The 72089-nt window shown below is 35.0% G+C and overlaps 1 long non-coding RNA gene across 1 annotated transcript in view; it reads left to right on the top strand.

Moving 5' to 3' along the window:
- The window catches only part of LOC127554217 (uncharacterized), a 3030-nt gene extending 1803 nt beyond the window's left edge, over positions 1 to 1227 (top strand). Inside the window, exons 1-2 of the long non-coding RNA XR_007951921.1 lie at positions 1 to 204; positions 739 to 1227. The exon at positions 1 to 204 is cut by the window's left edge and continues 1803 nt beyond it. This is a non-coding gene — a long non-coding RNA (uncharacterized LOC127554217). The remainder of the gene's footprint in view (positions 205 to 738) is intronic.
- Positions 1228 to 72089: the final 70862 nt, after the last annotated feature.

Genomic DNA, 72089 nt, shown 5'->3' with positions numbered 1-72089 from the left:
ATGAATGTAACCCACCTTTAGGAGCTCAGCCAAAAAAACAGAAAAAAGAAAAAACAAGGAGGATGTGGGACAGTCTTCCTTCCAACATTACATAAATTCCAAGAGAGTTTCAAACCTGATCTTCTGAAGACAAACTACCTAACGTGCTTAAGAGCCTGACCTTGGGAAGAAACTTGTGGATAAGAGATGGAGAAGCCAAAGGAGGTATGGGGGAAGCAAACAAAAAGGAGGGAACAGATGCCGTGGGGAGCAGGCAGGAGCTTACAAAGGTCTATGGGGAGTCCTGAGCCAGCCTCAGTCAGGCTGGAACCTCTTCCTCCCTTCCCTTGCCATATTTCTTCCTCCTCCTCTTTCCCCTCCTCTATCCTCAACACAGGTTGTCCAGATCCCATCACTTCCTTTTCCTTTTTTCTCATTCTTTTCCCCACCAGACCAAGACCAAGCAGACCCCCTGGAATAGCTGGAAGGGGGAACAGTCACCAGTGAGACCCTTTAACCCAATGATCTGTTCCCCTTCCCTACCTCTTGTCTGAATACTTATCCTCCCCCTCCATCCTCCACACAAATGCACAGGGGAACCCAGAATCCCCATTCCATTCTAATTCTAATTCTAAGGTTCCTTCCCTACTGTCAAAGGTGGTGGGCAGGTCCCTCCAAGTCCCCATTCTGGAGAGCAAACAAAATTGCCTTTCTGAAGTCCCGGGACCTCCTCATCTAACCCATCCCTATGCCTTCCAGATTCCTACATCCTGTAAGCTGACCTGCTGAGGAATCCTCAGGACCCTTGGACCTTCCCATCCTTCCTGAGCGGAGCTCTCTGATGTGCTGTCTCCCCCCATCCAAGTGGGAGCTCCCTGAGAGCAAGGACTGTCTCACTGAAGCCCCCCAGCACTCTGATTAGAAAGGGAAGGGGAAGAACATTTATATAATGCCCTCTAGGGCCTTTGTGCTTTACACTGTGCTCAGTGCTTTACAAATGTTATCTCCTTTGTCCCTCACAAGAACCCTGAGAGGTAGGTGCTATTAGTGTACCCATTTTACAGCTGAGGAAGCTGTGGTAAACAGAGATTACATGACTTGTCCAAAGTCACATAATTAATGTCTGAGGCCAAATTTGAACTTGAGCCTTCCTGACTCTAGGCCCACTGCTCTGTTTACTGTATCACTTAGCTGTCTGTGCATAATAAGTGTTTAATAAAGTATTTAATAAATTCTTTTTTAAAATTGCTTTTAATACTTACATTGATTTATTCTTTCCAGTCAAGGGTCCATTTTATTCTCCTATCTAATTCCCAACCCTTTCACCTCTAGAATTAGGAGTCTTCCCTTTTTTTTTTTTTTAACTTTATTTCTTTAAATAAAATTTTTTTAAAAAATTTTTTATTACAAGGGCTATCCCCTACCTACAGCATGGGAGTATTGCTGTTTAACTCAGTGAGAGATAGAACAGACAAATCTAGATTCTTCTTGGGTCTCTCCCACCCTCTAATCTCCCCCCAAACACCCCCATACACACACTCCAACTCCCTTCTCTACAGGAGACCTTATTTCCTGCTGGAAGGGAAGAAGAGGCTGGGGCCAGAAGCTTGCCCTCTCTGTTCTTCTCAGAAAGGACTTACCTGTTAAAATTATATCTATCTACTCCCTTAATTATTGTTAAACAGAGGATATATTTTTTAAGTTCAAGTTAATTTCTAATTATTTCTTTATCGAGGGGGGTAAGGAAGAACCCCAAACTTTTTATTCAAGGCTTGAGCCCTTTTCTACAGGTACCAGTTTCACTATGGATGCACATTGCTGGTAGCCAAGAAACTCATTTATCCAAATCTTACAGCAACTCCTCCCACCCCTATAATCAGAGAAAGAGTACATAGAATATATAGGAGACACAGGAGGAAATATAGGGTAAAGGAACTCTCCTTTTGAGAGTTCACTCAGCATAAGAAAGTCCTAAATCTCACCCAAGGGGAAATTCCCTGTGACTACATAAAGGCTATATTTAGCAGATTGATGTCAATCTTCAAAGTAGTCCTTCTTCTCCTGGCCAACTATGCTGGGTATGAGGATGTTGGTGTTGCAATTGGCCATGCTGGCAGAGAACCTGATGTTGCATGTATCATGTAAATCTGTCAGGCAATGGGCGTTGTAGAGACCCTCTCTGGGCTCACAGAGTAGCATTGGTAACATCTACTTAGTCTCTCATAATGGCTTCTTCAGTTTATTTTAATTTATTCTTATTTTTTCATGACCTTGGTACTGAAATTAATGTGACGACCAACTCTATTCAAGTTCCCAGAAATGGGCTGGGGATCCAACATTATGTTCATTCCCAAATATTCACCACCCAGGGGAGGATGACATGAACAACCTAGAGATGATTTCTTATTTTAATCCCTTCACAGGGCCCTATCTGAAAATCTCACTGAACTGATATTACTTTAGCATTTGTACCCCCAGTTTTGATTCCAGCATAAAGGTAAGCATGGTAGTAAACTTCCTCCATATCTTACCCATAGGCTTTATCTCTCCCTAAACCATAATAATATAGACTTTGGGACCCAAGGAAGCCATTGAAAGGCCAACCAAAAGGTTGCTCCACTGTTCCCATGAGAATGTATTTCTGTTTTGTACTAAATCAGGGTTTCTTACTGGTCACCATATCCTTTATCTGTTTATATGTATATCTCAAGTTGGTCTTTGCAGACTTAGAGTTGACTTGAAAACCTCACAGAAAATTCATTTATTTGTTTCACGAGTGGTCCCAAAATACAGCAGCAGAGATAATGGTATTCTAAGAGCCTGAAAAGCGCTGGAGTCATAAAAAAATCCCATCCAAGTAAGGTTTGGGTTTTAAACCAGACTTAATGCCTTCGATCCAGATACATATGACCAAGGTTTTGTTGCCTTGCAACTGGGTCAAATACATAAACTTGATATTTTGTTCAAAAGGAAACTGGCTGAAATGGCCCTGTTGGAAGCTGTCCTTGGCCTGAGAAGCATGCAGGAACCACATGCCAAAGTGGAGAGTGTGGAATGATTGTGTAAATGACTGATTGACTTTCCATTAGATGATGGTTGTTATGATGGTTGTGTTCTCCATTTGAATCAATTCCCTATATAACGTAGAAATTAGCCCTTTATCAGAGGAATTTGCTGTAAATATTTTTCCTATACACTTACCAATTTTCTTGTTTTTTGTCAAATTTTAGTTGAATTGGTTTTGCTTTGAATAAGTGTTTAAATTTTAAATAACCAAAACTGTCCATATATCTCCTACAAACCTCTCTCTCATTTGTATATGAACTTTCTCCTATCTATAGATCAGACAGATAATTTCTTTCCTGTTCAATCACATCACCCTTTATATATCAATCATGTGCTCATTTGGAGCTTGTCTTGATATATGGTGTGAAATGTTGGTATATTGCTAGTTTCTGCCCGATTTCCAGTTTTGCCAATAGTTTTTGTCACATAGTGAGTTCTTGCTTCAATAACTGAAATCTTTGTCTTTATCAAACATGAGACTACTGTGCTCATTTGCTTTTCTATATTCTATATCTAATTTGTTCTATTTCATACTTTCATAAATTAATTAGCAATTCACCATGTTAATAGTTATAGACCCTAAGTATGCAAACCATGCTAATCATTTCTGTTTTATTCCCCCCTTCCAAATCTGGATCTTAGAGTTATTTATTAATTTAATATTATTATTGTTTGTTTTCATTTTTTATTTCATTAATATCTTTTTGATCTTCAGTTTTTCTTGCTGTTGTTCAGTCATTTCAGTCCTGTCCAATTCTGTGACCCCACTTTGGGTTTTTTTTGGCAAAGATGCTGGAATTTTTTTCTATTTCCTTCTCTAGCTCATTTTATAGATGAGGAAAACCAAGGCAAACAGGGTTAAATGACTTGCCTAGAGTCTTGCAGTTAGCAAGCATCTGAGACCAGATTTGGACTTAGGTCTTCCTTGACTTCAGGTCTGATGCTCTATCCACTTTGCTACCTAAATCACCATTTCAGGATTTATATTTTGTGTTTAATTGCAGGTTTTAAATTTGTTGATTTTCTAGTTTTTTTTAGTTGAATGGCTAGTTTTTTGATTTGTTCTTTCTTTTTTTAATGAAAATATTTGAAGATATACATTTTCCCTTAAGGACTGCTTTCATTGTTGATGTATTATCTCATTGTTGTCATCAGATTTAGTGAAGTTATCAATTATTTCCATGATTTGTTTGTAAACAGACAAGATGTCTTTATTTATGAAGGAATTTTCTATCAGTTTGCTCATTTGTGTATTTCATGAATACCAATATTTCTCAGCAAAATTCTACCACCTTACTGAAGGTCTTGACCATTAATCCAGGCATCATAATGTTTCTGTCAATATTGTTTTAAGCTGAAATTTTAGTAAAGTGATACGTTTCAACTTTTCTTTCATATGAGAAATAGATTGGTTATGTCCTCAGAAACTTAAAAATATAACCAATACATAAGCATAGCTCATGCCCAAATTTCAGTAGGTTCGGGAGATTCACAAGTCGGAAACCCACAATCCCACTCTCTCAGAGGAGAAGTCAACTTTTGGGTTCACACTTTTAAGAAATCATATAAAAGAAGCTCTTAGAGCTTCAGTCAGTCAGTTCAGAAGATTGCCAGGAGTCGGAGTTGAGCTAGAAGCAGAAGCTGCTAGAGGCAAAAGATTAGCAATGAGAGCTCTCGGAACCAAAGAAAGCTCAAGTGAGTTCAGTTAAGGAGATTGACAAACTAGAGACTGCAGTAGGGTAGAACTGGGGATTCAGGAGAGGGCTCTAAGAAAGCTAACTGGGCCCAAGGAAAGAGACAACACTTGGAAGGAGAAAATAAATATTTGGATTTTATCAGCTGGCCGCATTTGAAGTGATTATTATTTTAAACTGAAACTAAGGCTGCCTCCAGAAACCTTCCCAAGAAACCTGCTCACAGAGAACGATCATATATTATAAAAAAGAAGAAGAACACCACATTTTGATGCCTGAACACGGGACTGACAGGACCCTGATCTCAGATCCTGATTCCAGTGGAAAAGTCTCCTCAACCCAGAAATCAGGGTGAGTACAATAAATAAATTTTGTTAAAAGAGTTAAAAGTAGAATTTCAGCTAAGATGGGACAGGTGTTTAGAAAACAGCCTTCTGTTTCTGTTCAAGGAAAATGTTTAGAGAGTATTGTCAAGGTTATGGAAGCCAAGGTTTGATTATAATTTTGGAGCAGATCACTGAACTTTTAGAAACTGTAAAGCACATATGTCCTTAGTTCTCTATGGAAAAAGAATTGGATACAAATGAGTGGAAATTAGTAGGAGAGCAACTAGGTGAATACTATAATTCTAATCCAAACTCAATGGAGTGGAAATTAGTAGGAGAGGATCTTTGTCAATTTTGCAATAAACATGGACCTGACTCAATTTCCAAAGACATACTTAATACATACAATTTAATACAACTGGCTATAAGAAATTATATAAGTGTTAGAATAAAGAAAAAAAAAGAAAGAGCCGGAAGGGGAAGTGCCAACTAAACTAGGTGAAAAGGAGAAAGAATCAGATAAGAATGGAGTTAAGTACAATTTTAAGTGTGATACTTCACAGCAGGAGAAATTAGATCATTCCATATCTCATGACCATCCCCCCTCAATTAACACTTCATGGGTAGAGGAAGAAGGAGGAGGGGGAGAGGCAGAAATACAATCAGCATCTCCTGTGAAGCAGAATATGACAAGATTAGAAAGGGTATTGATTAAAGCAAAAAATGAAGGAAAATATATATCTGATTTTATAAATGCATATCCTGTGATTGAAGAGCTTGACTCTTCAGGTCAAAAAGGGAGAAAATACACTCCTTTTAATTTGGAAAAAATTAAGGAATTGAAAAAGGGTTGCACTCTTTATGGGGCTACATCATCTTATGTTAAAATGTTACTAGATAATTTGTCTTATGAAATCTTAATCCTGAATGATTGGAAATCCATAGCTAGGACGTGTTTAGAACCTGGACAAAATTTGTTGTGGCTTTCAGAGTATCATGAATTATGTAGGATTCAATCCCAACACAATAGGCAAACAGGAGCTAATGTACAAATAGCTTTTGACCAACGAGCTGGTGAAAGTCAGTATAGAGAGAATTCAGAACAGATTTATTATGCCATACCAGTGTATGAGCAAATTTCTAAGGTTGCAATAAAAGATTGGAGTTCTCTCCCTGGACAGAAAGATGGATGTAAAGCCTTCACTAAAATAGAGCAAGGTCCCAATGAATCTTTTGCTGATTTTGTGGGATGTTTGCAAACAGTTGTAATAAGAACCATTGGAGATAATTCAGCTACAGAAATAATGACCAGACATCTTGCTAAGGAAAATGTCAATGAGGTTTGCAAAAGAATTATATGCGGACTAGACAAAGATGCTCCTTAAGAGGAGATCATAAGACGCTGTGCCACAGTGGGCACAAATGCTTATTATACCCAAACTATGATGAACATGGGAAGACAGGGTCCCTCTTGGCAAGGAACTTCTAGAGAAAGTCGTTGATGCTTTCAATGTGGAAAAATAGGACATCTTAGAGCCCAATGTAGATATAGAGATAGAGTGAGAGGATAGGGTGAGAGAATAAAACCCAAAACCCCATGTCCAAAATGCAACCGAGGCTTTCGCTGGTCTCAGAATGTAGATCGACCCAGAGAAATGAGAGGTGGAGCTCAGCTCCAAGATATCAATCAAAAGATAAGTGAGGCAAGATGGCAGCTGAGGTTATATCCAGAGAGTCTTTAGAAGGTCAGGACTCTGATGTGATCAATCAGCCTAAAAGTAATTACATGGCAGAAAAAGATTACAGTTGGGGAGAATACAGGCTTTTTAAACCAACAGGGCAGTGTCCAGTGCAAACAGCTCCAATGTAATTGACAGATAATGAGGAGAAATCCCGAAAATGGTAAATAGAAGGGAATTAGATAGGTTAACTGCTTGGGGAAGAGGGTTTGCTTATCTTTCTACAGATGGAGAAGGAATCAGATAGGTGCCAATCAGAGAGAAACAGAAAAAGAGAAAAACCTCAAAACAAAGGAGAAAATTTAAGAAACATCTGACCCTGAAAGAGCATGGCTGACAATGAGACTGTTAAAAGAACTTTAAAATCTTCAGGAATCATTGGATTCCCTAACACAAGATGAACAAAACCCAGCAGGAATCATTGGATTCCTTGAGATGAAAAATTGTTGAGACTATTGCAGTACTTCAAAGCTTGCAGGAATTATTAGATTCCTGGCACATGAACTAATGGACAGTGGATTCCTTTTGGACTATTTCTAGGACTTATGGACATGTATAAATTCTCGTGTTGATTCATGTTATTTGTTACATTACTACTAGCCTGTGTTATATTGCTATGTGCTTATGTAATTATGTGTAATACCTCCCATATTGATGGATTTATGTATACCTGTTTCAAGTGAACCCCTTTAGAAACTCACTAATCTGATTTGATTTCCCATTTCCTTTGGTGTTTTCATCTCCCTTCCTGAGATGTCAGGGAGGGCGTGATCACCTTCTTTTTATGGTGTTTTCACTCCTTTTTTGAGCAGTCAGGGAAGGCATGATCACCTTCTTTTGGGGGTTCTCACCTCCTTGAGAAGTCAGGGAGGTCATGACCACCTATGTTCTAAAATCAAAAGAGAGTGGGAGATATTGGAATCCTTACAAAGTGTTAACTCATTAGAATTGATAGAGACAATAATTATCTAATTTAGCATGGTTCAGTATGATTGATCTGATCCTATGAGGAGATGTTATGGGCCAGAACTTGAAACAACGTAACGTACTAAGTGGAATTGAGGAGAGAACACCACATTTATCAAATGCTATTATTTCATTTGTTAGTTTTCATAGCTATAGAGTAACACATACTCTGGAGCTCTAACTGATTATTGGTACCACATCTAAGATAAATAATAGTTCAATTCACAGTTCTAGTTTCTGCCATAATCTCAACAGTACGGTGTTTTTGTATGACTGGATGGGAGTTTCTTAATGTCACTGTCTCATTTCTTAGCTCATATTGCTTCTTCTTGTACCTCAGCAGTCATCTGCTTTTATTATTGATCATCTACTGTCAATAAAAAGTTATTAAAAATTATTGATCATCAATAAAAACGGAGGTACCACTACACACCTCTCAGATTGGCTAGGATGATGGAAAAGATAATGACGAATGTTGGAGTGGATGCGGGAAAACTGGGACACTGATAGATACATTGTTGGTGGAATTGTGAATACATCCCGCCATTCTGGAGAGCAATTTGGAACTATGCTCAAAGAGATATCAAACTGTGCATATCCTTTGACCCAGCTGTGTTACTACTGGGCTTATATCCCAAAGAGACCTTAAAGGAGGGAAAGGGACCTGTATGTGCAAGAATGTTTGTGGCGGCCCTCTTTGTAGTGGCCAGAAACTGGAAACTGAGTAGATGCCCATCAATTGGAGAATGGCTGAATAAATTGTAGTATATGAATGTTATAGAGTATTATTTTTCTGTAAGAAATGACCAGCAGGATGATCACAGAGAGGTCTGGAGAGATTTACATGAACTGATGCTGAGTGAAATGAGCAGAACCAGGAGATCATTCTATACGGTAACACAAGACTGTATGATGATCAGTTCAGATGGATATGGCTCTCTTCAACAATGAGATGATTCAGACCAATTCCAATGATCTTGTGATGGAGAGTCATCTGCACCCAGAGAGAGGACTGCATGTCCTCTCATGTGGATCACAACATAACATTCTCACTCTTTTTGTTGTTGTTTGCTTGCATTTTATTTTCTTACTCATTTTTTTTCCTTTTTGATCTGATTTTTCTTGTGCAGCCTGATAATTACATAAATATGTTTACACATTAAAAAAAAAAAACCGAGGTAAAGAAGGTTGGTTCACTGAAGTGAGAGTCATTTACATTGCTCACATGCAATCTGGTAGAGGTCCCCAACTCTCAGTAAAAAAAAAAAAAAATTGAGTCAACCATAAGTGAACTTCAAAAGGAAGGGGAAAAAAAACAGGATATGTTTACCAGTAAATTCTACCAAACATTTGAAGAATAATTAATTCCAATACTACAAAAACTATTTGAAAAAATAGGAAAAAAGGAATCCTACCAAATTTTATCTATGACATAATTATGGTCATGCTTAAATGAAATCACAAAGGAAAACTATAGGCTTTCACTTCTTCTTTTGGTATCTCTATAACTTTTGTGTCATGGCCTTCGAAAATAAAACATCTGCAGCCACATCATTCTTTCTTGACTGATATTATATCCTCAGTGGGTGGTTGGCTAGCTATCGCTTCTCTCAAGCTGTACTTAATTTAGCACTGGTGGGAATCTAATTAATTTGAGTTGTAGCAGTCCATACTTGCAACCTGTTTGTACTTCTCTGTGACAGCCACTTCAATATTAAGAATTTCTGCTCGTGTATTGAATCTTGCAGTTACTCGAGAATTAGCTGGCAACAAAGAGATAAAACTGTGCATATCCTTTGATCGAGCAGTACTACAAAAATATAACAACTGTTTTTGTGGTGGATAAGAATTGGAAATTGAAAGGATGCCCATCAATTGGGAAATTCCTGAACAAAGTGTGGTATATGATTGTGATGGAATAAATGTCAAAAATGACAAGCAGGATGACTTCAGAAAAATCTGCAAAGACATGAAGTGATGCAAAGTAAAGTGAGCACAACCAGGAAAACATTGCACACAGTAGCAAGGAGATTGTATTATGATTAACTGTGAATGGCTCAGCAGTACAATGATCCAAGACACTTCCAAAGGACTCATGCATGATAAAGCATTCTATCTCTGGAAAGAAATTATATTGTCTGAATATAGAATGAAGTATGCTGTTTTTCTTTTTTCTTTCCTTTTCCTTCCTCCCTTCCTTCTTCCCTCCCTCTCTCCTTCCCTTTTTTCCTTTCTCCTTCCTTCCCTCCCTTCTTTCTCTCCCTCCCTCCCTCTCTCCTTCCTTCTCTCTTTCCCTCTCTCCCTTTTTCCCTTCCTTCTTTCCTTCCTTCCTTCCTTCCTTCCTTCCTTCCTTCCTTCCTTCCTTCCTTCCTTCCTTCCTTCCTTCCTTCTTTTCTTTCTTTCCTCTCTTCTTCTTCTTCTCCTCCTCCTTCTCCTCTTCCTCCTTTCCTCTGTCTCTCTGTCTCTGCCGCTATCTCTTTCTCTCCCCACTTCATGCTGCTCCCCAACCTCTGCTTGTCTGTTGCCTATTCTATTTTTAGAACCATATACTCCTGGTCAGCTACTCCTGCAGGAACAATGTGTCTCCCACACACACACACAATTTAATACATTAAAGGAACCTATTTCTTTAGACTATGAGTATAGCAAGAGACACTTAAAGAAATGGGGATTGAGATATTTTCCTTAGAATGTGAGCTCCTTGAAAGCAGAGAATATATATTTGCCTTTCCTTGTACTCCCAGAATTTAGCACATAGTGCTTTAAAAATCTTTTGTTAACTCAGTTTTATTAAACTTAAATTATTAAAGTTACTAGTTTAGTATGAGTTCAGAGTGAGATAGGGAATAGAGAGGTAGGGAAGTTACTAATTTCATTCTAGGAATTAAAGGTAGCCACCACAATTCTGCATTCGATCCCGGTGGCACTGAATTGTTTGGCTTATAGTCTTTTCCCGGTATCTAATCCCAGGCTGAGTTATCAGCAGTGACATCACCATTAACAGTAATGTTTCTGCTGAGGTCATACTCAAGACATTGATCTCCTGTCCTTGGTTTTCTTCCTGGTTATTCAATTTACAGTTTTGGAATTTCTGTTTCTTTTTCCACATATTTTTCACAAGATTTCAGCTCCCTATAGGAACAAGGGAGAAGAATCTCTTTTCATTTAGTCATTAGTCTCCAGTTCAGATCAAATGAGATAATTATCATAGATCCTGGCAAATAGTAGGTACTACACAATTCTTTTCCCTTTTCCTTTCAATCCCTAGATTAGACAGAAATCTGTAGATATAAATCTCAATTTTATTCCATTTCCTTGGATAAGAGAATATTACTGTGTCATAAAATGGAAAATCCACCCCCTATTCCGTATTTCATTTTGTGTGGGAGTAATATTGGTTTTTATTATGTTCCTAAAGGCAATAAGAAGCATCATTTCAGGGGACACATGGTCATTTTCACCCTGGAGTGCTCACGATGAAACTAAAACCCAATAAGCATTTATTTTGAAAACCACAATGAAGATAATTGTGTTCATATGTCCACCTTTGCATTAGAGGATGCAGACATAAGGAATCTCTCTGAAAAATTAAACAAGATCCTCTAAGCAACTATAAATTGATACTCAGATACTTAAATGAAAAGATAAACGTAGGGAAAACAATGAAAAATACAGGTAGGAATTGAGTTGAATTTAAAATTTTAGGATATATAGATTATATGGAAATCTCACACTCATATTACAGACTCAGACTTTGGTAGCCATCTTGTTTAAACTACCTGAACCCCAGTTTGAAGACTACTCTTTGAATTTAATCAAGGTAAAAAGTGAACTTCAGTGACCATCTAGTCAAATTCATATCTGAAAAATAGTCTCTACAATTTACAAGAAAAGTAGTTATTTAATCTTTGTTTAAAGCCTCCAGTGAAGAAAAACTTGAGACAGCCCATTTCACTTTTCAAAAACTCTGATTCAAACCTAAATTTGTCTCTTCACAACGTTTTCTACTTTGTCCACATGATAGTAGCTATTTGTTCTCTACCTCTTTTCTAAGTTAAATATCCCAAGCTACTTGAGTTCATATGCCATGAACTCTTCATCATCTTGGTAACAATTAGCTGTCATCTAGATGGTCTCCAGAATTCCAATATTCTTCCCAAAATGTAGTCCCAAGAATTGATATAATATTCTTAAAAATATATTTTATTTTTTCCAAGTGCATGTAAAAATTATTTTTAATATTCTTTTAAAAAATTTAGGTTCTGAATTCTTTCCTTCATCCTTTCCTTTTTCCCCTTTCTTGGGCCAGTATGTAATTTTATATAGGTTATACATATCTAGTCATGCAAAACAGATTTCTATATTAGTCATGTTGGAAAAGAAAACAAACCAAACAAACTAACCATAAATATAGGTAAAAATAAAATAAGAAAGTGAAAAATATTATGGGTCAATCTGTATTCAAACTCCAACAGTTCTTTCTCTGGAGATGAATAGTATTTTCTATCATAAGTCCTTCAAAATTTTCTTGAATTATTATATTTCTCTGAGTATCTTAAGTCATTCACAGTTGTTCATTATACAGTATTGCTGTTCCTGTGTACAATGTTCTCCAGGTTCTGTTGACTTCACTCTGTATCATTTCATGTAAGTCTTTCCAGGTTTTCTGAAATCTGCCTGCTTGTAATTTTTTGAATAACTCAATAGTATTTCATTACAATCATGTACTATAACTTGTTCAGCCATTCCCAAAGATTGTCCCAAGATTGACGGACATCTAACTTTTTAATTCTTTGCCACCATAAAAAGAACTGTTATAAATATTTTTGAATATACAAGTTCTTTTCCCCTTTAAAAAAATCTCTAAAATGCAAAATAAGACAACTCTGAGATACCTCTACATACCTCTCAGATTGGCTAAGATGACAGGAAAAAATAATGTGGAATGTTGGAGGGGATGCGGGAAAACTGGGACACTGATACATTGTTGGTGGAACTGTGAACGAATCCACCCATTCTGGAGAGCAATTTGGAACTATGCCCAAAAGTTATCAAACTGTTTCATACCCTTTGACCCAGCAGCTTATATCCCAAAGAGATCTTAAAGAAGGGAAAGGGACTTGTATGTGCAAAAATGTTTGTGGCAGCCCTGGTTGTAGTGGCCAGAAACTGGAAATTGAGTTGATGTCCATCAGATGGGGAATGACTGAACAAGTTCTTGTATATGAATGTTGCGAAATATTATTGTTCTGTAAGAAACAAACAGGAGTATGATTTTAGAAAGGCCTGGAGAGACTTACAAGAACTGATACTAAATGAAGTGAGTAGAACCAAGAGAACATTGTATACAACAGCAAGATTATACAATGATCAAATCTGATGGATATGGCTCTTTCCAACAATGAGATGGCTGAGACCAGTTCCAATAATTTTGTGATGAAGAGAGCCATCTATACACCCAGAGAAAGGCCTGTGGGAACGAAGTGCAGATCACAACATAGTATTGTCATCTTTTTGTTGTTGTTTGCTTGAATTTTATTTTCTTTCTCATTTTTTCCCTTTTTGATTTAATTTTTCTTGGGTAGCAGGATAATTGTATAAATATGTATGCATATATTGGATTTACATATATTTCTACCATGTTTAACATGTATTGAATTACTTGCCATCTGGGGGGAGAAAATTGGAACACAAGGTTTTGCAAGGGTTAATGTTGAAGCATTATTCATGAATATGTTTTGAAAATAAAAGCTTTAATAATAAAAAAAAGAAAACTGACTATCTTCCAATGTGTTAGTGGCTTTATAATATCATCAGCAAATTTGGTAAGCATTCAGTTTATACTTTTATCAAAGGTATTAATTAAAATATTAAATAGCACAGGCCTGATGTACTGTACTGGAGAACTTTCTTATCATCAAATCTGTAATGACTTCTCTTTAATTCTGGACTTTCAACCAAGTCCAAATCTACTTATCTGTAATAAAATTTAGCCCCCATCTCTCCATCTTGTCAACAAGATTTCTTTTTTTCTTGTTTATCAAAGAAATTTATTTGCAATATTTTATAAAAACCTAACCCACAACATGGATCTCTGTCTACTTCTCCCCCCCAAAAAAGAAAGAAAAACTCAGGGTATTTACAGAATTACAGAAACAAAACTCATTCTATGATGACTTAGAAAAGACCCATCTCTGTTCCTGATGGGCATTTCTAAACTCAAGAACTATACAAGCTTAGTTGACAAGATTAATTGAGAGAATTTATCCAACACTTTACTAAGGCAGCTGCTCTCCACAAAAACATTTTTTCTACATTGGTATAAGCGACAGAAGGAGAAGGGAAAGGGCAAATTAAGTGCAGTCCTGGATACAGGAATAAAATAGACACTCTTTATGCAATCTCTGTTTGAGCCACAAGATGGTGATACAAGCCTAGAGTTACCTTGCAGGAGACCTTTGAATTTTCATTCTTTCTTTTACAAAAATCGACCAAGCTATATTCCTCAGCTCTAGTCTTTAATGTCTTTCCAAAAAAAAAAAAAAAATCAAGTTCTGATCTAAGAAATCAAATATGAAGATTTTCAAAAGCAATTTAAAATGTCTCAAAATGGCTCTTGTTCCACCGAGTTACTAACTACTTCCTATTTTTGATTTACCAGAAAGAGAATTAATTATATATATGCAGGTGAAATGGATTCTTTAGTAAATGGAAACTAACAAAGTAGGTCTCTAAATGGGACTTAAGCAGAAGTGATTCCATCGAACACCCTCCCCCCCATGTCAAGCAAGCATTAGCCTTTCATAGGGAAAGGAGTGGATATTTTTAATTGTCCATTATGCATGTCCACATGCATGCAAATATTGCAAAATTACCTGTTTTTACTTGCAAATAAATTTTTTTTGATAAACAAGGAAAAAAGAAATCTTGTTGACAAGATGAAGAGATGGAGACTAAATTTTATTACAGATAAGTAGATTTGGACTTGGTTAAACCTCCAGAACCAAAGAGAAGTGACCTCTGGGGATAGAAAGACAGGTAAAAAGATCTTTAAAAGATCTTGTTCTCAAGAAGCAGGTACAGGTGGTGAAGTAGATTAAACAGTCCACAGAGACAGGAAAACCTGAGCCCCAATATGTTCTCAGAGGTTTACTAGCTGAGTGAGCCTGACCAGGCAAGTCACTTGGACCCTAATTGCCTCCCACCAAATAATAACTAGGTACAACAAGCTATATTGGAAATAACAGAGGGAAGGTGCTAGAAATAGAAAAATGCTTCCAAGTGTACCCTGTCCTTCTGTCCAGACTACAAGAGGAGCAAAAGGAATTCACTTCAATGTATCTCTTAAGTAACTTTTTGCCTAGATTTCTGAAGAAATTTTCCTTTCTTGGATTATCACCCATCTGTCTTCTCCCTCAAGGAGAAGGTAGATGTCATCATTTCCAAGAATTAATGCTGGAGGGTCACTATCTGACATATCTGGAATGTTTTCTATTTATTCTTCTTTAGCTCCCTTGGAGTATTTCCTCTTAAGGAACAGACTTTTGAAGTCAGAAGGACCTGAGTTCAAATCTGATCTCAGACATGTAACACTTCCTGGCTGTGTGACCCTGGGTAACTCACTTAACTCCAATTAGCTCAGGAAAAAAAAATTAGGAAGAAATTTTCACTATATTCACCCATCTCTACTAGCTATTGTCTCAAATGCCTTCTCTCTTTTATAGCGACTTTCTTTGAGAAGACTGGATAATAGTGCCTCCCCTTCTTTTTTTCTCATTTTCTTTTTAGCTCTCTATAATCTAGCTTCTGATTTCATCATTCAAACAAAATTGTTTTTTCCAAAATTACCAATGATCTCTTAATTGCTGCATCTCATGGCTTTTTTTCAAGGCTTCATTCTTCTTGATCTCTGGGCAGCTTTTGACATTGCTGATCTTCCTTTTTTCCTTGATAATCTCTTGGATAGGTTTTCAGGGCATTGCTCTATCTTGTTTATCCTCCTACTTGTCTGATCATTCCTTTTTACTCTTCTTCTCAGAACCTTCATCCAAATCATACCCAATAAAAATAAGGTTCTATCTTGGGTCTTCTTCTTTCCTATCTCTGTATTATTTCACTTGATGATCTTATTAGCTTCCATGATTTCAATTATCCTTATGTTGATGATTTTTGAATAAATTTATTCAGCTCTATTCTCTCTCCTACCCTCCAGACTCTCATCTTCAGTTGCATATTAGATATATTAAATTGGATATCTCATAGACATCTTAAGCCCAAAATATTCCAAACCAAACTCTTCTCTTACTTTTAAACTTTTCTTTTGTGTACTACCATTCTCCCAGTTACTCATCTTACAATCAGGAGGTCATCCTTCACTCCTCATTCTCTCACGTCTTCTCCATCTAATCTCTTGCCAAGATCTGTCCATTTTTTGGATTAATTATTTTTAATATTCTTTTTTTCCAATTACATGTAAAGACAAAATTTATTAAAAAAATTTTTTTTGAGTTCCAAACTTTCTCCCTCCCGCCTTCCTTTACTTCCCATCCCTAAGATGGTAAACAATTTGTAGGTTATGGATGTTCAATCATGTAAAACATACTTCCATATTAGTCATGTCATGAAAGAAGAAATAAGGGCCTGTCAATTTTACTTTCATAATATTTCTCATATATGACTACTTTCCTTGGACACTATCATGGTGCAGGCCCTCATTACTTGATAGCTTAGACTATTGCAATAATCTGTTGATTGGTCTTTCTACTTCAATTCTCTTCTCACTCTGGTCTATCTTCTACTCAGCTGTGAAATTAATCTTCTTAAAGCTCAGATTAGGTGTATCTACCCTTATTAAATAAACTACTTCTGGGATCACCTCTAGAATCAAATAGAAGATCCTGTGTTTGACTTTTAAAGCCCTCCATAACCTTGACCCTTTCTACTTTCCCAATTTTTAAAATATCTTCCTTCCTAACTCTTCCCCATTCCTTCTGGCAAATAACACAGATTTGCTGTTCTTTAAACAAGACACTCTATCTCCTGATTCCAGACATTTTCTCTAGTCCCAAATTCTTGGAATGCTTTCTCCACCTCCTGGCTTCCTTCAAATCCCAGATAAAATCCACTTTCTACACAAAAGCTTCCTGATTCCCCTTAATGCTAGTTCCTTCCCACTATTGATTGATTATCTCCAATTTATCTTGCATATATCTTGATTGTATGTGGTTGTTTGCATTTTGTTTTCCTTATACTTCTTGAGAATCGGAACTGTCTCTTATCTTTTTTTTTCCATTATATGTAAAACATTTTTTAAAACTTTGAGTTCCAGATTCTTTGCCTTCTTCCCTTCCCCCCTTTACATAGGCATATGTAAAGGCAAAACATTTCCATAAATGTCGTGTTACAAAAGAAAACATAAGATTCCCCCCCCAAAAAAAAACCCCCAAATTTAAGAAAAATAAAGTTTAAAAAAGTATGCTTTTATTCAGACACAGTTAAGTTCCTTTTTTTTCTGAGCATGGATAGCATTTTCCACCATAAATCCTTCATAGTAGTCTTAGATCATTGTATTGTTGAGAATAGCAAAGTCATTCATAGTTGATCATCCCACATCTTTGCTATTATTTTGTACATTTTGCATGAACTCAAGGAGGACTTTCCAGGTTTTTCTGAGAGCATCCTGCTTATTATTTCTTATAGAACAATAGAATTCCATCATAATCACATATCACAATTTATTCAACCATTCCCCAATCGATGGATATACCTTCAAATTCCATTTCTTTACCCTGAGAAAAGAGATTTTATAAATATTTTTGTACTATACATCTTTTTCCTTTTTAAAAAATCTCTTTTGGGATTCATGCCTAGTAGTGTTATTGTCAGGTCAAAGGATAAAGTGCTTTGGATATAGTCATATCTTTTGATCATTTATTAATTGGTCAATATCTGGCCTTTCTTTGTATTGCTAAATGTGTCTGGCAGATAGTATGTGCTACAGAAATGTTTATTGTCTAAATGTCCTAATACATCCCCAGATTCAACTGACTTGATGTCAATATAAACTCTATTAGTTGTCTGAGATTATTCAAGCCACGAGCAATCCTTCCCTTTGACAAGATTGCAACAAGAATCTGCCTGGATGGGAATAGTGCAGGATAATGTAAAGCAAAATAAAATGAGGTCAAGCAGGTTTTACATTAAAAGCCAGCTAAACTATAACTACAGTATTCTCCTGATCTACCAATTCAGCAATTCTTCAAAAAAGAAAATAAGGTTAGCCTAACACAATCTTTTCTTATAAAGTCACAAATTTCTTTTCTAAATGTTTTTAACTATTTCTTTGATTTTTACATACTCTAGAATTTGATTAAGAATTGAAATTAAAAATCACCAATATGTAGCTTGCAGAGTTTGTTTTCCTCTCTTTTTTTTGAAAATCAAGACATTTTCCCCTATTTGATGCTGTAGGGCTCTTGTTTTTCATGCTCTTGTTTTCCAGTCTTTCAAAGATTACAACTGTCAATTCTTCTAGCACAGAAGACACACAGTGGAGAATGTTAGAGCTGGAATCAGTTAAAACCTCTGTTTCGATTCTACCTCTTGATACTTAAGAGCTGTTTGATCTTGGACACGTCACAACATCTCTGAAGCTGCTTCCATATCTTCAAAACTGAAATAATAATGTGTGTAATACCTACCTCACAGTGCAGTTTTGAGACAAATGAGTTAGCATATGCAAACCACTTTACAAGTTTTAATAAAAATATGTAATATAAATAAAAATAACTGTAAATATGACAAATATGTGAACTTTGAAATTATAAAATTTTGTGATTGAGGATATAATTCATTTGAGAAGATAACTTAAATTCACTGAGAATATCCATGTTCTCTTTTATTTTTTTCTTATCTTGTGTCTCAATTCTGTGCTAATTATATATGTTCTATCCTTTCTAGTCTAAAAAGCATTCTTTTTGATAGAGAAAATAGGAATAAAAAGTCCTGAGCAGCTCTGCTTTCTCTGTCATCAGTTATTTTCCCATTCACTATTAGCAGTTCTATCCCTTCTTTGATCCTCCTATTTCCCCCCAGGATAGAGTTTTTAAAACCCAAATAAACCTTTTTTTTTTTTTTTAAATTGTTCTTAACTTTCCTTGCCAAACTCAGCTTATTTTAGTTTTAACAATCCTGAAGCTGTTCTGACAAGACCATTCTGAAAAAATCTTTTGTATCTGTGCTCTTCTGTTTGATTTGCTTCCACCTTCTGTATGTTTCTTTTAAAAAATCTAAGGCTGCTGCCCAGTGGTCTGTGCACCTACAGCAGTCTCTTGAGTCCAACTCCCCTTTTCCTCCATAATGAGATTCTTTCTTATTGCATCACCAGAACTTCATTCCTGATTGCTTTTTTCCTGAGGTAACTTCTGTAGAATTTTATTCTAAAGGATCACAACTAAACTTTCTCTGAAATCTTTGAAATTTGCTTTCCCAAAAATCTAGAGTGCACACGAAACTCTGCCAAATTTTCTTCTCTCTGTTATGAACTCTAAGAAAAAGTAATCACTTCTCATTAAAGTTTTCCATCATATCTACCCCAGTGACCAATTCTTTCCTGTTTATGAGAAGCAAATCTAGAATAGAATGTTTTTGTACCATTAACCTTTTAAAGATTTGGAATATCTAATATGTAAAATGTGACAATGTAATCATGGAAAAATAAAAGAATTGCGATGCATTAGTGAGGTTTGTATTGGACCACTGGACAAAACTGTATATCTCTTTCTTTTTCCATCTGGAGGTGCAAAAACTAGTACTTAATCCTTTTTTAAAAACAGTATTTGTATTTTTTTCAAAGGACTGTTTTTAGCATTTGTTTTTTCAAAATTTTGAGTTCCAATTTTTTCCCCTCCTTTCTCTCCCCTCTTTTTAAAACTGTAAGAAATTTGACATAGCTTATATATGTGAAATCATGTAAAACATAGTTCTTTGTTAATCATGTTATGAAAGAAGAAATAGACTGAAAGGAGAAACCTTTCTCCAAAAAAAAAAAAAAAAATGAAAATAGTGTGCTTCAGTCTGCATTCAGACTCCATCAGTTCTTTTCCTGGATATGGATAGCATTTTTGCAGCATTAGTCCTTTGGAATTGTCTTGGATCATCATAATTGCTGAGAAGAGTTAAGTCATTCTTTCATAATTGATCATTGCAAGATATTGCTGTCATTTTAGTACATAATCTTTTAATAATCTGTACAATATCAATTTACTGTATTCTACTATTCCACTATTCACACAACAGCATATTATCCCATATAACTTGCAGGCTTCTTGATTCCAAAGTACAATTTGCTGGAGAGGTCAGGAAAATCTTGAGGGATATTTTTCCTAAACTTGAGCTTTTTGACTCAAGTCAGTGAGATACTGATGAGGGAAAGAAGAACAGAGTTGAGTTCATCTCCACTTAATGTCCTTGTCCTATTTGATCATAGTTCACACATTACTTATAAAGTCAGGATAAACGGACTTATCATCACCCCTTAAGTAAAAACGGGCCTTTCTATAAAACTATCAATTATCAAAAATTTTCCATCTCCTTTTTTGGGTACAGACTAACCTGACAGGCCATGTCCCATGGCAGGTACAAAGTGGGACATAAGTGATTTGTGGAAATCACTTTCCTTCTTGCTGAGAAAATAAACCTCAGCAGCCACCTTCTGATAGGACCATGTGGAGACTGGTTTGTCACCAGACCCTACTGAATACCATTTCTCTTTTATTTTGACCTCTTTCTTCCTCCTATTTCCCCATTAATGTAGCTTGATTATTTCCAACCTCAGCTCAATTTAAAATCTGGAGTAGAGAAATAGATGTTGAGGGAAATTTAGGACTATAGTTAGAAAGAGCAGTAAAAACTGAAGGAAGCAGAGAAAATAAAAAAGGAGGTATGGAAGAAAAGGAGGAAAGATATTTCAGGAAGAGTAAGCAAATGATAATATGGAAGGATACGGGAGTTATGATCACAGACAGAAATTTCACAATTCTGGACCATGGAGGCAGTACATTCGTAAGTGATGGTAAAATCAAAGGTATATTTATTTCTAAATATGTCTGAAGTGGAATGAATATACAGATAATGGGAGTTGAGGAAATAGAGAAACTGGAAAACCAGGGTGTTTGAAGGACAACTTTGTGTATATTAAAGTCCTTGAGTTGCAGAGCAGAGTTGGGTTGGAGAGGGCAGCCATGTACCAGGTATTGATGTTTTTGAGAAATTCGGGGAAATTACTTGCAGGTTAATAAGTGACCATAATAAAGATCTGTCCTAAATGGTGTGAATTCATGAAATGAACTTAAAATGCAGCAGGAAACAAAAAGTATGTCTATTCCGATATAGAGATATTTATTAGATAGATTATAGATATATAGATATTATATAGATAATAGGGAATATGAAAGGACCACTGGGTAATAGAATGGGTGGCTAGGGATGCAGTGCCTTCCGGATTTAATCATATTTGAATTAGTGAAAGAATATAGAATGTAAAGTGAAGTGATCAAGCTTGCTAACAATACAGCGGGAATTCTTGAGGGTTCAGAGGAAGAGGAGAACAGGGGAGGATGTGGATTATGGTAAGTAGGGCTGAGGTGAATGAACAAAAAGAATTGCTACCTGGCCTTAATCACTGAAGGGGAGTAGCCTCAGTCAAACTGAGACCTAGTGAAGACCTTAGCTTAGAAAGGTCAAGGTGTCCCATGGCATCTCCAGTCATCCTGATCTATGTCCCTGGACCCAGAAGGCTCTGGAGGGGAAAGGTGCAGGTGACCTGCCCAGCCCTCCCTCCCTTACATCCAATTCCCTGGCATGTCACGGACTCTTTGAGAATGAAATACAACCAACAACAGCAGGTATGTTGAGAGGCTGCTAGGTGGCTTAGGGGGTGGAGTGCAGGACCTTGAGTCTCACTGCCTCGTCCCATAATTTCTGTTTCCCTTAATCACTGGAGAAGGAGAGGGCAAACGACTCCAGCATCCTTGCTGAGACGGTTCTGGTGTGCCGTGGGCCTTCCTTCGTGTCCAGTGTGTCAGTCCTGAAAGGTGACATGTCCCATGGGCAATGATGTCTCACTATGGTTGGTCAGCACTCATCTTGCCCCATGTAAAGCCACAGGTTTGATTGGGACATCACCTGGTGAAATATGAGGAATGTTAGGGTACCCAGCATTTGAGAATATTTAAATTTCTGGCATATTGATATGATACCTGGAAGAAGGTACTTGATATTATAAACATTCTGACAATATGATGAACCTGAAGTCTCATTCTGATCATTCAGGTCAGTCTATGATACACATGAGAAGAGAAGAAGGATTCAAAATAGTCCTTAAACATGGCTCTCCTCCACAATGAGATGACTCAAACCAGTTCCACTTGTTCAGTGATGAAGAGAATCAGCTACACCCACAGAGAACTGTGGGAACTGAGGGTGGAACACAACATAGCATTTCCACTCTCTCTGTTGATGTTTGCTTGCATTTTGTTTTTTTCCTCAGGTATTTTTTCCTTCTTGATCTGATTTTTCTTGTGCAGTAAGATAATTGTATAAATATGTACACATATATTGGATTTAACATGTATTTTAACATATTTAACATGTATTGGACTACCTGCCAGCTAGGGGAGAGGGTGGGAGAAGGAGGAGAAAATTTGGAACAGAAGGTTTTGCAAGGGTCATTGTTGGAAAATTATCCATGCATATGTTTTATAAATAAAAAGCTTTAATAAAAAATAAAAATAGTCCTTAAAAACTATGTCCAAAGGGCTATAAAACTGGGCATGCATACTTTGATCTACAGTCTCATTATTGAGTCTGTATCACAAAGAAATCATAAAAAAAGAAAAGGACCCACATGTGCTAGAAACACAAAAGGTGTTTCTAGAGCCTCTTTTTGTAATGGCAAGGAACTGGAAATTGAGTAGATGTCCATTAACTGAGGAATGGCTGAATAAGTTATGTTATAGGAATATAATGAAATCTGTAAGAAATGATTAGCAGACTGATTTTAGAAAGGCCTGGAAAATTTTACATGAACTACTGAGTGAAACAAGCAGAACCAGAAAAACATTGTACATGGAAGCAGCAGGATTGTGTGATGACCAACTATAATAAACTTGATTCTTCTCAGTGATTCAGTGACCTAAGGCAATCCCAATAAACTTTGTATGGCAAACACCATCCACATTCAGAGAGCAAACTATGGAAGATGGAATAGAGTAACACATACTATTTTCTCCTTTTTTTTTCTTTCTTCTATTTTTTTCCTCATGGTTTTTCCCTTTTGTTCTGATTTTTCTCTCCCAACGTGATCCACATGGAAATGTCAAAAATGAATGTACACGTATAACCAAAAAAAAAAAATTGGTTTTTACATGTGGCTAGATAAAATTGAAAAATAATAATAAAAAAAATAATCCTATAAGATCTAGTTAAAAGGTAACCAGCTATGTCTACTTTAGGAACCAGGAGCTAAGGATTTGTTTATTTCCCAAGAACAGAGTAAGATTTTGTTGTGATCCTTCACTCCTAGAATGGTACATCGTTGGATTTCTAATGTTTTATGATCATTTTCTCCTTTTGCTGGTAGAGCTCAAACTTACGATGATACATTTGTTGGCTTAAGTACAGTTTCAGCATACATGTTAGTTATTTTTTAAAAATCCATTTGGCCATTTTACTACTTCCACAGGCTTAGGATGATATGGGCAATAAAAATTTTGGATCTGCAACCCCTTGTAAATTTTCTTTACCTTTGTTACCATTGCTAGAGAGATATCAAGTATAGGAATAAATTCCTTTGAAAGTTTTGTTTGTTTGTGTTTTTACTGTTTTAGTATCTGCTTTTTTCTATGTATAGCCTTTCTGAGACCCATCCTGAACACATAGTGCAACTCTTATACTAGACAGTCAAAAGAGCAGCACTTTGGCAATTGAATAAAATCAATAAATAGAACAACTTTTGAACCACAACAGAGAAATATAAAGCAATTTCATCACTTTTAATTCTTTCAGTTAGCCTTTCTTTTTATCTTGTACACTATTCCAGGTTACATGTGAACAAGTTATACGTGCACAGGCACATGGAAAAGCATGGACTATCTTTGCAGATCTTATATATGGAAATGAGACCCTGGAGGGAGCCACCCTCCAAAAATCAAGAGTTCTTAATCTTTTATGTGTCATGGACACCTTTGATAATCCAATGAATCATGGATCCCTTTTCAGAGTAAGGTTATAAGATACAAGATTACAAATGAAATCAAATATTGAAATATAGCTATCAAAATTAAAAACAAACTCCAAGTTCATGGACTCCTGCTTTAAATTATTGGGAGAAAAAAATTCCCTGCTCATCTCCATGAATTTCTTTCAGTTTCTGGGCCCTGATCTTAGAAATCTAAAGGTCAATTAGAGAAAAACAAATCAATCTGATTATATCTCAGTTTTGCTGCTTATTATTTATATATTTATATTTAAATTTTTTCTAGTAAATTTATTTATTTTTAATACACATTGTTTTATGAAACATGTTGGGAGAGAAAAATCAGAGAAAAAGGGAAAAATCATGGGAGACATAAACCGAAAAAAGAAGTGAACATAGCATATGTTGATTTACATTCAGTCTCCTTTGTATGTTTTTTGGTGCAGATGGCATTTTCTGTTCCAAGTCTGTTGGGATTTCCTTGGATCACTGAACCCCAGAGAAGAACCAAATCTTTCATAGTTGATCATCACACATTCTTACTGTTATTGTGTGATGTTCTCTTCTTTTTTTTATAATATATGATCGTTCTCTCTGGGAGCAGGTTTCTTGGGGAGATTTTCTGGAGGCAACCTTAGTTTCAGTTCCAAGTAATAATCATTTCAAACGCAGCCAGGAATTAAAATCCAGTCCTTTACTGTGTCCTTCAAAGTCTTGAGCTTCAGCCCCTAGCTCCCTCTGAATGTCTCCAGCCAGCACAAAGATGGAATATGGAATGAATCTGTCTCTGCCTCCGAGAGTGGGCTTCTGTGTTTTGTGTCTGGCCCTGAGAGCTTCTTGCTTATATGCTGTACACTGACTACACACCAATCATTATATCACTGAGAAACCATTATTTGTTGTAGGATTAAATCAACTCTAAACTAGATTTAACCATTGTCTCCTCAATTCCACTTAGTACCTTGTTTCAGGTTCTGGCCCATAACATCTCCTTGTAGGATCAGATCAATCATGCTAAATTAGATAATTATTGTCTCTATCAATTCTAATGATTTAACACTTTATAAGGATTCAAACATTATTGTGTATAATGTATTCCTGGTTCTGCTTGTTTCACTCAACATCAGTTCATATAAATCTTTCCAGGACTTTCTATAATTTATTCATCATTTGTTATAAAACAGCAATATTTCTTTTTCTTCATATATCACAATTTGTTCATCCATTCCCCAATTGATGGGCATCTACTTATTTTTCAATTCTTTACTACTACAAAAAGAGCTGCTACAAACATTTTTGCACATGTGGATCTTTTCCCCTCCTTTATCATTTCCTTGGGATACCGACCCAGTAATGGCTAATTATAGGCTGATGCTATAATGGGCTATAAAACCCTTTGGGCATAGTTCCAGATTGCTTTCCAAAATGGTTAATCATTTTACAACTCCACAAACAATGCATTAATGTCCCAATTTTCTCATATCCCCTCCAACATTTATCATTATCTTTTCCTGTCATCTTAGCAGATCTGAGAGGTATGCAGTGGTATCTCAAAGTTGTTGTGTACAGTATATTCTGTACAAATTTTCATAAATGAAATGTGCATTTCTCTAATCAATAGTAATTTAGAACATTTTTTCATATTACTATAAATGGTTTTAATTTCATCATCTGAAAATTGTTCATATCCTTTGGCCATTTATCAATTGGCGATATATTCACATTCTAATAACAATTCCAATTGCTTCTCTTACAGAGACTTTTATTGTTGCTATTATAACTTTAAGAACTGGATTGAATGGTGAGAGACTGGCCTCTGGGAGGACATTTTTTTCCCCACTAGTATTTTATTTTTCCAAATACATGTAAAGATAGTTTTCGACACTCATTTTTGTAAGATTTTGTGTTCTGAATTTTCTCTCTCCTTCCCTTATTTTCCCCCTTACCAAGAGACCAACTAATCTGATATAGGTTAAATATGGGCAGTCCTTTTAAACATCTACCCATATTTGTCATGTGCAAGAAAAATCAGACCAAAAGAGAAAAAACTGTGAGAAAGAAAAAACAAACAAAAAAGGTGAACATATTATTCTTCAATTCACATTCAACCTTCATATTTCTCTCTCTGAATGAAGATGGCATTTTCCTTGAGAAGCCAATTTTAAGAGAAAGTTTGAGAGAAACTGTGGAGAAGACAGAGAAAGAAAAACATTTTTTATAAAATTGTTTAACTCATGTTGTGAAGAAATATTACAAAGAGAATTCATTGAGGAAACTGGAGATTTTAAACTGTTGTTACAGAGTTAATTCTCATGATTGGATGAAGATTGAATGAAAGAAAAGATGAGGGAAACAAACTGCTGAGAAATTGAATTCGGATAATATTGATCTAAGAGTCATCTGTTTAGAGATGATAATAAAAAAACTTTTGTCCTGAAAAGAAACATAAAGAGTGTTTGAGAGACTTTAACTTACATCTTGAGTGAACTGAGGAATAGAATTATTTCTTGATTAAGAAGAATTCATCTGCAGTTATAGTTATTAGTAACTATGATTGTGGTTTTTCTTTTAGTTAAAATATTGTAAATATTTATGTTTTTGTGTTATTCATTGTATACTCCATAACTTTATCTAAGTCCAGGAGATCATTGTGTTCAAACTCCTTTCTTTTGTTACAAAAGATTATAGATCTGAAGTTAGAAGAGACTTGTCTAGGGAGTCAGAGACAGGTGATTCTTGGGTAAGTCACAACTTCACTTTTTCTTCGTAATTCTTAACCTTCTTGACCTCTGGAGCATTTTGACACTGGCCAGTTTCTCCTGCTGAATGTTCTATTCTCTCTAGGTTTTTAATGATACATTTTCTTTTTACTTATTTAACTGTTTCTATTCTCTTTTGCTTCAATTTTGGGTATGCATCAAGTACCTCTGTCCTAAGTCTCCTATTCTTTTTCTATACTCTCTCACTTGGTGAATAAATATATCAACTCCCATAGATTTGATTATCATCTCTAAACAGATGACTCCTAAATTGATATTATCCACCCTAATCCATCTCCTGAGCTCCAATTATACATTTACAACTACCTGTTGGACATTTAAAACTGAGTGTCCCAAAGACATCTCAAAATTCAATATATCCAAAACCAGAACTGATCTTTGCCTCCACCTACCCTCAAATTCCATTTTCTTTCAAATTTCCTAGTTTTGTCAGGGATGCCGATATTTTTAATCATCATATGGCATTATATTAATTTCTTCACTCTTTTTTGTTCCTTCTATCCAATCAAATGCCAAATCTTGATATTTTTACTTACATAACATCTCATATCCATCCTCTTTTCTCTACTCCTGTGTTTATTACCTTGATCCAGGCTCTCATTATTTATTGCCTTGGTTTATGCAATAATTTCCTAATTGGTGTTCTTGTCTTATGTCCTTCTCTTCTTCACGGATGCCAAAGTGTAATTCTGACCATGTCACTTATCTCTTCAAAAAATCCTAATAATTCCCTCTTGCCTCTAGGTTTTAAATAATCTCCTCTGTCATCTAAATCACTTCACAACTTTTCACTTAAATCATTTCACTACCTTTCAAGATTGTTTGATGACTATGAGCTTAATTGATTAATTAATGAGAGCCTTAATATACATTACCCCACTTCCACAACTCTAAGACCCATAAAAACTCATCTTCTTGTACCTTAGATATGACACTCCATCTCTTATCTCTGTGATCTCCTGTACATGCACTCTCTCTTCATAGCTACTTCTTTTTAGAATTGCAATTATTTAACCTATATTGGATTTACTTGCTGTCTAGGGGAGGGAGGAGGAGGAGAGAGGGAGAAAAATATGGAACACAAGGTTTTGCAAAGATAAATGTCAAAAACTATTTTGCATATATTTTGAAAAATAAAAAGCTCTTATGTTAAAAAAAAACAAAAACTTTTCTCTTTTTTTTCTTCAAAATTTAGTCCAAATACTACTTTCTATGTGAAGACTATTCTGATCCCTTCAGCTGCTAATGTTTCCCCCCCAAAAAAATTTACCTTATATTTATCTTGTATGTATTTTATAAATGTAATGCAGGTGCTGATGCAATCCTATGGCAGAATGTAGGAGACTGCTTCTGAGAGGCATAACGATGTGCAGTGAAAGTGCCTTGAAGTCTGCAAATCATGTGATGAAGAGAAATCTCTTGAATGGTCATGGAGTTGGTCCTGATATACTTTTTTTTTTTTTTTTGACTGAGGCAATTGGGGTCAAATGACCTGCCCAAGGTCATACAGCTAGGAAGTGCTGTGTCTGAGATTAGATTTGAACTCAGGTCCTCCTGACTTCAGGGCTGGTGCTCTATCCACTGTACCACCTAGCTGCCCCCAATCCCATTTGAAGTACTCTTGCTTTTCAAAATAATTGTATTACTTCACAGCTCTGCCAAAATGGACTAGTGTGCCTATCACTCCACAACTCCTCCAAGTTGAATATTCCTAATTTTTGTCATATTTGCCATTTGCAGACCATAAGGTGAAATCTCAGGGTTATTTTGATGTAAATTTCTCTTTATTAGTAATTTGTGGTGTTTTTTCATATGATTGTGATTTTACCTTGAAATTCTTTCGAAAATTTTTTATATCCATTGACCATTTATCTTTCAGGGAAAAGTTATTAGTCTTATGTGTTTATTATGTATCTATGTGTGTGTGTGTAAATTGTTTATATAACTAAGCTATCAAACTGTTATCTGAGAAATTTGATATAAAGATTTTTTCCCCCATTTAACTGCCTCCTTTCTTATCCTGTGCAGTTTTTCAGTTTAATGTAATCAAATCACATACTTTTTTATGTTTTGTAAGAAGAATCTATCTCTTATTTGGTTAACAAAATGTCTCCTAACCATAACTGTAAGACTTAAATGATCTGCTTCTCATCTAAATGTTTTATATAAATAATATAACATGAAAATCATATATCCATTTAGAATGTAATGGAGAAAATGAATCTTGTTCTAAGACTAATTTCTGACATTACTTTCCAGTTTTCCCAACAATTGTTATTTTTAAAAATCAAATAAGGGGGTTTTCCTTGGTAATTTATTTTTTCCACTTCATCAAATACTGAGTTATTGCCTAATTGAATCCAAACAAATTGTTTTTTCTGATTCTTTTGTGTCTAGGCTGTTCCATTGATCTAATACTTTCTAATTTTTAATCAATACCAGCTTGTTTGGATGACTGCTGTTTTACGAAGTAGCTGAAAATCTAGAAGTTATATTTCCTTTTTATCCCTATTTCTTTTCAACCTTTTCCTTGATTGTATTTCCTTTTTATCCCTATTTCTTTTCAAATAGGTCCTCAAACTTTTTAAATAGAGGGCCAGTTCACTGTCCCTCAGACTGTTGGAAGGCCGGATTATAGTAAAAACAGATGATTAAGTGGTTTTGAATGTTTTGGTTTTTCTTTTTTTTTTTTTTTAAAAAAAATAATTTTTTATTGATAGAACGCATGCCAGGGTAATTTTTTACAGCATTATCCCTTGCATTCATTTCTGTTCCGATTTTTCCCCTCCCTCCCTCCACCCCTTCCCCCAGATGGCAAGAGTCCTTTACATGTTGAATGGGTTGAAATGTTTTGGTTTTTCATTTGATTAATCATGTTGATTGTCTTTCTAATGCTAAATTATCCTTATATCCCCTGATACAAATCTCACATGGTCACAATGAATGACTTTTGGATAAATTGCCATTGAATTCGACAGGATTTTGTTTTAATTTTTTTAGTCAATATTCATTGATGATATCGGCCTATAAATTTACCTCTGTGTTTCCCTGGTTTAGGTATTAAAACTAACCATTGATAAAAGGATTCTTTCTCATTTTTTGAGCATAATTAAAGAAATATAGGCATTAATTTTTCTTTTTAAGTTTGATAGCATTCTCTTGTGAATCTAACAGGACTAGGAGTTTTGTTGTTTTTTTAAAATTTCTTTGGTAGTTTCTTTATAATTAGTTCTAGTTCTTTTTCTGGGTTATTTAATATTTCTATTTGATTTTCTGACAGTTTCAATATTTTATATATATTTTTAATCCCTATGCTCTCTAGTGTTTCTAATAGGAATAGGGGCTGTATTTTGTCAAAAGCTTTTTGTGCATCTATTGAGATTAGCATATGATTTATGTTGGTTTTGTTATTGATATGGTTAATTATGGTAATAGTTTTCCTCATATTGAACCAGCCCTGCATTTCTGGTATAAATCCCACTTGGCCATAGTATATTATCCTGCTGATAAATTGGTATAATCCCTTTGCTAATATTTTATTTAAAATTTTTGCATCAATATTCATTAGGGAGATTGGTCTATAATATTCTTTCTTTGTTTTGGCTCTTCTGATTTAGGTTATCAGTACCATACTTGTGTCATAGATAGAATTTGTTAGGATTCCTTCTTTACTTATTTTCCCAAATAGTTTATATGGTATTGGAATTAATTGTTCTTTAAATGTTTGGTAGAATTCATTTATGAATCCATTTGGTTTTGGAGATTTTTTTTCTTAGGGAGTTCATTAATGGGCTTGTTCAATTTCTTTCTTTCCTTTCTTTCTTTCTTTCTTTCGTGAAATGGGACTATTTAAATAATTTATTCCCTTTTTTGTAGATCTAGGCAATTTATATTTTTGTAAATATTCATCCATTTTGGTTATGTTGTCAGATTTGCTGCTACAGTTGACAAAATAGATCCTAATTATTATTTTTAATTTCTTTTTCATTGGTGGTAAGTTCACCTCCCCCCCTTTTTTTTTTGATGCTGGTGATTTGTTTTTTCTTTCCTTTTTCTAATCAAATTAACCAAAGATTTATCTATTTGTTGTTTTCATAAAACCAACTCTTAGTTTTATTTATTAAATGATTTAATTTGTATTAATACATAATATATTATTATACAATTTATATATAATACCTATAATATAAATAATACTAATAAATAAATAAAATAAAATAATTTTATTAATCTCTCCTTTGAGTTTCAAAATTTCTAATGTAGTATTTAATTGGGAGTTTTAATTTGTTCTTTTTCTAGCTTTTTTAGCTGCATGCCCAATTCATTGATCTCCTCTTTCTCTATAGTATTCCTGTAGCTCTTTAGAGATATAAGATTTCCCTTAAGAAGTGCTTTGGTTGTATCCCATAGGTCTTGGTATGTTGTCTCATTATTATCATTCTTTTTGATGAAATTATGGGTTGTGTCTGTGATTTGTTGTTTTGATCCATTTATTTTTTAGAATTAGATTATTTAATTTCCAATTGGTTTTTAGTGTTATTTTATATATTTTTAAAGACATTCCTCTATTTCTTTTGTGTTCTCAATTTTATTAGCATATACCTGTGCATAATATATTCTGAAAATTCTTTTTATTTCAGTTAATTTTGTTCTAATTTAACTTTGCTCATTTGGTATTTTATTGATTTCAGTCTCCTCTCTTCCATTTCCCTACTTTTATCCTGATTTTAATTGCCTTGACTTTGTCTATGAAAAGACTTTAACATTTTACATAATCAAAATTATCTATTTTAACTTCTCTATTGGTCATGAACTTCTCCCCAATCCGTAAATCTGACAGGTAATTTCTTCCATACTTCACTAATATGCTTATGATGTCACCTTTTTATGTCTACTTCATATACCCATTTTGAACTTAACTTGCTAAATGGTATGAGATGTTGGCACATGCTTAGTTTCTGCCAAATTACTTTCCAGTTTTCCCAACAATTTTTTTCCAATTAGTGAATTCTTGTCCCAAAAGTTGGAATCTTTGGGATTATCAAAAATTTGGTTACTGTACTCATTTATTTCTGTATATTGTGCACGAAATCTGTTCCACTGATAAAACTTTCTATTTCTCACCCAATATCAATTTTTTTTTGACAATAACTTTTTTGTAGAATAACTTGAGATCTAGTAGAGGAGGGAAGGGGAGGAAATAAGTATTTATGAAATACATACTGCATGGCAGGCACTGTTTTAAATACCTTGCCAATATCTCACAACATCCCTGCAAGATACTATTATTATCTCCATTTTCTAGTTGAGGAAATCGAGGTAAACAAAGGTTAATTGACTTGCCCAGGGTTACACAAATAATAAGTATCTAAGACTGGATTTGAATTCAAGTCTTCCTGACTCAAGTCCAGAGTTCTATTCACTGTATCATCTGATATGCAAACCTGCTCCCAAACTTTTACTTCTGTTATAATCACTGGTACTCCTTCCCAGTACTGTTACACTTCACCTATTTTCTAGTCCATTTTAATGTGTTTTATTCTTTAAAATTTCTTTAAATTTTATTCTTTAAATCTTTGAACTTCTCAACCAACATTCTTTCCACTTCCTCATTTTAATTAAAACCTGGTTTCCCCCGAGGTATCACATTGCTTAAAATCCTCTTCACTAGTGGCCACTTCTTCTTTTTTTTTTTTCTGGGGATGCTTTTCTGTAATCTTTTTTTTTTAATTATTATACCTTTTTATTTACAAGTTATATGCATGGGTAATTTTTTCAGTATTGACAATTGCCAAACCTTTTGTTCCAACTTTTTCCCTCCTTCCCCCCATTCCCTCCCCCAGATGGCAGGTTGACCAATACATGTGTTAAATATGTTAAAGTATAAGTTAAATACAATATATGTATACATGTCCATACAGTTATTTGGCTGTATAAAAAGAATTGGACTCTGAAATATTGTACAATTAGCCTGTGAAGGAAATCAAAAATGCAGGTAGACAAAAATAGAGGGATTGGGAATTCTATGTAGTGATTCATAGTCATCTCCCAGAGTTCTTTCGCTGAGTGTAGCTGGTTCAGTTTATTTCTGCTCTATTGGGACTGATTTGGTTCGTCTCATTGTTGAAGTGGGTCAAGTCCATCAGAATTGATCCTCATATAGTATTGTTGTTGAAGTAAATAATGATCTCCTGGTCCTGCTCATTTTACTCAGCATCAGTTCATGTAAGTCTCTCCAGGCCTTTCTGAAATCATCCTGTTGGTCATTTCTTATATAAAAATAATATTCCATAACATTCATATACCACAATTTATTCAGCCATTCTTCAATTGATGGGCATCCATTCAGTTTCCAGTTTCTGGCCACTACAAAGAGGGCTGCACTGGTGGCCACTTCTGCCATTTTCTTTGTCTCATAGGACAAAGGGGAGACCAAGGCATACTTCTTCCTATTCACTACTGCCTCTGGATGAGCTCTATACTACTAACCCTCAGTGACCTCATTTCTTCCCGTGACATCATCATCAGGGATGTCAGCATTCATGCCCTTCTAACAGTTTGAGCTTTCAATTTCTTAATTCATTTAATTCCAATGATCTCTTCTTAGCATTACAACCATATGCAGGTATGGTCACATCTTGGACAACACCAACTATTCACTCATTCATCCCTTTTTTTTTTTAAAGGCGTACTATGTACCAGGGACTATGATAAGTGATGAGGATAGAAAGAGAAAAACAAAACAATCCTTCTTCTTAAGGAGATTGTATTCAATTAAACCGTCTTCATAGACACAAAAGTACAAAATTAATAGAAATTAATTAATTAAAGAATTACTAGAAATTTACTACGGGGGGAAAAAAACTAGAGACAAAGAACTGAGGTGTCAGGAAAAGCCTTGGACAGGAGGTGATATTCAAATTGAATTTTTTAAGCGGTTAGATGAAGAAGACAAGGAAGGAAAGCATCTAGACATAGGAGACAGCCTAGAAGCTGGAAGTCTGGAACATAGGGGGTACTTTCAATCAGTTTCATTCAGAGGCTTAGGGAATACTTCCTGCCCACATTTCAAGGCTTAACTCCCAGAATGGTTACCATGGTGATGCTACCTTAGCAACACCGTGCTACTAGTACACTTACAGTACCTGAGTTCACTCTCCAGTTTCCCCAGTGGTTAGATACAGATGAAGGCATTATGCTTGGTCCTAACTTCTCCACAGCCAAACTATTTCTACATTGTTCCCATGGGATTTGGAGTGATTTTCTCTCATACAATTGGCTTAAGCATCCACTGGTTGTGTTTCCTCTCCTTTTAGCCACCAGGTAGTGATTGATCCTCTAATTTCATTTAGCTACTTTTCATCAATTAGCTTTTACAAAGGGACATTTAGCAAGAACAAAATTAGAAACATTTCTCCCCAATACTTTGGTGGTCCCCTATTTCCCCATCTCAACTTGGTAATTTTTTTTTTTTTTTTTTTTTTTGCTGAGGCAATTGGAGTTAAGTGACTTGCTTAGGGTCACACAGCTAGGAAACATTAAATGTCGGAAGTCAGATTTGAACTCAGGTCCTCCTAACTCCAGGGCTGGTGCTCTATCCACCAGGTGACTAAATATTTATGAAGTATTGGTGCCACCAAGTTCAAGTGATAACACTCTTAAAATCTTTGTCTAAGCTACTGATGAGCTGAGCCCTGAAAGTCATTCCTGATGGTCATTTCTTTCTTCTTGGGGCTTCAATAGTGGGCAGGTTACAAAATTCAGATCGTCTTTGATTCCCAGAACCCCAGAGGCTCACTCACTTTCCCTTTCAAAATTCACAAAGTTACATAGAAAGTGACATCCGCATTCAAAGACAGAACTATGGAGACTGAATGTGGATCAAAGCAATAGTATTTTCACTTTTGTTATTGTTTGCTTGGTTTTTTTTCCTTTCTTGTTCTTTTCCCCTTTTGATATGATTTTTCTTGTGCAGCATGACAAATATGGAAATATGTTTAGAAGAATTCTACATGTTTAACCTATATTGGATCACTTGCTGTCTTGGGGGAGGGGCAGAAAAAGAGGGAGAAAAACTTAGAACACAATGTTTAGCAAAGGTGAATATTGAAAACTATTTTTGCATGTATTTGGAAAAATAAAATACTACAAAAGGTGATCAGGGAGAGAGGAAGAAAATTTGTAAGCTTAATCTGCATTATTAGCATTTTTCCTTTTTTCCCCCTTAAATCTACAGAATTGATAAAATAATAAATCAAATCTTAATTTGTAGCATTTGTTGATTTCAAAAGTATAAACACTCATAATGAAAATTTAACAATAAGCTCTTGATAGTAGGCCCAAACTGGCTCCAGCACACCTCTGATTTTAGTTAAGACTTGAAGGAATTCAAAAAGTCAGAAGGCAGAGATGAGGAGGGAGATAATCCTGGACATGGAGGAATGCCTGGTGAAAATACCTGAAGTTAGTAGTTGGAGTATCATGTGCAAAAAACAGCAAGATAGCCAGAATCACTGGATTACATAGAAAAAAAATTTAAAAGCCTGTGAAAGTAGGAAGGGTACAGATTATGAAGAATTTAAATCCCTAACAAAGTCAAATGAAGAGAGAGCAATCAAAAGAAAATGATGGAAGCCAATTGAAGTCTTTTGAAAGTGTCCTCAGTCAGTCAAAGAAGTTGTCATTTGTCACATGGTTTATAGAGTGAAATTATTTAAATTAATTTTTCCATATCTTTCCAATGATATTTCCATTTTATGTTATCATGACTTTCCCAGAAGCAGCTCCCTAGACTTTCACATTTCCGAAGTACCATTAGAGAGATTCTGAAAATGTGAGAATCCCATTATGCTGGCAAAGAAACCGATACCCAGAGGCTAAGTTGGTTGCTCACTGCACAAGTAGTAAAAAGCCAGGATTCAAACCTAATTCCTGAGATGTGGATTGTAGCAAGTTATGAACAGCTAAATCCCTATAGAGTCAATTAGCAATTCACCTTTGACCTTAGTCTCCTCCTTCCCTTTCATCTTGACAAGAAGAGGATCTTAAAGTTTCAAAGAGACAGGAGATTTTTGGATTTCTCATCAGTCCAAACCAGCCGAGATGGTGGCAATGTCGGCAAGGATAGGATGGACAGAGATTCACAACTTTTTGTAGATGCCTATGGGGAATTTTTAAGGACACTTTACAAAGGACTGAAAAGGACTTCCACCAGTTGTGAAATAATCTAACCATTCTGAAAAGCAATTTGGAAGTATGCCCAAAAGGCAATAAAATGTGCATGCCCTTTGATCCAGCTGGTTCTGTATCCCAAGAGAAAATAAAAAAGAGAAAAGGACCCACATGTGCAAAAAATGTTTCTAGCAATTCTTTTTTTGTGGCAAGGAATTGGAAATTGAGTGGACGCCCATCAATTGGAGAATGGCTGAATACATTGTGGTATATGAATGTAAGGGAATATTATTATTCTATAAGAAACGATTAACAGGATGATTTCTGAAAAGCCTAGAAAGGTCTAGATGTATTTTAATACGTATAAAATTTATTGGATTGCTTGCCATTTAGGGGAGGGAATAGGGGGAAAAGGGGGAAACTTGAATACAGGTTATGCAAGGGTCAATGTTGAAAAATTATATTTTGAAAATAAAAAGCTTTAAAAGATCTACATGAACTGATGCTGAGCGAAATGAGCAAAACCAGGAAAATATGGTACACAGCAACAACAAGATTATGTGATGATCAACTGTGATGGACTTAGCTCTTCTTAACAATGTTATGATTCAAGGTAATTCCAATAGATGTGGGACAGAAAATACTAATCACATCCAGAGAGAGAAAACTATGGAGACTGAATGTGGATTAAAGCATAGTATTTTCATCTTTTTGTTTAGTTGTTTTTTTTCTTTCTTGGGATTTTTTCCCTCTTTGGGCCTGATTTTTCTTGCACAATATGACTAATATGGAAATATTTTTTAAAGGAATGAACATATTTAACCTATATCAAATTGCTTGCTCTCTTGGGGAAAGGAAAGGTAAAGGAAAGAGGAAGAAAAATTTAGAACACAAAGTTTTACAAAAATGTATATTGAACATGTATAAGACTGCCTGCCATCTAGGGGAGGAGGTGGAGGGAGGGAAGGGAAAAGTTGGAACAGAAGTGAGTGCAAGGGACAATGTTGTAAAAATTACACATGCATATGTTCAGTCATTAAAAAGCTATTAAAAATGGATAGGTTGAAAACTATCTTTACATGTATTTGGAAAAATAAAATACTATTGAAAAGGGGACCGGAAAAGAACTTCCACCAAAGCAGTAACTATGGTGTCAAGAGTATCTGAATCTCTACCTGGGCAGTAGGGGTTATAACAGGGGGTAAAGTCCCTTTGGTACCCTTCCTCTTACTCAAAGAGAAATAGGAAATTACAAGTACAGAGAGAGCTAAAGCAGGGGCTTGGTTTGGTTAGTGGGTTCAGTTTAATTCTTAGACTGCTTGATGTCTTTTTCAATTTTGTGTTCCTTCCCTGAATATAGGTGACTGAGCAATTTCAAGGTGGATGTGTCTAGCCTTAGAAGTGGCCTTATGAGTTCAAGAATCCATTGATTGGAATTGAGTGTGGTCAGAATAATTTTTGCTCTTGGTCAATATGATCACAGGATGAGCCGAATCCTTGATTGACATTCACCTTGAGGAGAAGAATTCAGAATGAATAAAATGATAAATACCTCTTCAATGGATCCACACAATGTTTCATATCCTGATATTTAATTCTCAATCTTCCAGAAGACTATAATAATAGTTATACTGTTGTTTAATTTTTTTGTCCATGTAACGGAATATTACTGTGCCATAAGAAATGATCTATATAATTAATATAGAGAAGCATGGAAAGATTTACATGAAATGATAAAAAGGGAAGTAAATGGAGCTAGGAAAACAATACACCATAACTGGAACAATGTAAGAAAATGGAAAGAAAAAGCACCAAAAAATGAAATGGAATTTGGCAAAAAAAAATCACAGGGAACAAGCATGGCCTCAAAGAAGAATTATTAGAAAACAATTCCTCTACTACTTTGTGAGAGCTTCAAGACTATGAAACATTGCATATATGTTTAACTTTTAAAATATTTATTGCTTGATTTTGCTAACTTATCTCTCTTGTTTTTTCTTTTAAATAATTTTTGATATATGCAATGATGAAAACATTCAGGGGAAACTTGGGTCATAAAATAAAAAATATAAATAATAATATTTATTTTAGAGCAATTTTCTGTCAATGCATACTTTTGAGAAACTTTGGACTTATATATTTTTTGAATGTGGGAAGCCAATTAAAGGTCTCATACTTTAAAAAAAAATCCTAGGTACTTCAACTTTAAGTCTTGAACTCCTCTATCTCCTTCAATTGATTACTCATCCTTTCATGATCCCCTAATATGGATGTTTTTCATATAGGTATGTCTAGTTTTCTTTTTTTCCCATATTCTTTTACTTAGCAAACTCACTCATATCTACAATTTTAAAAACTACTTCTATGCGTATGACTTCCCAGTGTCCAATCCTAATATCTTCTGAGAACCACATCTTCAATTGTCTATAGAATATCTCTACGTTAGTATTCCACAGGCATCCATAAATTAGCACATAAAAAACTGAATTCATTACCTTTCTCACTAGATCTGTTGCTCTTTCTGAATTTATCATTTTTGTCTCTAAACCATTTATCCAGTATACAATTTTTATAACCTTGACATTTGCTTAAAATTCTCTCTTCTCCAACTTTCCCCAAACAATAATCTTCAGTTACTCTTTATTAAGCCTCTTCCATGTTAAATTCAAATTCTTCTGTCTGGCATTCAAAAATTCCTATAATCTCCCTTTTTAGCCTATTAATTTTTTTTAAATTAACAAGTATCTCCCTTTTCTTCTTCCCATCTCCCGATTCAGAAAAAAAAGGAACAAAACTTCTGCAACAAATACATGTATTGTGAAGCCAAACAAATACCCACGTGGGCCATGTCCAAAACTTCATGTTTCATTTCGTACATTTAATCCATCACTTTTCTCTCAGGAGGTGGGCAGCATTCTATATCATAGATCATGAATTAATCAAAATTTCTATTTTGTTTAATTCAGAGTTTTTAATTTTTTTGTTTTATTATTTTCTTTATTTTTATAAAATTTTAGTATTATTATTATTTATTATTAAATAAATTTAATGATTTATTTCTTAATTATTGATTTGCTCTTTCTTTTTTTTTCCAATTTGTTCTATGTATTTAGAGACATAAAAATTTACCCTAAGTGTTGCTTTGGAATAATTTCACAAATTTCTGGCGTGTTGTCTCATTATTGTCATTATATTTAATGAAATTTTTTATTGTTTCTATGATTTGTTCTTTCATCTGTCCATTCTTTAGGATAATACTTATTTCCAATGCACTTTTAACTTATGCTTTAAAAGTCCTTTAATGAATATAATTTTAATTGCATTGTGATAAGACAATAATGCATTTAAAATTTGTTTTTCTGCATTTGTGGAGTTTTTATGCACTCATATGTGTTCAATTTTTTTGAAGCTGCCACACACAGCTGAGAAATAAGTATTCTCCTTCCTATTCCCATTTAATATCTTCCTTAGAGCTATCATCTCTAACTTTTCTAAAATTCTATTCAGCTCCTCAACTCCTTATTTGTTTTATGGTTAGATTTATCTAAATTTAGTGGAGTGTAAATTGAGATCTTTCACTAATATAGTTTTACTATCTACTTCCTCCTGTAAGTAATTTAACTTTTTCTTTAAGAATTTAGATGCTTGACCTTTTTGTAGTGACAAGGAACTGGAAATTGAATGGATGCCCATTAGTTGGAGAATGGTTGAATAAATTATGGCATATGAATGTTATGGAATATTATTGCCTGATAAGAAACTATCAATAGGATGATTTCAGGAAGTCCTGGAGAGACTTACATGAACTGATGCTAAGTGAAGTGAGTAAAACCAAGAGAACATTGTCCACAGCATCAACAAGATTATAAGATGATCAATTCTGAGGGATATGGCCCTTTTCAAAAGCAAAGTATTTCAGTATAGTTTCAATGGCCTTGTGGTGGAGAGAGCTACCTGCACCCAGAGAGAGGACTGTGGGGACTAAGTGTGGATCACAATGGAATATTTAATTTTTGTTGTTGTTGTTATTTGCTTGTATTTTCTTTCCTTTCTCACTTTTTTCCTTTTTGATCTGATTTTTCTTGAGTAGCATGAAAATTGTGGGAAAATGTATAGAAAAATTTAACATATTTAACATGTTTTAGATTACTTGCTATCTAGGGAATCAGAAAAAAAAAATTGAAACACAAGGTTTTGCAAGAGTGAATATTGAAAACTGTGTTTTTCCATTTCCCATTAAATATCTTGTTTTGAAAATAAAGTTTTATAAAAATTATTTAGATGCTTTGATATTTAGTGCAGTATTGATATTCATTGTCTATGATACTTTTTAACAAAGTGTAGTTTTCTTATATCTTTTAATAAAATCTTGTTTTGCTTTTACTTTGTCTATGATTTATGATTTCTACCCCTGCCTTTTAAATTCAGCTCAAATGTAGTAGATTCTGCTCTAGTCCCTTATTTTAATTCTGTGTGTATTGTTCTGTTTCAAGTGTGTTTCTTGTAAACCATATATTGTTGGATTCTAGTTTTTAAGCCATTCTGCTATTCTTTTCTGTTTTATGAGTGAGTTTATATCATTCACAGTTACAGTTATTATAGCTAAGGTGTATTTTCTTCTATCCTATTCTTTTATACTTATCCCCCCTTTCTCTCTCTTTTTTTTTAACCCAGTCTACTCTTTAAGATACTGTTTTGCTTCTGACCATTGCTTCCCTCCATCTACTTTCTCTCACTTCTCTTTCTCTGAAACCCTTTCTCTCCTACTTCCCTGTTGGTAAAATGAGTTTCTATATCTAATTCTGTATGTATAATTATTCTTCCCTCCTTGATAAGAATGAAGTTCAAGAAACTTAGCCCTTCCACTGTATAAACTCTTTCTTACTATTTATTATTATTTAATTTCACCACTCTTCCTCTCTTATTCCCCCTCTCCCATTGTATCTCTCTTCCCTTCCTTTTCATCCTTCTTTGGGATCATCAAAACATAATGGAATTAGGGCAACTAGGTGGCACAGTGGATAGAGGACCAGCCCTGAAGTCAGGAAGACCTTAGTTCATTTTTTTATAGCTTTTTATTTACAAGATATATGTATGGGTAATTTTTCAGCATTGACAACTGTAAAACCTTTTGTTCCAATATTTCCCCTCCTTCCCCCACCCCTCCTGCAGATGGCAGGTTGAACAATACATGTTAAATATGTTAAAGTGTAAGTTAAATACAATATATGTATACATATCCATTCAGCACAAGAAAAATCAGACTTTGAAATATTGTACAATTAACCTGTGAAGGAAATCAAAAATGCAGACGGACAAAAATAGAGGGATTGGGAATACTATGTAGTGGTTCACACTCATTTCCCAGAGCTGGTTCTATTCATTGCTGAACAATTGGAACTGATTTGGTTCATCTCATTGTTGAAGAGGACTACATCCATCAGAATTGATCATCCTATAGTATTGTTGTTGAAGTATATAATGATCTCCTGAGGACCTGAGTTCAAATCTAGTCTCAGACACTTAATACTTACTGGCTGTGTGACTCTGGGCAAGTCACTTAACCCCAATTGCCTCAGGGGAAAAAAAGAATTGGAAAATGAGTAGATGCCCATCAACTAGAGAATGGCTAAATAAGCTGTAATACATGAAGATAATGGAATATTATTATCCTATTAAAAAATGATGAACAAGCTGACTTTAGAAAGACCTGAAACAGATTCAAATAAACTGATGCTGAGTAAAATAAGCAGAATCAAGAAAACATTGTATACAGCAACAGCAAGATTATATAATGATCAACTATGATAAACTTGCTTCTTCTTGGTTCAGTGATCCAAGGCAATTCCAATAAATTTTGAATGGAAAACACCAAACATATACAAAGAGAGAACTATGGAGACAGAATGTAAATCAACATGCTGTTCACTTTTTTCTTTCTTCTGTTTCTTTTTTTCATGATTTTTTCTTTTGTTCTGATTTTTCTTTTCCAACATGATTCATAAGAAAATATGTTAAAAATGAATGTACATGTATAACAAAAAAGTTATTTTACATGCAATTCAGGACAATATAAAAATGAAAGAAAAAATAAGGGACATCAGCCATGAGAGTAACTAAAGATCAATTTCCCCTAAACTAGAATTATTTAGGGGGACAAATTGATATAATTCTAGATTGCTACAATGAGAGTAGAGTGGACAGCCTTGTGACCCCATCTAGCCTCGTGTTTTCCTCCTGGTGGAATCAAAGTCTCCCTTTGAGAAGGGTGAGTGGTAGAAATTGTAGAAATAATTACTCATAGATGCCCATCAATTGGGGAATGGCTGAACAAGTTTTGGTATAGGAAAGTAATGGAATATTATTGTTCTATTAAAAACTAATGAAAAAGTTGATTTTAGAAAGACCTGGAAAGATTTACATGAAGCAGAACCAGGAACAGTAACAGCAAAAATGTGTGATGATCAACTATGAAAGACTTGGTTCTTCTTAGTAGTTCAGTGATCTAAAGCAATTCCAATACACTTTGGACAAAAAATGCCCTTTGCATCCAGAAAAAGAATTAAGGAGACTAAATGTAATTCAACACATGCTATGTTCACTTCTTTTTTTCTGTTTTTTTTTCTTTCTCCCATGGTTTTTTTTCCTTTTGCTTTGATTTTTCTCTCCCAACATGATTCATAAAACAATGTGTGTTAAAAAAAATTAAAAATAAAAGGAAAGGAAATGAAAAAAAGAGAAAGAAATAAGTATTCATGCCCCCTTGAGAAAGGATAGATCTGTGTGGACATGCACACATCCTATTTTAAGAGTAAGTTTGGCCCCAAAGAAGAAATACAATAAAATGCCTTCCCTTGCTGTTTTGCAGAAGTTGAAATCAATACGTATGAAACATTCCTATAAGATTAGATTTTTTTTAATGTGTTGACCTAATTTTGCTGAATTTTATAATCTTTCTCTTAAATTTTTTTTGTTATTTTGTTATGAAAGATGGCTCTTAGGAGGGAAAAGGGAAAGGTTTCAGGAGAAAATCTAAGTGCTATAAAAACAAAAGATATCAACAAAAAAATCTATTTTTAAAAAGAATTAAGTTGCTATCTCAGGGACTGATTATATGTAGATAGAAATCATACTGGAGGAAGGAAGAGGAGTGTACTTTCCTCACAAAAGAGTTAGCTCTAAGATCCTGAAAAGATTTGAGCTGTAAATACATCTTGGTGATCCTTCTATGGAAGTCCAGAACTGCCAGTGTGAGGGCAGATTGGGTGATCAAGTTATCCGAGTTAAAAGTAAATGTCTCAGCGAATAGAGCATTGGGCATGGAATCAGAAAGATCAGACTTTAAACCCAGCTTCAAACATTTATTAGCTGTGTGATACTGAGCAAGTTATTCAACTTCTGTCTTCCTAAGTATCCTTAACTATAAAATGGATATATTAATAAAACTTATCTCTCAGGGCTGTGGGATCAAAGGAGATAATATTTGTCAAGTGCTTAGCACAATGCGTTACATATAATAAATTCTTGATTCTTTTCACCCTATAGACCTATAAAGGTCTTATTCAGTTGCAAAGCTAACACTTTATAGTTAATTATTCCAGTTTTCAATGAGTTGTTTGATTTGACACTTCAAGTTTTTACTTGGATTAAGGGACTACAATGTCCTCTGTTCTGTATCAGGCTCCTTAAATTCTCTATTTACTTCTCCCAACAGTCTCTCTCTTTTCACATTCTTTTCCCCCCACCCCCTCCTCTTTTTGCCGAGGTAATTGGGATTAAGTGACTTACCCAGGGTCACATAGCTAGGAAGTATTAAGTGTCTGAGATCACATTTGAACTCAGGTCCTCCTGACTTCAGGGCTGGTGTACATTTTCTCTTAAAACAGTTTCTTTACACATGCATTTTTTCTTTACAATGCATTTTTATCAGATTTTCATAAACAAAAATTCTTTCTCTGTCCCTTTTAACAACCAAACTGTTCAAAAACAAAAATGCAATTGTTAAAGCCTTCCCAAATTGGTTTAATTATTTTTCTTTGTGCAACAGTTTATTTTCTGTCTCTTTCCAAGCTCCAACTGCTCACTTATGAAAGATGCAGTACTTTTCAATGTAAAATACAATTGTCCAAACTATTCTATGGGGAAGGAAATTTGCCAATTAAGGGGTGGCTGAATCATTTCTGGTTATAAATAAAAAAATTTATGAAGGGGCAGAAACCTCAAGACCTAGGAGACTCCTAAGTATGGAATAGGAAAATATTGGAAATGGTTACCCGAGTCTATGTCTAAGAACAGTCCATGCTGATCAAGTAAATCTTGAAGGCAGGATCAAAGAAGCTGCTATAGTGGAGAGCTGAGACTCCCTACTGTCTGGGCATCAAACTGATTAAGCAAAGAGTCCTTTGGGAAATAGGACTCCTAAACCCCAATCATCAGTGATGTGAAGATTAAGACGTTTTAAAAATCTGTTTTAATATTCAATGATACCAGTTGCTTGAAGATGGCATATAAAATGGGAAAAGTCAATGAATATAATGGCAACAGTCCTAAGTCTTAGATCTTCTTTTTTATTTTTATAGCTTTTTATTTACAAGATATATGCATGGATAATTTTTCAACACTGATCCTTACAAAACCTTCTGTTCCAACTTTTCCCTCCTTTCCTCCACCCCTTCCCCTAGAAAGTATATGTTAAATACAATATATAGATACATAGTTACACAGTTACCTTGCTGCACAAGAAAAATCAGATTTACAAAGAAGGTAAAAATAACCTGAGAAGGAAAATAAAAATGCAAGCAGACAATAACAGAGAGAGTGGAAATGCCGTGTTGTGGTCCTTACTCATTTCTCATAGTTCTTTCACTGGGTGTAGATGGCTCTCTTCATTACTGAACAATTGGAACTGGTTTGAATCATCTCATTGAAGAGAGCCATGTTGGACCTTCTTTAAAATGAAAGCCTTGAACAGGGTTAATGATAAAGGGAAATGTATAATATTGTTCGGTATTCTTATATTCTGTAAAGGCTTTAATGTTGACTGCTTCAGCAATGGACTTGAATGGTATATTCTCACATCAGTTTTTCTGCTGATGTCTCTAGAGATGGCTTTAATTTATCTTACCATTATCTTTGGGGAAATTAAAGGGTAATTGTGGCCATCCAGTAACTAGAACTCAGTGTATATATGCTGTGTTTTTAAGAATATGCCCTGAAAGATGGGAACAGTCAAGATTGGGGAGTTATAAGGAAGCTGTATCAGTACAAGATGTGTATCAGTACAAACATTTTCAAAAGCAATTTGGAATTATGTAAATAAAATGAATCAAATATTGACCCATTGACCCAAGGATTCTACTACTAGAAATATACCCCAATAACCTTTAGCCTATAGCAACACTTTTTGTTGCAATGAAGAACCAGAAACAAAGTAGATAGCCATTGATTGTAGAATGGCTGGATATGGATAACCCTCAATTGGAGAATGGTTGAGTAAATTGTGGTATATGAACGTTATGGAATATTATTGTTCTGTAAGAAATGACCAGCAGGATGAATACAGAGAGGCTTGGAGAGACTTACATGAACTGATGCTAAGTAAAATGAGCAGAACCAGGAGATCATTATATACCTCAACAACAATACTGTTTGAGGATGTATTCTGATGGAAGTGGATCTCTTCGATAAAGAGAGCTAATTCAGTTTCAATTGATCAAGGATGGACAGAAGCAGCTACACCCAAAGAAAGAACACTGGGAAATTAATGTAAATTGTTTGCATTTTTGTTTTTCTTCCCGGGTTATTTTTACCTTCTGAATCCAATTCTCCCTATGCAACAAGAGAACTGTTCAGTTCTGCACACGTATATTGTATCTAGGATATGCTGTAACCTATTCAACATGTAAAGGACTGCTTGTCATCTGGGGGAGGGGGTGGAGGGAGAGAAGGGAAAAATCGGAACAGAAGTGAATGCAAGGGATAATGCTGTAAAAAATTACCCTGGCATCGGTTCTATCAATAAAAAGTTATTTAAAAAAAAAGAATGGCTGGATAAACTGAAGAATACAAATGTGCTGCAAGAAATGGCACATGATAAATAAAGAAAAATTTAGAAATGCTTCCATGATCTGATGTAGAAGAAAACAGCCAAGAAAACAATAAACACAGTGAGTTCAACAACGTAAATTTAAAAAATCCTCAGCCACAAAGAAATAAAAAAAAGAATGTTTCAAAATTTAAAAAGACAAATATGATCCCAAAGAAGAGATGTGAAACCCTAGTCCTTTGCAAAGGTAGGAGGTCCACAGGTGTGGAATAGTGTAGATATTTTCAAATTTTTTTTCAATGTATTAATCAGTTTTGCTGGCTCTTTTTCTCTTTTTTTGTCTTTCTTTAAGAAAGATATTCTTAATGCACAGATCATGCAGTTTTATCATAGCAAACTTCATATCATTTATGTGAATAACTTGAATGCTACAGAAGAGAAATATAAAGAGGCTCTGGCAAAGGTTACTACTCAGGTAGCTCTCCCACCTGCACTGCGTTCAATGATGGTGGTGTAAAATATGTGTATGTAAGCAAATTGTTTAATACTGTGAAAGATTTCTTATTTTCAAAGCTTTTGGTTTTGTACACTAGTATGCATAGTAATTTTAGGGATTGAGTGTGAGTCTTGTGAATGTTTCAGGTAACCTAGATGCTTAATGGACATGACTATTGTCTTGATTAGAAAAAGCCCAACAATACAAGTAAGCACAGTCCAGATAGTTCCATTCTTATAATAACTGCTTCTAGGGAAGTCTTTAATCCTGTGGTATGCAACTATAACACAATCAGTTCTTCACCTTGATTATCTAATAGTAAAGTGTATTTAAGAAAGTGACCTATAATGGGGATGGGGCAGGCAAGAGAGAATGAATTTGAACCTTAAAATAATTAAAAAAAATTATTAAAAAATTTCACATGTAATTGGGAAATGTTTAAATATATTTTTAAAAAGTTATAACAAAAAAAATATTCTGGGGACAGCTAGGTGGTGCAGTGGATAGAGCACCAGCCCTGAAGTCAGGAGGATCAGAGTTCAAATACAAACTCAAACACTTAACATTTCCTAGCTATGTGATCCTGAGCAAGTCATTTAACCCCAATTGCTTCAGCCAAAAATATATATATATTCTTTATTTATAGAATGTTCTTCTGGAAGTAAGGAGGAGAAGGGATGTAAGGAGAAATTCTGATATATACAGAATAGGAAAAAATTGAGAAAAAAAAGATGACAAATGAAGTAAGGTGTCATTTGTTAAATTTGCATAATGTTTCTTTGGGGAGTAATAGCAAATTCCTAGCCTACCAGCTATGGTAGGCCTGAGTACCACTGCCGCACTCCTACTGGAAGACTGGAATTTGGGGATTGTCTTAAAGCTGTGCTGAAGGAAGTTTTTTGGGACTCTTTTCAAGTCTTGAGGAGATCATTTGGAGCTGTGCTTTGTGGACTTTGTTAAGTGTCTTTGGTATAAGGCACTAGGAATGGCATTTGAAAAGACAATGTTCCCCAGGAACCCAGACTTTTGTTTTATTGTTGTGTGATTTTTAAGTTGTGTTTGAATCTTTGTGACTTCAATAGGGGTTTTTCTTGTCAAAGAGTGATTTTAGAAATGAAAAACTGCGACAAATAGGGGTCCCATAGTGAGTACCTAAAGCCAAACTTGAACCCACAAAGATGAGTTTTCCTGACTCCAGGCCTAACATTCTGTCTACTACACTACCTAGCTGAGCATAGTTGAGCAATCTTAATCTGAACATTATTTGGTAGTAGCCTTGTGAATTTAAGATATCAAAAACTCTTGGGTTTTTCAGTCTGATCCTTCTGGAAACAAGAGGCATTATCTGTCCTTAAGATAACCATAGATAGAAAAAAAATCCAGTTTCCATCCAGATTGGCCAAAACCCTTTTTAGTTATTTGAGACATCCTCTGTATCTGTTCCTGATCTCATCAGTGTGGTATACCAGCCACAGGCAGTGGTATTCTGACCTGTGATACTGAAAGAAGGTGAATCCCACAATAAAATGGAGCAGCCACTGGCTAGCTCTTCTTCTTGCTTGTTGGGCTGGAAAATGGACTTGTAATTTTTTTTCTTTGGATTTCCAAATCATTATTCAGCCTAGTGCTCTTCTTAGATCTTTATTGGAGTAGTTAGATGTAGAAGGGAAACTATGCTGGAGTTCTCACAAACTCATCTTTAAGAAATTTCATCTCTTCCTTTGGTGTTTCCCTATGGGGATCCAACCATACAAAGAATTTATCTTTGTGGAACTAATTATGAAGAACTCCCCATTTTATCTATCTGAAAAGAGGCAAAAGGAAATTTCCATCTTTGGTCTCTAATTGTTTCAGCTTTACTTTGTGAAAGCAAATCTTCTGTGATTTGTAATAAATCAGTTAAATTTTCTGATAAATAAAACTGATCCAGTCAATGATATCTTCCTTAACCATTCTGATTCATTAGTTTGTTGTTTAAATTTCATTAATGACCTTCCAACTTCCTTAGTTGTGAAATTGGTTTTTTAGAAATGTTCCTAAAGCTTCTCTGATTTTTCTGTGGAGGAAGTCATTCTTCAGGAGATAGTATCCTGAGGGTAATCATGGGATAAGTCTGAGGATTTCTTACTACCTGCTCTGATTTCAATCTTCATCATCACTCCTGCTTGTATTCTTTTTCCTTATATTTTCTAATTTCATCAGGGCTTTTCCAGAGAATATAGGGGATCAAACATCACACTTCTTATCTGTAACTTTTGAGGTCCCACTTCCATTAACTTTTGTCTTTTTCATATGTGTTATTACTAAAACCATAATCTACAACTCTGCTTCAAGGCACAATATTTAAAATACTTTAAAATACACAAAATACTGAAAAAAGGCTTTAGCCTCTAATTGCCTAAAACATAAGGACAATTTATCTTCACTTACATTGACAATCCACTTTTCTAGATTTCCTATCAAGAACTATGGAATAGCCTACTTTGCTATTTCTCTTCTTTTCCAAGCTCCTTAAACATTCTCTAAGCTAATTCTAAAAAAGGTTATTTACCTTAAATAGAATTTCTTTCTTAACTCAATTAGAAACATCTCCATTTCCTCCAAACAACATTTTAGATACAGGATACCATGGTCCTGTATCAAACTACACAGTTATATGAGGCCCTGTTTATAAATGCTTGCCTTTGGGCATTCACTACATTTGTGAACACCCTTGTACCATTCTGCATTCACTATTGCCAGTCTCTCCTAATTCCCAGGCCCCCAGAGAAATCTCAGGTCACTGTCTTTTGCAGTTTTTAGATATTTTTTAGATAATTGAGCCGACAGTGGTCAAGCTAATAAACTAAATATCGATAAATGTCAAACATTGATAAATGTCACCAACTTAAGTTAAGTAAATATAGGCCCGCACATATTGTATTTATGCAGGTCATAAGGAGACACAGAAATAATGAAAATAAAATACAGAAAAAGAATTCACACATTCCTGTAAGTTCTTCACCTTATATCTCCATTCTACACAATCAGAATTAATCAAAAGATAGTTCTTCTGAGGGTGGTTCTATTTGTTTCACTCAGCATCAACCATATTCCATTATTTTCATATACCATAATTTATTCAGTCATTCCCCAATTGATGGGCATCTACTCATTTTCTAATTCCTGAGAATTCTAGAATTCTAGAGAATCATCGTTTTATACGCATTCCTTTTTTCTGTTCTTTGATATAGAAATTTTCATTTTGTGTCAAATTCTTAGAAAAATAAAGAAAATTTGAGAGAAAAGGATACATGGACAGGGGTTCTCTTGGCAAGGAGAAGAATTATCTCTTCACCAGACTGGGATGAAGGGAGCAGTAGTCTGGAGAATATTCTGGGCAATATTACTGAAATGAGAAGTGTAGAAGAGAGAGTACACAATAAATAGTTTTTTATTAATTAATCGATTTTTTCAGTGGAGTACAAAACAAGGTTCTCAGCTGAGAGGATACAGAGAACAGGTACTGCAAGAGAGAAAGAAAAAGTTCAGAAAAGCTGTTATGGGGAGTATGATAAAGAATTAATTATTGCTTAGTTGTAACCAACTCTTCATGACCCCATTTGGAGTTTTCTTGACAAAGATATTGGGGTTGCTCACCATTTCCTTCTCCAGCTTGATTTTACAGATTAGGAAACTGAGGCAAAGAGGGTTGAGTATTGCCCAGGATCACACAGGTAATCTGAGGCCTGATTTGAACTCATGAAGGTGCTTCTTCCTGATCCCAAGTCCAGTATTCTATTTACTGTACCTCTAGCTGAATAAATTAGAGATAAATAAAAGGATTTTTATTTTATTTTGGTTTTTTGCAGTGAGGGACCAGTTAAGATTAGATAACATATTTGTAGTGGATCAAGTCAGCACAAATTTATGACTTCTTCTAATTCTACTCAGCAGCACACAAATAAAAGCAAGGATGGGAGTAGTTCAGAGTTGATTTTTGAAGACATGATTGGCAATTGAACAATGAAGAAAGGGATTTGTGAGTAAAGGATTGTGTATTGTTGAAATGTTTCACCAAAAAGTCAAGATTAGAAAGAGGGGAGAGGGGGAAAAATTATAGACAGTATTTTTTATAAAGGCTTTATTTCTGAAATATATAAAGAATCATGTCAAATTTATGAGTACAAGTCATTCCCCAATTGATAAGTGGTCCAAGGATATGAACAATTTTCAGATGAAGAAATTAAAGCCATTTCCAGCCATATGAAAAAATGTTCTAAATCATATTGATTAGAGAAATGCAGATTAAAACAGCTCTGAGGTTTTACCTCATACCTCTCAGACTGACTAAGATTACAAGAAAAGATAATGATCAATATTGTAGGGGATTTGAGAAAATTGGGACACTGATGCATTGGTGGAGTTGTAAAATGAATCAACCATTCTGGAGAGCAATTTGGAGCTATACTCAAAGCGCTATTAAACTGTGCATATCTTTTGACCCAGAAGTGCCATTACTGAGTCTGTATCCCAAGGAAATCTTAAAGGAGGAAAAAGGACCCATATGTGCAAAAATGTTTGAAGTAATTTTTTGTGATAGCAAAGAATTAGAAAATGAGTAGATGCCCATCAGTTGGGGAATGGCTGAATAAATTATGGTATATGAAATTAATGAAATATGACTGATATAGAGAGAAACAAGTAGAACCAAGAATAGATCATACACAGTAACAGCATGATTTTGTGAGGATCAACTATTAAAGATTTAGTTCTTCTCAGCTTTTCAGTGATCCAAGGCAATGCCAACAAACTTTGGATAGAAAATGTCATATGCATTCAGAGAGAGAACTATGGAGAAAAAAATGTAATCAACATATGCTGTTCAATTTTTTTTCTTTTTCTTCTGTTTTTTTTTCTTATGGTTTTTCCCTTTTATTCTTATTTTTCTCTCCCAACATAATTCATAAAGAAACGTGTATTTAAAAATTTAATGTATAACCAGAAAAAATAAAATAATTTAAAACTGAAAAAGAAAGAAAGTGGAGAGAGTAAAGCTAGAACATGGTCTGAGAAAGTATTGAGAGGTGGAGAGACTGGAGGGTGATAGTAAGGACAAAGTCTTTGTTTAGGACAAATATGGCATTAATAATATAGAAGAAATAGAATGATAGAAGTTTAGGCTTGCATAAATGAAGTTTGGTTTTTTGAACATGAAAGTAGAACACTTGTAGATAATGGCAAGAAATATACAGCTATTCTTATGGATAGTTAAAACGAAATGGAGAAATATAATAGTGGAGTTTGATATGAGGAAAGGAGTTAGGGTGGAAAAGGCTATAAGCCAGGGCAAAATATATTGATTATCTCCGTGTTTTCTCTTTCCCATGAACTTTGGAAACTCCTTTTTGCAAGAAAGTCAGCAAGACTAAGTTAAATGGAGGCACACTCTTTGCCTTATATAGCCAACCATAAAAAGACTGTTGTATATGTTCAATGCATGCATGAGCAGTGAGAGGCTTGAAATTTCATTTTCTTGGCAATTGCTAGATTTGTTAATAAATTGATCATGCTTTAGTATATATGCAACATATGACATAATATCCATGGATCTGAATAGGAAATTTAAAATGTGGGATGTAACCTTGAAAATTATCACCAAAAAGACCCTGAAAAGAACAATTCTATTTCTCAGCTAAGTATATAAAATTACAAAGAATGGTTGTCTAAAAAAAAGGCAAAAACCAGGAAGCTTACCTGAGTACAACAAAATAAAAATTACAATCATCAAAAGGCATTTGAAGAAGATGGAAAGCAAAATGGAGAAAGTCCATCTTGTGGTGGAGAAAGAGCACAATCGGGCACCAGGTATGAGTTTTAGTCTCATCTATAGTAATTTTAATCATTTTACATAATCATTTTCAATTTGTTTTCCAGGTCAGCAGTTTTTTCCTAAAGGTCCTTTAAATTTTCTTCTGTTTTTTTTTTCTTTAGTCTTTTGATTTTATTTTAATATCACTCATTGCTTCATGGAGCCATTAGGCTTCCCTTTCTAATTTTCTGTAAATCTGTTTTTTGTGTGAGGTCATAGAGCTCAGTTGGTTAGTTTTGTTATTGTTTAGTCTTTTTTTTTTAATTATGTCTGATTCTTTGTGACCCCATATGGAGTTTTCCTGACAAAGATACAATGGAAAATGGAGGTTTTCCATTTTCCTCTTCAGATTGTTTTATAGATAAGGAAAGTGAGGTTAAAGCTCAAATCCATCAGTGAGTTAGGGGAGTATCTACCCCCGACTTCTCCTAGTAGAATAGGCCGATGAGAACAATTTGTTTCAATGGCCAAAAAGTGGCTAAAGTGGATGCTGTGCAGGCTCAGAGCTTGGTCAGACATTGGAGCCACTCAGGTCATCTACATTCTGGGCCATCATCAGTCATCCTGATTTTTATGCTGCCGCTGGACTTGGATGATTCTGGAAGAGAGAGTAAAGTTCAATGCAAGTTGAGACATTGTCCCATGAAGTCATTGGTTCTCTTTGGAAACAAAGGATGAACAACAATGCTAAAACTCTGGGAAATAAGAAAAAAGAAAAAGAGAAGGGGAAGATCATTAGACAATGGAATCAAGATCTGAATTGTATAAATTCAGATAAAATGAACCTCACAGGAGAGTTGTTGAGTTGATAGCAATGGAGAGAGTCCAGAAGTGGCAGTGGGGAGGAAAAGGTGTTCCAAATTCCCATCCCACTACTACCATCAAGAGCAGTGTATCTGTATGAGGGAAGGTGTTAACTAGTACAGGAAGGTCTACCCTGAAATGCAGTGTTATAAAGCAGAAACCATTTCTCATTAAGCACCAAAAGATGGAAGAAGGCATGAAGAGATCTAAAATGAAAGAAAATTCATTGATGAAAGAATGGGAGTTCCCAAGGGCACAAGGAAGGGACAGGAAGATCTGGAATGGTATAACTATGGTGTTAGAGGTTTGAAGTGGATGCTAAAGAAAGAAAAGACAGATGGCTCTGGGGAAGAAGGTTTGTTCTTCAACAGCCAGAGATTCAATATCACAAGAGTGGAGAAAGAGAAGATCAGGATTTGCTAGCTCCTAGAGTGCCCAAGTCAAATAACCCTGAATGGAAGAGGTCTGTTGAAGGTAGGTGATTAAAAGATTCCCTGATCTTTCCTGAGTATAAGCCATATATATTTCAGCAGAGTTCTCAATTTCCCTTTCTCATAATAGGTGTCCTTGAAACATCTGGAAGTCAGAAAACCCAAAACTCTGAGAGATAATTGGACTTTTGGCCACGATGGCTGGGAGAAAGAAGTTAAAACTACCCATCTCCAACACACCTATTCAGGAGTTCACACTAGACCAAATAATGATGAAAATCCAATAAAAACTACACTATCTTCTTCTTCCCTTCTATCAGAGGTCATCCAGAAGATCAAGGGCAATAGGAAAAGACATATCTCCAGCAAAGTCAACACCAGTATGGATTCCCAATGTAATAAGAGGTTCAGCATCCAGAGGAAGTTAGAGTGAAGGAAGTCTAAAAGTAACCATAAAACCTTAGAGTGGGAACCATAGAAATTTCAGGATAGACACCAGCAAGATCAGCATGATGACTTAGCATTCAAAAGCAGGCCCAGGGACTGAGGTCTCCAGCACTATCCCAAAAGGTCCCTCAAAAGCCAGCACTGTCAACCTCAAAGACACAGAGAATTGAAGAAAAGACTCCAGGAATTGAAGGTCAGTCCAGAAATCCACTAACAAGGACAAACCATCCCTACTAAAAAGTTCAGCAGAGAGTAAACTGGCTCTGAAATAAAGCTCCAATTCAGGAGCTAGAGAGATGAGTAAATCAAAGAAAACACTGACTAGTATCAAAAATTAGTACAAATTTAAATATCTCCAAATGAAGAAAGCTACCCTTAACAATTTCAAACAGATTCATGGGGGGGGGGGGGAAAGGGGAGAATGGACTTTCTGTAATGACTACATTAATATCTAAAGAAAAAATGTCCATCATTTTATATTTCTCTTGGTATCTGAGTAGAACTTTCTTCATAGTAGCAACTTTCTTCATAGGTCTAAGTCTTTCCATATTTTTCTAAATCAACCAGCTCATCATTTCCTAGACTACAGGAATATTTCAAACCAATTACATTCTATCTGAGAAATGGTCTATAAGCCTCCCCCCACACTCATACACACCATTTTTCTGTTACATAGATTTTATTTATATAGGAAAATTTTAATTTACAATGATAAAAAGTATCCATTTTATGCTTCAACAATGCTCTCACTTTATAATATGTTTTAAGATCTGATACTACTGAATCTGTTTCCTTTAAATCTTTTTCCCTTGGTTTCTTTGAAGTTTCTGACTTTTTCTTCTAATTAAATTCTAATTTTTTTTCTAACACACTAAAATAATTTTTAGTCTTTTAATTGGTATGACATTATATAAATAGATTAGTTGGATAAAACTGTTATTTTTTATTATAGCTTTTTATTGACAAAACATATGCATGGGTAATTTTTCAACACTGACCCTTACAAAACCTTCTGTTTCAAATTTTCCCCACCTTCTTTCCAACCCCTCCCCTAGATGGTGGGTAGTCCCATAAATGTTAAATATGTTAAAGTATATGTTAAATATTTATATATATATATGTGTGTGTGTATATTTATATATATGTGTGTATATATATATATATACACATACATATATTTATACAGTTATCTTGCTGCACAAGAAAAATTAGATTTAGAAATAAGGTTAAAAATGACCTGAGAAGGAAAACAAAAATGCAAGTAAACAATAAAAGAAAGAGTAGAAATGCTATGTTGTGGTCCACACTCATTTCTCAGTATTCTTTCACTGGCTGTAGCTGGTTCTGTTCATTACTGATCAATTGGAACTGATTTGGATCCTCTCATTGTTGAAGATAGCTACTTCCATCAAAATTAATCCTCATATAGTATTGTTGTTGAAGTGTGTAATGATCTCCTGGTTCTGCTCATTTCACTTAGCATCAGTTCATGTAAGTCTTTCCAATTCTCTCTGTATTCATAAAATTGTTATTTTTAAAAATTATTTTAACTTTGCCCACACATGAACAACAAATATTTCAATTATTTAGATCTAACTTTACTTGTATAAAAAGTGTTTTATGTTTATATTCATATATTTATATTCGTATTCATCCTATTCATATTCTACGCTATAATTACCTGTGGTTTATTTTCCTGCTTTCTATTTTTTATTCTCTATCCTTTTCATCCTATTCCTATCTCTCTTCCCACCTCTGCTTTACTTGTATCTGCTATCTTGCCCTTCTACTCCTTAATCTATTCACCCTTCCAAAAATCTTTCCCTTATCCTCTCCCCCCCCAAACCCTTGTATTATTATTTATTTCTGAATTTAAAAGATTTTATACATATATGTTTATGTTGTTGCTTCTTTAATTCATTCTAGATGAGAATAAGATTTCAGCACTATCCACCCTCCCTCACTAGCTTCTTTTGTATTTATATTTTCTTTTTTCTTTTGCTTCTTTTGTATGAGATAAATGTTCCTTTTTATCTCTAGTCCTACACAGTTTTATATGTTTTTTAGAAAAACCCATCATACTCAGCTCTGTCCAAGACTTTCTTTCAAACTACTTAAATTAAAATGACAGGCATAAAAAAAATGAAAAATATTTTCATATGTAAGAAGTAAATGATTTGACTTTATTGAGTCCCTTACAATTGTTTCTTAATGTTTATTTTATATTTCTCTTGGATGTTGTAAATTGAATTTTCCTTAAATTCTGCTGTTTTTATCACAAATATCTGAATGGTTTTCAGTTTGTTAAATACCCAATTTTCCATTCGGGATTATACTTAATTTTGTGGGTAATCCCATAGTCCGAGATTTTTAGCTCTAAGAAATATAGTATTCTCATATATTTTATTTAATTTATGCTTCAATATATTTAACATGTATTGGTCAAACTGCCATCTGGGGGAAGGGATGGGGGAAAAGAGGGGAAAAGTTGGAACAAAAGGTTTTGCAATTGTCAATGCTGAAAAAATATCCATGCATATGTCTTGTAAATAAAAAGCTATAATATAATAAAAAAGCAAAGAAAAAGAAAAACAGTATTCTGAAGCAGCTAGGTGGCACAGTGGATAAAGCACCAGACCTGAAGTCAGGAAGACCTGAGTTCAAATTTGACCTCAGACACTTAATACTTCCTAGCTATGTGACCCTTAGCAAGTCACTTTACCTTAATTGCCTCAGGAAAAAAAAAAAGAAGAAGAAGAAGAAAGAAAGAAATTTTGTATTCCAAGATCTGTAATTCTTCAACATAGGAGCTGCTGGGTCTTGTTTAATCTTTACTGTGACTCCACAATATTGTTTTTTTTCTTGTTATTTCCAATATTTTCTCCTTAATCTGGTAGCATTGGAATTTGGTTATCCATGACAAATATAAAAATATGTTTAGAAGAACTGCACATGTTTACTTATATCAGATTGCTTGCTGTTTGGGGGAGAGGGGAGGAGAGAAAAGAGAAAGAAAAATTTGGAACACAAGGTTTTGCAAAGTATTTTCGCATATATTTGGAAAAACAAAATACTATTTTTAAAAAGAAAGAAAAGAATTTGGCTATGATATTCCTCTAAGTTTTCTTCTTGGGACCTCTTTCAAATGGTGATTGGTGGATTATTTTTTTTCTATTTCTGCTTTTCGGGCAGTCCAACTATTCTTATATTATTTTTCCTCCATCTGTTCTGCAGATCAGTTTGTTTGTTTTTTTGATGAGATGTTTCACATTCTCTTCTGTTTTTTTCATTCTTGTGACTTTGTCTTATTATTTCTTTGTATCTTAGAATAACATTATCATTTTGACCTAGAGGTTATCTTTGTCATAAGTCTTTATCTTTTGTTTTTTGGAAAAAAGTTCTCTTGGAGAAGTTCTCTTCTCCAATTAAGTAGTAACCGTCAAATCCTGTGTAATGTTTATTGTGGCTGTCTGGAATTTGAACTTTCTTTTCGGCTGCTTGTAGTATTATAGCTTTAATTTGAAAATGTTGGATTTTGACTGTGATATTCGTGGGAATTTTTATTTTGGTGTTTCTGTTAGGAGATGACCATTGAATTCTTCCCACTTTCATTTTGCTTTCTGGCTTTAAGAGTTATGGGGGGTAGGTATTTCTAATTTCTTGAAATATATTGTTGTTGTTCAGTTGTTTAGTCATGTTTGACTCTTTGTGACACCATGGACCATGGCATATTATTCTCTTCTATCTTCCACTATTTCTCAACATCAATTTAAGTTCACATTAGTTGTTTCCATGATACTATCTATCCATCTCATCCTCTGCTGTCCCCTTTTCTATTTGTATTCAATTTTTCTTAACATCAAGGTATTTTTTAAGGAGTTCTGTCTCCTCATTTTCAAGCTTCAGCCTAAGTATTTGACTGTCCAGTGAATAGCCTGAATTAATATTTTTAAGTGTTGACTGATCTGATTTTCTTACTGTCCAAGGGACTCTATAAAGTCTTCTCAAGCATCCACAATTGAAAGCATTGATTCTTCAGTGCCCAATTTTTCTTATAATCCAACTTTCACAGACATACATCACTACTAGAAAAAAACATTATTTTGACTATTTGAATTTTTGTTAGAAGAGTAATGTCTCTACTTTTTAGTATACCCTCCAGATTTTGCATAGCTTTCCTTCCAAAGACTGGGCATCTTTTAATTTCATGACTACAATCACTGTCTGCAGGGAGTTTTGAGCCCAAGAATATAAAATCAGAACTGCTTCCAATTCTTCTCTATTAGCCAGGAAGTATATATATATATATATATATATATATATATATATATGTTAAACTCCACGCCAGCTTTTTTATGTTCTGTTCTGTTACACTCATCAAGAAGCCTCTTACTTCCTCTTCACTTTCTGCCATCAAAGTAGTATTATCTACATATTTAAGTTTAAGTTTGTTGATATTTCTTCTGGCAACACTAATTACAGCTTTTGATTCATCCAGCCTGGCATTTTGCATGATGAATTCTACATATAACTTAAATAAATAAGTTATTAATTTATTTTAATTAATTTAATTAATATATTAATAATATTTATTATTAACTATATCATATAAGTGCTACATTGTTATTTAATAATTTAATTAATATATTCACTTAATTTATAATAATTATTGTTTTAATTATTATATTAACTTGTTGTACTCCTTTTATAATCTTAAAGTGATCTGTTTGTCCCATGTTCCAGTCCTAGGTGTTGTTTCTTGTAGGTTCCTCCTATGATCTGGCACTACCAGCTTTTTAAGGACTTGCCACATTTTGATGTGATTTATAGAGTCAAAGGCTTTAGTGTAGTCAATAAAGCAGAAACAGATTTTTTTTTTTGTGGAACTCCTTTGTTTTCTTCATAATCCAGTGACTGTTGATAATTTGGTCTCTGTCTCTTTGAAAACCAGACTGCTCTTCTGGTAATTCTTGGTTTACATATTCTAGATTGTAATTTTTTAAATTATTATTTAAAATTTTATTTAAAAAAACAGAATAAGAAAAAAGGAAAACAGCCCAGCAGAACATCAGGGAAGATTCAAAATGTATAACAAATAACAGTTCAAGAAAGTATATATATAGATATATGTTAATAGAAGAAATTATATTCATATATGTCCTTCTTTTAAGTTCTTTGTAAATTATTCTTTTGTTCTCTATTGCACAACTTTTTCACTTTATTCTCTCTTTGCTTCTTGTTGTCCCCCTACCTCCTCCAAGAAGGCTATAGTTAAGAAAGGATATATTTATGTATATGGATATACATATACATATACCCACATATCTTTCCTATCCCTGCTGACTCTTTCTTTGATTTAATTCTGCTCCTTAACTTGTCTTGCTGTTACTTAATCTCCTCCACCCCTCCATTCCCCATGGATCCCTCCCTTGTTTCCTGAACCTTTGTTTCTCTGTCCACCCATACCTCCCCCCTTATTTCTTTATAGGTTTTGGAGAGTGCTATAGCTGTTGTATTGCCTATTTAATCCATTCCCAATGTGAGAAGCTTTTCAGAACTACAAGCCCTCCCCTTCCTTCTAATGCCTCTATGTTTATTCTTTTTCTGCACCTAATTTGTATAATATAATTACTATTTTTATTCTAATTCTGCTACAATTTTTTGAACTCTATTATTGATGTCAATCTTAAGTATATGGTATATATTTCCCATGTAAAAAAACACAAATAATTTGTCCATGTTCAGTTCCTTGAAACTGATCTTTGACATTGGCTCTTATATGTTAAATTTTTTATTAAGTTTGGGTTTGGTTGATGGAAAGTCCTGAAAATCTGCAAGTTCGTTGAATATCCTTTTTTTTTTTTTCATTCAATATTACAATTAATTTTACTGGATATGGTATTTTTGGCCACAGGCCTAGTTCTTTTGATTGTTGATAGATATGATTCTAAGACCTGCAGTCTTTCATTGTGCTGCTAATAAGTTCTATATAATTCTAATCGTAGCTTCAGCATAATTGAATTGTTTTTTTTTTCCTTGTTTCTTGCAAAATTTTCTCTTTGATCTGGGGTTTTCAAAATTTGACAATAATATTCCATGTTTTTTCCACAAAGGATCTCTTTGTGGTGATGATCGGTGGGCTATTTTCTATTTGTACTTTCTCCTCATGTTCTATCATTCCAGGACAATTTTTTTTTTGGATTATTTCTTGCATTATCGTATTAAAGTTCTTTTTTTTTTCTTTTTTTTTTTTGGCCACAACTTTCAGGTTGTCCCATTATTCTCATTTTTCTTTTCTTGATCTGTACTCCAGATTTGTTGTTTTTCTTATGTTTCACATTATGCTCTATTTTTTCATTCTTTATAATCCATTTTGGGTTTTTTGGTTTTTTTGTTTCTCATAACTTCACTGCCTTCCTCTTGTCCAATTCTAACTTTCAAATTAGATTCTGTATCTTTTTTCCTAGTTGATTAATCTTTTTTCCCATAATCTTCTTGTTTTCCTCGGATAGTTTTTATTTTATTTTAGCTTTTAGTTTTTCCTTAATGTCTCTTATTGGATTTTAAAAATTCTTTTTGAGTTCTTCTATAAATTCTCTCTAGAAAGGGAGCCATTTCATATCACCATTTGGGGTAGAAGATTGTTTTTTGCTTCAGTGTCCTCCTCTGAACATGAACCCCAGTTTCTCTGTTCCCATAGCAAGTTTCTATGGTTGGGTTCTTTCTTTGCCAGTTCTCTCTCTTTTTTTTTTTAATAAGAGATATTAGTGGGGGCATCTAGGTGGTGCAGTGGATAGAGCACCAGTCGGGAGGTCTGGAGGACCTGAGTTCAAATTTGGTCTGAGATACTTAACATTTTCTAACTATGTGACTCTGGGCAAGTCACTTAACTCCAATTGCCTGGAAGGGGGGGGGGGGCGGACGAGTAGTGTAAACACCTCTAATTGTGTGTGTGTGGGGGGGGGGATGGTGTCTCTGACTTTACTTCAGTTCTTCCCTCTGACCAGGAACCCCAAACCAAGAGCTCTACTCTCCAGCAAGTGCCTGCAGCCAGCAGCTTCCCTGCCCTCCTGCTTCTGCACTCACAGTTGCTTGTTCCTTCTGGTCCAGGACCATGTCTCTGCAACACAGCTGGGCTTAGTGCTCCCAATCAGCTGAGCTTCCCTCAGTCTTTCCAAATTCAGACTCCCTAAGTCTTCATTCAGGAGAGGAAAGTTCCTCCAGAGGCTCCAGCCAACCCCAGCTAACCCCAGAGCTCCCCCTGTGGAGTTTCTGCAGAGCTAGCCTGGAGGTGTTTGCACTTCATACTAATCACCGGCCTGAGGTCTTTCTTCCAGTTTTCTTCAGTTGTGTCACGAGTTCTGTCCCAAATCTTCTCGACTTCTCATCAATCTATGTTTACCCTGAGGAACAAATTTGTTCTAACTATGGGGGGAGGAGGGGGGAATCTGGAGAACTTTAAATTTACCTACCTATTCTGCCATTTCCCCCAAATCCTCCCCCAGCTTGTAGAATCTTAAGCACAATCTTGCTGACATGTGAAATGAGTACAATTGCCCAGTAATTTAATCTTTCTTTGCCGTTACCCTTCTTTAGAACTGGGATTCAAACTGCGGTGACTGTTGTGTTTTTCAAATTTGCTGGCATATTGAGTCGGGCATTTTAACAGCAAAATCTTTTAGGGTTTTTAAAAGCTCAACTGGAATTCTATCATCTTCATTACTCTTATTATTAGCCATGCTTCCTAAGGCCCATTTGACTTCATTATCTAGGATATCTGAATCTATATCAGTAACCACACTGATAGTAAGTTTTTAATTATTGCATAATTCTTTTGCATATTCTTGACACTTCTTGATCTCTTTTGCTTATGTTAAATTTCTAACCATTTTTGTCTTTCATCATGCACATTTTTGTATGAAAGTTTCCCTTAATATCTCTAATTTTAGTTGAGATTTCTTGTCTTTCCCATTCTATTGTTTTCTTGTATTTTTCTGCATTGCATAAGAAAACTTTCCTATTTCTCCTTGCTATTTTCTGGAATCCCACATTCGGTCAGATATTCTTTTCCTTTTCTTTTCTTTCTTTCTTTAGCTATTTGTAAAGCCTCACCAGATAGTCATTTTGCTTTATCCAGACTTTTAAAAATTTAGTCCAATTCTTAGAATATATTCCCTTTATGTATGGAAGAAGTGCACATGTTTAACCAATACTGGATTATTTGCAGTCTGGGGAGGGGTGGGCAGAATGAGGGAGAAAAATTTGGAACACAAGTTTTTGCAAGGATGAATGTTGAAAACTATCTTTGCATGTTCTGTTTTTTTCTTTCAATCTTTTGATTTTGTTTTTAATATTTCTTGTGATGATTAACTGTGATGGACTTGGTACTTTTCAACAATGAGGTAATTCAGGGCAATTTCAGTAGGCTCGTGATGGAAAGAGCTATCCACATCCAGAGAGAGAACTATAGAGACTGAATATGAATCAACACATAGTATTTTCACCTTATTTTTGCTGTTGTTTGGTTGATTTTTTTTTCTTTTTTTTCCTTTCTTTCACCTTTTGATCTGATTTTCTTGCTTGTCATGAGGAAGATGGAAATATGTTTAGAAGAACTGAACATGTTTAACTCCTATTGGATTGTTTGCTGTCTATGGGAGGGATTAGAAGGAGAGGATGGAGAAAAACTGGAACACAAGGTTTTGAAAAGGTAAATGTTGAAAATTATCTAATTTTAAGCATTAAAATGTATTTAGTAAAATAAAAAGCTATTAAATGGAAAGCATATTTCTTGTATTTCTATTTATTCATTCTCATTTTCAGGTCATTCAGTCCTTGAATGAGATTTTTCACCTTCTTTTTTAAAGTATCAGTTTTCCTTGCCATTTTTTTTACTCCTTTTGGCTAAGACATTTTTTTTCTCCAAAGTTTTACCTGTAATTGTTGTGAAGCCACCATTCTCCTTGAACTTCACTCCCTGTGCATCTCTCAGACCAAAGTATTTCCTTGTAATAGTCAGAGTTTTCCTCGGTTTATTAATCTCATCAACTTTAGTATCTTGTTTGGGAAGGGAGAAGGAGGATGTTGTGGCCTGTGCTTGAACCAAGCTCCTGAAACAAATGCTATGGTCAGGTTCCTTCTTCAAGGAACTCTGAGGCTACTCCAGTGCTAAGTCTGCCTGGGATCTTTTGCCCCAGGACATTTGGAGCTCCTCTTACACAGGATCTGTCTGGAATCCTCTACTGCTACTAGACTCAAGGACTATTCCTGCACTGGGTTCCCAACCAGGGCTTCAAAGATGCCCTACGTTGGCTTTTGCCTAAGGCCTTTCTCTTCTGACCTTACGGTCCTAATGCCACACTAGCTTCTTGTAGTTCTCCTAGGGGTTGCTACCTCTGTTGGGTTCGTGCTGATACGGATTTCTAGGATACCTGGGTTGGACTTTGTCTGGGATGTTTCTTTCATCACTGAGACTGGTGCAAGGATTTAACAGACCCTAATCCATCCAACACTTTTATTCCCTGAGCTTCACTTTTCAATTATCCTGGCTAGTCTATTTTAGGGTTTCCAGAGAATTCCAGATATCTTCCTATAGTTGGAGTTCTTATTTATGGTTATACTAGTATATTCCAAAGTCCCTTGGAGCATTTATGGGAGATGAGGTTCTTCCTATAATCCCAAATTTTCAGAAACATTTTTAGTATTCTATTTCCTCCAGGAAGTCTTCCTTGGTTTCTCCAATTAGAAATCTTTTTCCTTTTTTTTAGACTTTGGGTAGCACTTTTCTCATGACTGGTTTTTGTTTTTGTTTTTGTTTTAAATCATGTCCTGTTTTATAGTACAGTTATTTTTATAAGTGTTATATTTCTGCTACCAGGCTATAAATTCATTGTTAATAGGTACTATGTCTTACTAATCTTTATGTCCCAGTTATTATCTAAGATAGTACTCTGACATACTGGACCAGATAAAGATTGTTGAGCTGAGTGCAAAACATTCTTTTTATTTCATTTTAAACAATAACTTAGAATCTTAGGTCAAACCTTAAAAACGCCTTAGATAGAGGTCCCCTAGTCTAACTCTTTTTTAAAAAAATTTCATTTTATGGATAGGAACATTGAAGCTAATAAAGGGAAAATTTCTTTTCAAAGTCACTTAGCAAGTTAGTGACAGAACTGAAATTAGAACTCAGGTCTCTTAACTCTTAACTCAGGACTAAAGTCCATTGCTTTTTTTCTACTACCCAAGACTGCCTCCTATACTTTAATCTCCTTGTCACTTTGATTCCACTTTCAATCTCAATTGATTTTTTTTCCCCCCACTTCTGAAAATGCAAAACTATTTTGTCTTCTTTCACAAGGAAGCATTGCCACCTTGTGGACTTTTAATCTAAGCTCTGAAAACTGTAAAAATAAGATTACAATTTTGCAATTGGAAATATAAATGGGTTTGTTGTATCTTAAGCACTTTTACTCTCAGAATCACAGATCCATAATATGTCAAAGCTGGAAGGGACTTTAGAACATAGAATGTGAAAGCATTCTAAAAATAGAACATAGATGTCAAACATCCAATCCATGGGCCATGAGCAACCTACAAAACTCCACAGTGCTGCCAGAATAAGACTAAAATGTCACCGGGAAATGTTTAACAAAATAAATAAAAATACATAAGCACTGTTAATTTGTGGTTATCTAAGCCAACAGGAATTGCAAAGGCGTCCATTTCTATTTGAGTTTGACATCACAGGCACCTAGAGGTCATCTCTCATTCCTTCATTTTATAGATGAGAAAACTAAGATGAGTCTTAGAGAGAAGTAATTTGCTACACTAGTTAGTGGGGGAATCATTCTAGAAGTAGACTAAGATCTCTTGACTCTCATCTTAGTGTTCTTTCCTCTGTACTAAACGGCCCAAATAAACGAGCTTAAGAAAATATTATTATAAAGTGCTTTGCTTCCTGGTCAGGGGCCAACAGTACCTTGCAGAATTTTGAAGAACTGGGTCAGTTGACATTGCAAAGCATATTATAACAAATTAACCTATGACCCAAGATCCCCAAAAGACTTGAATCATATAGAACACATTCAGTCTTGGAGTCCTAATTGAGAGATCCATTGTCTCTCTCTTGGACTTATTGCTCCCCACCTGGAATTGTTCCAGGAAAATCTTCTAATATAAGATACTAGATACTCTGTGGTTATTTAGGTATTCTCCAAATGTGGATAAAGGTGTCCTGTAAAAAAAAAAAAAATCCTCCTTAAAAAGTGTAGAAGATGAAAAGGATTTAAGTGAGACTAGAGAAAGAAAAGAGAGAAAGCCCTTTAAGTGGTCCATCAACTCCTCTCAGAAGATAAACATACCTTAGGGGCTGAACAAACAATTTTCTTTCCTGAAGACTTTCATCACCTTCACTGATTTTTTCCCTCCAAGAGAGAAGTTACACAAGAACTATGCAAATGACCCTTTTCATTTTCCAAGGAACACAATTCAACGGGAAATTCCTTTCTCTTTTTAAAAAGTTCAGTCCTTGAACTCTCAAACTTGTGAGTTCTCAAACTCGGAATTACTCTTATGTTAACTCCCAAAGCTGGTACTATCAAGAAAATCTCCCTTCTCTGGCAACAAGGCTAAATTCAAGGATCACACTGTTTAGGATATTCAAAAGCCATTCTTTCCAACTTAAGAGTTGGGATCTAATTTTGGGGGGATCTAGTTTTTTTTTTTTAACCTTTCTTTGTATCTTCACTTAGTGTCTGGCCTATAGAAGGTGCTAAGTAAATACTTATTGACAGATTATTGACTGATTAAAATTTTTGTTATCCATAAACTATTCCCTAGACTCTATACAAGCACCTATCTACCTCTGCAGGATATTTATTTGAATCTGGCACCATCCTAATCAGTCACTTGTTGTTTCCATTTTCCTTGGATTGTTCACAGATTTGGGGAGAGTGGGAACACCTCTTCTTCTGAATTCAGGCAATTGAATCTGTTCACTTCCTACTTCATGTGTGAGATAAGACCACCGGCTCAAATAAATCAAGAAGATTTCTCAAGGCAAAAGCAGAAAGGAATTTTATTACGATCTTGCTAGAAAGGACGTCTCTTTCCCTTCACAACCAGGTATGCAAGGAGAGGCAAGATCCAGTTAACAGACAAGAATTATATGGGGGCCTGGACTAATACTCCCTATAGGCTGAATTTTGCCCTGATTAGTCAGGACAAATGACCTCACATTCTAAGTCATAAATGAGGACCCAACCACATCTTTAGGATTATTAAATTACCTTCTATGGTAATTCAGTGCCAAGGTGGTCCCAACTTAGTCTCACAAAGAAAAGGTCCCACTCCTTGGAAACCATGTGATTTCTGGAGAAAGAAACCTGGCCCTGGGGCCCAGCCGACCTTCACCCAGTCTTTAGAACACTGTCTGCATCTTGTGAGACAGCTTTCACAGTTTACTTCATTCATTCACAACGGAAAATCCCTAATCTTTCATCCAATTAAAAATAGAATACTTAAGGTTGAATTGTTTCCTTTCAATTAATTAGTTTTATTTGATTGTTTTTAATGTATAAAAGTTTGTGTTTTGGGGTCAAATGCCAATTGAGGGAAGGGGTCTGGACCCAGGTTGTTGAATAATTGTCATACGTTGTTTAATAAGTCAATGTGCTTGGAAGATCAAATGGCTTTTGAAATTCTTAAAGACTTAAAGGTTCTTTCCATAAACCTCTTGAATTCAATATATCCAAACTGAACTCATTGTCTCTCCCCCTAAACCCTCTGGTTTCCCTACTTCCCTATTGAGGATACATCTATCCTTCCAGTCACTTGAAAATCAGGTGTCATACCTGACGCCTTACTTCTTACTCTCTGTATACAATCTGTTGCCAATTCTTGTAAATTTAATCTTCATAATATCCTTTTCTCTGATACTGCCGCCATCCTGGAGCAGTTTTCAGATAAGATATATGGGTGGCTCAAGATGTACATTTGAGAGAAAATTCCTTGAATCAATTTTTGCATCTGAGTTCTGGACTATATAACTTAGATTATGTTGGGTCCTTGTTAGGATCTATGTTAGGTTCTAGGTTCAAGTTAAGGATAGCTAAAGCAGGTGGAAGTGGTCCAGCTCCCCAGTCATACAGGACTAAGTTTAAACAATATAATAAGGTTTTCTTACAATTCCCACAATTGAATAATTTTCTCACAAGACAAAAGTTGAACTAGATCTGTAATTGAATAGAAAGGGAATTAAGCTAGCACCAAAATTGAGTCACAAGGTGGAATCAGTGTGGTTCATTCAGTTCCCACAATTAACCAATTGTACTAATCCTTTCAATTCCCTCATTTTCCTCAGTTGGAGTAGTAAGAAATAGTGGCTTTAATTTACAAAGATCTTAATCTCACTCCAACATATTTATAGAGGATTTGGTCATTAGGAGGAAGGAGTATTTAACAGAAAAGAGACCAATAGATACCATATAATAAGACAATTTTAGAACATTGTGAGGTTTTCCTGAAATCTCTAAAAAACTCAGTAGAGATCCAATTTAATGTGGTTTACTCATTAAAACTGAAGTAAGAAGCTCTACTATCTAGTAAGCAATCATGGATTACATCACCAACTTTCAGGGTAATGTGGAATTCACCAATTCAGGGAGAGACATGAACCCAGGTGGTTGGGGCAAAGTCATCAGGATCTGGGGAAATTTGAGTCCTCTCCAAAATCTAAGCCCCACCTCCTCCCTAGCAGCTTGCTGTAGCAGAATTCCCCTGGGAATTCCTAGACTCACTATTACTTTTACTTTTAAGGTCCCATGGCCCTTCTTGGGGCAGGAAAGACATTTGCATGACTTGTAAATTCCTATTATGACCTGTGCAGGTCAAGGATGGTGGGTTTGGCCTTTCAACTTAGATTTCTCTTTTTTCTTTCTCTATTTCTTCATAAATATATTGGACAATGCTCTTAATTTCATGCAATTGAAGGCAACTCTTATGAAAGTAATTTTGCATTTCTGACTGGAATTGACTGACAAAGACCTAATTTATAATTCTTGCATTTTGCAGGTTAAGTAGATTACATAATCTATTATAAAAACAGTTAAGGGGTTAATTTTCTTCCTGAATTGTCTCTAAGATTTTAATTTTCAAAGAGAATGACACAAAATTCCATGCTTCTAATTAGGAACTGTCTAGAGCCTAATGTTACCTGGTAATCAGTAGGATTGTTGAGCTTCCATTGCAGGTCCTGTAATGGCCAACTTGGGAGATTGTTGGAGCCAGGGTCCCCTTCCCTTGTTGCACCTTGCTGATTAGCAGCTTTAATGGAAGCTGAAGGACAATAATCTTTTTATCAGGTTGACCAGGTCTCCCCTGTGGGATTATAACCCCGTAAAGATGGCTTAAAATAAGGTTATAACCACTCTTGGGTCCAAATTTGGAAGTGTCTTCTGTAGGTGCAAAGATCAGAGGGACTAAAAGGCTTGTTAGTCCTAATGGCAACTATCTGATCAAGTTGTGCTAGATTATATACACGTTTTTTTTTTGAAGAGGAATAATATTAATTGCCAATTCCTCTTGCTCATGAGAAATTAAATATCCAGCTAATTAGCTGGATAATTAAGGGCACAGAGGACAGGGAAGAAGAGGTGGCAGTAGCAGACAAAGAAGAAGCAGTTGGAAGGAATTGCAAAGGAATGAAAGGCAGGCAAGACAAGATAGAAAGGATACCTATATAATGGAAGGAGCAATCTGCTTTGCAAAGATGGCGTAGAGTAAGATCATTTTTGCTTGGAGAGGGGTTTGCCTTGGCAAGGAGAAGGGCCACTTCTTCAAGTGAGATAGGCTAAATAAAGAAATAATGGCAGAAAGCAGAATGATAGAAGGAGGTGGAGAAAAGGCAGAGCTCTCAGGAAATGATCTTGTTTTCAGTAAAATACAAGGCAAGGTTCTTAGCCTAGAGAATAGGAACAGTGACAGTTCTAGGGGGCTTGAGGAGAAATGAAAAGCTTTATAAGAGTTGTAATAAGTGGGGTGAGTCATTTGGGTAGATGTAAAAAGTTGTCTTGGGACTGTGATAGCCGAAGTAGAGATTATGTTATGTAAAGTTATCCACTCCACATAGTTTCGTGATTTTCTTCAGCTTCATTTAGCTGCATCTAAGTCGGAAGAAAGGCAGCAGATGATGGGAGTAATCTAAGGCTGAAGTTTGACAAGAATATCAGTGATGGCATCAGGGACAAAGACTTCAAGAGTAAAGCAGAATTGATTAACCAAGGGGTCAAGGTGGAGAAAGGAGAGTGGGGCAAGTGTCCAGGTGATGATCTGGGAAAGAACTGAGGATTGAGGGATTGGAGTTGCAAGGCAGAAGGAGATATGGAATTACAGTACATTATGACCAGATAGGGGATTATCAGAGTTCATGCACATGGAAATGGAACACACGTGGATAGTGGCAAGATCAAGGATGTGACCATCTTGTGTGTACTTGAGATGAGATGGAGGAATAGGTCATATGAAATGAGTAAACAAGTCATGGTACTTGAAATCCTCCCTCCAGTGACTATCTTTTTATATCTGCGTCTCTCAGGAGAACTGAATGCTACGTCTCCTGCTCGTTCAGTGGGTCCCCTTCAGAACAACATAGCTGATACGGAGTGTGGGAAAGAAAAATTCCTTCTCCACCATCCCTATCTCTTTTGATGTCCTCTGGTGTAGGCACAAGAGCCTTCTCCATAAGTAGCCCTAACTCTGAAACTCAACCATTTAATAGCTAATTTGTTTTCTCAGTCTATTAAGTTGTTCCCCTCTTGATTCAGAGAGATATTAACACCCGGTGAACCTCAAAAAATAATGAAAGTAGAGGAAGCTCTCTAGGGAGATGCTATCCTATTGGCATTTATTTTACAGTATTTTGCATCTCCTATTCATTTGCAAGGACCTATTGGAGATAATCTCCATCTGGGATTCTGATTCTTAGATGCCCTACTAGGATCTACTGAAAAAAAAAAATTAGCATGTTTTTGTCAGCTTTGTTTTAGGCCATAATTTTTTTTTTTGGAGAAAACCTCTGTTTATTCAAATACTTATGTATTACTATTTGTTGTATTTCTAGGCTCATTACAAGAATGAAATCTAATAACAGTAGTATGGATTTTTCAATCCTAGAATATCGATACCTAGAGCAGCACACTATGGGAATTCATACATATTGATTTTATTTCTTCTTTAAAAAAAAAAAAAGACATTTAAATAGATTGTTTGCCTTATAGTGACGTTACCAATAGCTTGTCTGAGGTCCTTATGGACTTCAGGTCTGTAGGCTAATTTTTTTCTGATACCTTAGAAACCTCAAGTAATCAACCCCAAATGTTTAATCCTTTTGGAGGGGTACCTCTTTGAAATTTTTCTGTTTTCCTTTTTAAGGTAGCCTGCTTGTCCTAAAATGGGTCAGTTTGGACCTCTAGTTGAATTCCATACATGTTTCAGGAATCCATGAAGAAATTTTGGCTGTCTTCTGTGTTTCAAGAATCCAGACCAATTTTTTCTTCTTCTTCCTGATTTAAACCTATCTGTGCTTGTGAGTTCAGCATAAAGGGGTCACAGGGTAAGAGAGGGAAAGAGCGGGTGATCCAGCTCCCAGTCCTAGAACTAATTTTTTGAAGCCCTCAATTCCTAAATGATACCTGAACAGAGAGGCTCTTAAGTGGGAAAGTAAGAGGATAAATGCCCTGGACCATCTAGTATCAGCAGGACTGCCTTGTACAGAAATACCAAGATATAGTAGTTTGGTTTCTTATTGAAAGGATGGGAGTTCTTACTCCTGGTGAGGAGAGCTGCTCATGTCCTTTTCCTCTGAGGGAGGTGATTTAATAATTCTTTTCCCTTTTTCTTCTCTTTATCATCTTTGGGTTGGGAAAAGCTACTTATAAACACCAAGACAAGCACTTAATCTAATTTTGAGAACATTGAAAATTATGTCTGTTTTTGTCAAATCGCATCACCATGAGATTGCCATTTTGGCTAGATTTGGGGTTTCCATGATCAGTCTAGTTCATTTCCTCACTCTCTTAATCCCTAATGCATTGAGTGATATCTTATCTTCCCTTCCTCTTCTTTCTCTTTCTTCTCCTTTGCTTCTCTCCCTAGCTCATCCTCAACCATCAAACTTTCTGTACTGTCGTGGTAGCCCTCAGCCCAAGCGTTGTGATTGAGGATGATGGACTATTATGACTTAAATTTTACCAAATAATTATTTTAAAGATTTGAAAAAGGTATTCTTTCCTCATGGAATAATCATGGACAGTATAGAATGACTGGTCTAAGATATGATGAAAGAGAGGAGAGGCCACCATATCATTACCCTCTAAATTTTCAAGGGTGGTCCTATAATTCTTTGCTGATTTCCTTAATCACATTAAAACACTGGACAAGAATAGTAATGATTTAATTCCAATAACTACAATTTTATTAATTTGAAGATTTACTGTAATAACCAGTCAACTGAATATGTAAAAGTAATTCTGGAGTTGATCTCTCAATTCTGACTAGGAAAATATCCTGATTGTTAAAGATATAATTAATGCTAGTAAAATAACATTTTACTTTTCCTAGTCAAGCAGTATAAACTAAAGAAGGTTAAAGTCACCAGCTTACCAGTAAAACAGATAATTCAAAGTGCAATATGCCGATCCAAATTCACTGGATTCAAAATTCTAGACAAATATGCCATAGTATATACTTTTGACTTCAACAAATAATCCAGAGATTTAAATTGTATTTGTGTGCATCTAAGTGAAACTGTCAAAGATAAATACAAAGGTTGAGGTGCAATTTGGTATGTAGTGATTAAGATTTAAAACACTTTGGACAAGTGAAGCCAAAATGACAGCGTGGTAGGCTGAGCACTCCCTTCCACAAAACTCTAATAAGATCTAGGAAATACACCAGATAAAATTGTAATGGAGAAATCCAGAAAAAGATCATGGAATCATTTTTCCCAGTCCATATTAGCATGACAGCATACAAGTTGGT

Source organism: Antechinus flavipes, chromosome 1, assembly GCF_016432865.1.
Source record: "Antechinus flavipes isolate AdamAnt ecotype Samford, QLD, Australia chromosome 1, AdamAnt_v2, whole genome shotgun sequence".
NCBI lineage: Eukaryota > Metazoa > Chordata > Mammalia > Dasyuromorphia > Dasyuridae > Antechinus > Antechinus flavipes.
The sequence above is the reverse complement of the archived record's forward strand: the minus strand, read 5'-3'. Positions and strand labels throughout refer to the sequence as shown.